Raw genomic sequence first — 69,662 nt, forward strand, 5'->3', positions numbered from 1 at the left:
TCCTTCTATCGGGTTTAACCTCTTTACCTCCCGCATCCTGGTTAAACCCTTCTCCTGGCCCCCTCGCTGGTGATTAAATCCCGAAGGTACATGGAGCCTTTCAGTGAATGAATGGCCAGCAGAAAGAGCCCTCCCCCTCCCCCCAGCTGTGTTTTTCAGTTTTATTCCACTTTCTGCCCTTTTCCCTTAATGAACACAGGGCTAATCTTGGGCCTTGTCAAGGAAGAGGCTGTAGACCTTAATGAGGTAGCTGCTGGATTCCAATATTCATCTCATAAGGAGCCTTCTTTGTCTGAGAAGGAAAGACACACTGATTATCATAATGAGGTGCACGGCGGCTGCAGGGCAGGGGCGAAGAGGGTCTGAAGCCACACTTCTAATTTTGGTGCTGGAGCCCAGGGACTTATTTCGCTCCCCATTCAAGTCTTTACTTCTGTCCCAGCTCACGGTGCATGGAGTGAGGTAGAAAGTTGCAGGCAGCTTTGGGCCACAGATGAGGGCTGCTCTGCAGAAGAGTTCCTTTGTTCGACCCTGTGTGCAGACCAGCCATGGGCCAGGGTGACTCAGGCCTCTGGGATCAGTTTTCCAGGAGCAGAGAGACAGATGCGGGTCAGGCTCAACCCGGACTCATTCTTAGGGTTCCCGGGTGTTAAACCTGTAAGACTTCCAAAGGCTGGAAAAGTAAGGCCTAGGTGTAGACCCCGTGCAACTGTAGCCGAGCCAGCGTCTGGAACGCCCCTCTCAGGTCAGGAAGTGGATGGGTATTGGTACCCCAGCATAGCCCCATCCTCGTAGAAGGGCAGAGCTGGGGGCTCACAGCCCCTCATATGATGAGAGACCCCAGCGATCTGTCAGGACCACTCAGATCCAGTTCCAGAACCCGGCGTCACCCACTTCACCCCCTAATGGTTCCCATGTCCTGCGCCCCGCCCCGCCTGTCAGTCCTCTCTGCCCTCATTCTTAAAATCCCTGGAGCCCTTTCATGTCTTTAGGGAAGGTGTGCCTGAGTCAGAAACTTACCTCACCTGAAGGCAGATCAATCACGATTAGATCACTCCAGTTAAACCTCAGACTCCAGCCAGACCTTCCCCCAGATGGGGGTGGGGGGGTGGGGCGGAAAAAGGAGGGGGGTGTGGAGAAATGCAGTGTTTGGAGCAAGAAAACTTGATTAGTTGAAAACTTCTGGTCCTCCCTTCCTCAACTTACCTCTTGGCTAAAGGTCCCCTGGTGTTGGTGGATGAGATTTAGACACTTCCTGAGTCAGCAGAACCACCTCCCGACCAGCTCACTAGATGACAGTGTGGACGGCTGCCCAGATGGCCAGCTGGGCCCACTCCATCGCTTTTGGTGGTGGTGACCCCAGATGTTGCCCGGACTTGGGGACTGGATGGGGTGGGCACTTCTGAGAATAGGGGGTCCCACCAAAACCTGCCCTCTTCTGTGCAGTTTGTGGAGAGTAAACTTACAGGGAAGCTCCTGATGTTTCTAGAAGGATTCATTTTAAGTAGGAAAAGGAAAATCCATAGAACCCTTCATACCCTCAAATACATACCAATAATTAAAACATCTGCCCCAGAGTCGTTATTATTTTAGCATTTGAGAACCCAGGGAGGAGGTGGAAGGCAACTGAGCTCATCTTCTGAGGCCACTGGCAGGGAGGTGTCTGTGTTCATGACTCCTGAGTGGACGGTGACTGCTTTAACCTGAGTCCTTGTTTCTGCGGCCCCCCCTTCTGCAGCTGAACTGACACAGCTCCCAGCTCCCTGTGCGCGCGGGACACCTGACCCCCCACTCCTCCAGCCTAGGGGTCCTGCCGGTCTTCCTGTGTGGGATCCGGGCCCCAGCGGGCTCAGCCATCATTCAGTCAGTCCTGGAGGCTCCCCCCAGTTCTTCTGATTATTGCAGTTTTTTCTGCTTTCACTGCCCCCTTCTGTGATCCATCCGTCTTCTCTCCCTGACTCCCATTTCCTCATCTGGTCCTCAGGGGGGCGTCCTAGGCCAGCCCACTCCTCCTTTGGGTGTCCCAGAGCCAGCCTGGCACAAAGTGGGGCTCAGTAAGAGTATGTGGGATGTATGTTTGGACAGGTGAGTCAATGAAGGAACTTGACTGTCAAACTGCTAGGTGGGAGTCACTGGGAGTGCAGGAAGCGTCAGGTCTAAAGGGTGGAGGGTGGACGTCCTTTAAAAGGGCGGTGGGTGTTGCCCCACCCCCAGCCCCCTTTGAGCGGGGCTCCACCAGTCTCACCCCTTCCTGGACTCACGCATCCATCCCGTCATCCAACAGTTGATCCTTACTGAGCAAGCCCATGGCTCGGCCCCGGGCTGGGCACCTGCCACCCTAGCGCGTCCCTTGATGGCCTCTGCCTCCCCAGGGTAGGGGGCCGGGGGGTTGCTTCTGCCCAGGGTGCCCTGTGGGCTCCCAGGCGCTGGAGCAGCATGCTTCTGCTCTGTAGAGAAGGCAGGCCGGGGCGGGGGGGTGTGAGGGGCAGGCCTGCTTTGCCTTGCTGTGGTCGGGTGGCCCCCTTTGAATCCAAAGCCTGGGGAGGGGGCCCCGAACCTACCCTTCTCCAGGGCTCAGCTGCAGGTCCCAGCCGGCCAGCCCCTCCTGCTCGCCCGGCCTCCCTGCCCGTCCCGTGGCTAAGTGCGCATGGTCGTCCTGGGCCCCCAGCCCTGAAGTTCAGGACTGAAGAGGGGGCCAGGGCAGCCGTGGCGTGTGTCCCCTTGGGCTCTGGCTCCACCGGGTCTCCCTCTTGAGCTGGGGGTCTGCGGGCTGGACCCCTCCCTCCAGGATTCCCTCCTCCTCCTGGGACTACATCCAGCTCCCCGCCCCCGCTTTGCGGGCGGGCACCTGCCCACTGCCAAGGGCCCCTGGCTGGGAACCTCCAGGGGATCTTCAGGCCTCACCTTTCCCAGCTGCCCACCCGGCTCCTCCTCTATCTGGCGGCTCCTCCTCTATCTGGCGGCTCCTCCTCTGGCTGCACCCCAGCCCCTGGCTCTGCTTGCCAGATCCGACCTGTGCGCCCTTCCCTGCGCCCCTTTCTCTGGGTTCAGGGCCCTCTGCGTCTCGGCCGTCCACTCTCTGCTTAACACGATGGTTTCCTCACTGAGCCCACACCTGTGGTTGCCTGCGTGCTGCCCAGCCCACCTCTCACCTGTGTGCCTTTTCCCTGTCTCCCCCAGTGCAAGAAGGCCTTCCCCCTCAGGGTGACTCAAGTTTCCAGTGGGTCTCCAGTGGCCAAGGCGCAAGCCCCCCAAAACCCGGCAGGCCACCTCCCCCTAGCATCCTCAGGTACCTCCTCCCGTGGGCCTGGCCTCTCAAGCTCTGAGTGACCCTGGGCTGCAGCCAGGCTTTTGCCCTGTCCTCTTCTCCCCACCCTAATCCCCCCAGACCCCCTTGCCATCACATCCTGCCAGGCCTGACTGTCCAAGCGCTGTGTCCTGGCGAGTCCCAGGCTCGGCGCCCCCGCCCCCCAGGCCTTGTGGCCCGTCTGGGCTGCTCCCTGGCTTGTCGCTTCCCACACCTCTTCCCGTCCTTGCCACCCCCAAGAGCCACCTCCCTCCACCAAAAACCATTCGGCAGGTGAGACCAGGCTCTCTGCCTTTTCTGGGTCTTATGTATGTGTGGCTTTTCTGGGGGGCTCGCCTTGCTGTCCTTCTAATGTCTGCCTGTTCCCCCCCAACCAAGGAGCCCCGGCGGCCCCGGATCGTGAACGCCTGGACGGAGGAGGTGGAGGAGCTGCCCTGGAGCAGCACGTCTTCTGGAGGGTCACCCGGCGTCTCGCGCCCACCTCGAGCCGCGATGCTGCTGCCTGGATTGGGGTGAGTTGCGTGCTTTTTTGAGACACCACGATTTCATCAGGCTTACTCAAACATGTCTCAGTTCGAGGAGGTCCACATGCAAACCTTGGGAGGGGGTCACTTCCAAGGGCAAGTTCTCTGCCACCCCGACCATGGGGCTGGGCGTTCTGGAAGCCGCCAGGAGCTGAGACCCTTCTGCACCAGCACGGTAAGTGGGGAGCATTCCCTCGGGTCTGGGCTCCTGAGAACCAGCGTGGGCCAGGCACACACATAGTAGGTCCTCACAGAGCTTTGCTGAGCATGGTAACAAAATGAATAGCAGGACATTTGCCCTCTGCCTAAAGCCCAGCTACTGGGCCCCTTTGGAGATGCAAAAACAGCTGTGCCTGTCCGCCTGGAGCTGGAAAGGCGTTTCTGCCCACATGCCATGGAAACGTCAGTGGCTGTGAGAATGCTGGGTTCTCCCGTGCGAGGCTTTGATAATGTCCTTTAATCAAACAGTGGTTTTTGAGGGAGTTCTTCCCTTGGCCTCGTCTCCTCGCCCCTGACATTGCAGCGGGATGGGAATGTTTTTGTGTGTTTAAATAAAATCAGTAATGGTGGAACACAAGAAAGCTGGGGTTACAGCTCTACGAGGCTCTCTGGGCCCAACACTTGTTTATGGGACCTTCATTTATTCAAGAAGCGTTAATGGAGCCTTGGGGGCCCAGGGGTGGGGCTCTTCTCCAGGGGCCTGAGGCCAGCTTTAGGACCAGAGGGTCTAGTTGGATGCCTGGGCGGGTCCCGTATGGTGATGTGGCCTGTGTGGCATCCAGGTCCAGTGGACAGGGGTGGGGGGCTCCCCCGAGGGCACCTAGCTTTCTGTGGTCGCAGCAGCGGAGCCCACGGCAGGGCTCCTGGAGGGGCCTTGGGGGGTGTTTTCACAGCCAGCAGCTCAGTGGAAGGTGGCTGGCTCTGTGCGCATGTCTGAGACGTTCGGGGTAGCCACTGGGGTGAATGAATGAAGGCACTTAAATGGCCGGGATGGCTTGGATGATGGGGTGAGAGTTGGCTCAACTCGCCTGCTGTTTATGGAGGCTCAAGTGGGCCCAGTCCTGTCCCTGTCCTGGTGCCTTGATGCTCCACACAGGGTTTCTGTGAGAGGAAACGGGGGCCACGTTGGAACTGGGGGCCCTGTCTTGGGGTGCGCCCGCCCTTATGAGCCCTGCAGCCCAGTGAGCAGAGGGGCTGGACCCCGGTACTCCCCAGGGGTCTCTGGTTTCCAGCAGCTTCTGTAAGGCTCTTGCATCAACCGGATTTGGGGGACAGCTCTTCCACAGTCCTGCCCTCCTGCCCTGAATGGGGAATGGGCTGGGGATGTTATTTTGAGCAGGCGAGAAGGGAAGAAGTATCCATACAGGGGGCTGACCCCTTTGTCCACTTGTTTCCACTCTCCAGAGAGGTTGCAGAGAGGTGGAGAGCGTGTGCCCAGGCCTGATTCCAGGGAGGGGGCACCAGGCGGGCTCCGCCCCTTGACATTTACTCCGAGGCTGGCATTTGCCACCTGCAAACGTGATGATGTGGAACGGAGCCCGGGAGGGGATCTTTACAAAGGGCAGGATCCGGGCTCCGGGATGTTGTATCCAGAGCTTACCAGAAAGATCTATGTGATTCGTCGGAACCAAATGCCCACGGTTCCTGGACGCCTCCCTCCTCAGGGATATCTCGGGAGCCCCCTCCAGGTGGGTGGGTTGGGCTGATGGGCAGAGTCAGGATGGAGGCTGATCCCCAGCCAGTCCTGGACTGTGCCAGCCCCCCACCCCCTTCTCCTCCTCGGTATTCAGGATGCCTCTCTTTGGGCTGTGTTGAATTTTAGAGGCTTTCGTGAATGCTCAGTCTCAGGCAAACACATATTTTGGATTTTGTGTGTCATTATGCAGAAAATTGGAGAAGGCGATGGCACCCCACTCCAGTGCTCTTGTCTGGAAAATCCCATGGACAGAGGAGCCTGGTGGGCTGCAGTCCATGGGGTCGCTAGGAGTCGGACTTGACTGAGCGACTTCACTTTCACTTTTCATTTTCATGCATTAGAGGAGGAAATGGCAACCCACTCCAGTGGTCTTGCCTGGAGAATCCCAGGGACGGGGGAGCCTGGTGGGCTACCGTCTCTGGGGTCACACAGAGTCGGACACGACTGAAGCGACTTAGCAGCAGCAGCATGCAGAAAATGGGGGCTTCCCCGATAGCTCAGTTGGTAAACAATCCTCCTGCAATGCAGGAGATCCTGGTTCGATTCCTGCATCAGGAAGATCCCCTGGAAAAGGAAGAGGCTACCCACTCCAGTATTCTGGCCTGGAGAATTACGGGGACCGTAGAGTCCATGGGGTTGCAAAGAATTGGACACTTTTCACGCAGAAAATAGAGTAATAGGTATAATAGGTCAAGTTCTTCATTTAAAGAAGTTGAAACGTAGCATCATCCATCTGCCATTGTCCAGTGTTGAAAGAAAGGATCATTTTCAGGAAAATTCTTTTTTGGTGGATTGGCCCATCCCTGAGCAGTAAGCGGTGAAAATGAGGCCCTAGCCAGCCAGCCAGACAGGTGGGAGGGGTTCCCTGGCCGTTTGTTGTGGTGCTGGGCCAGTCCTCAGGGCCGCCTCTAGCTGAATGCTTCCCGGTGCACGCAGGTATCAGGAAGAGATGGTGGTCTTGCTGGAAAGCTGGTCCTTGGGCCCCACCTGCTTCCCCCACGGTGGAGGGGGGGATGGGGAAGGGGGCTGAGAGCATCGCTGCGCCCCCGCGCGTCTGGAAAGGAAGAAAGTGCCCCCTTCCTCACCCTTCAGTCTCCCACCTGCACGTTGCTTGTGGGGCTGATGGCAGCTTTCAGGGCCCCTGACCTCGTGTCTCCTGACTCGTGACTCAAACCCCAAACGTATTTCTCCAAATAATGTAAAAAACTGGCAAGACTTAAGAGCAACGGGAGTCATGTGTTTCTTATTCATTCATTTACATGAAGGAACTTAAATGTGTTTTTTTTTTTTATGACCAATCTGACTTCCAGAAAGAAAAAAAATCACCCGTCTTTAATGAGCTTGCTAATGAATTTTTCCTTGAAAAGAGGAAGGCAGCTTTACACAGAAGGGGGTGTGGAGGGAAACAAATTAAGGCCCCAAAGGGTTAAAGGGCAGTGGACAATGTAGAAACCGCCATTGTGAGCTGAATCAGAAGGTCTGGGGTGCTGGGAGCATTTTCTTTTTAGAAGACTGACATTTAACAAGTTGCAAATAAGCCCCAAGAACTGGTTTGTTTTTCTATCTGCGGCTTTGAGCTCTGCCCCTTGTCCTAAAGAAGGACTTAAAGGAGTCTGACTAACTTGGTCTCCCATCCCCGGTTTGAACAGATGGAAAATTCTGGAAAAGAGTTAGTTACAGCTTTCCAAATGAGGCCATATGAAGCATGGGGTCCCCATGTTGAAAGGAAGAGAATGGTCTGTAGGGGAGAGTGGAGGCTTTCACTCTGGGGCAACCCCCCAGCAGTTCCAATGGGCAGCCCCAAGTCCCAGCTGCCTGCCTATGGCTTTGGGAAGCTGGGCCATTTTTTGTGGGGGTGTCTAAGGCAGGAGTTAAGCTGAGGTAGCGCCCTGTTATCGGCGTGGCATGAGTCAGTGTTTTGGGGCCAGGAGGGGAGAGAATGAAGGGACTCTTGGAAATCCACCGGGAGGAGGTCAGCCCCCTACAGTGTCCACTGCCAGGCACAGCCCCCACACCACAAGGAGCAGCAGCAGCAGGAGGGATCTCAAGGTCACTTGGATCCAGCAGAGGTCGAGGGTCCCCTCCTCAGTGCCCAGGCGACATGCTAGCAGTGCCCAAGAGGCTCATTTCTGAATGCCCACACATCCTCGAATTCCTCATGCCTTCCAGATTTTAGATACTTGGCCCCTTATCCCTGCCTTTGGGGAACTCACCGAGGGCCTTGGCAGTCGTGAGGGGCCTGCGGGCAGAGCAGGTGCGGGGCGGCCGAGGCCGGGGCAGGCCCCAACTTGGGAAGGGTGTATGTGTGTGTGTGTGTGTGTGTGTGTGTGTGTGTGAGAGAGAGAGAAGAATTAATTAAGGGAGAGGAGAGTGGTGGAGGATATAGTCATGACTCTCCTAATTGCTCTCCAATTTCTTTGGGCTTCAACAAAAATCCAGATGGAGGGCTCTTAAGTCCTCCTTCCTGGGAGTCGGGGGGCCGGGGTGGCGGGGGAGGAAGGCTGCCCACCACCTTCTGCCGGGCGTCTCTTTGCAGAGTGAATAGGGTCTTTGGCAGGGGTTTAAGGAGGGGACTTAGCCTGGGAGCTCCCAGGGCGGTGCAGATGGAGACAAAGGCCTCGCAGAAGGAATGTGGGGAGCCCCCCACGGAGAACAGCCACCTGGGGATAATTGGGAGGCCCAGCGCAGATGAGTTTTCCCAGGTTCTGTGAATACATTCTCTCAATAGAAGGTGCCCTTTCTTCACATGAAAAGAGGAAACCTCAATTACCTCCCCCTGAAACTGTGTGCGTGTGCGTGTGTTCCCTCCGGGGGCTGCGGCAGGGCCCCTCGCCCTTGTGTGCATGGCGGGGGCTCCGAGGCGCATAGACGAGAGGCCGTACAAAGCATGTCCAACCAGCCGCCCCGGCGGTGCGACCCCAGACCAGCCCGGACTCCCCCGACCCGGGCCTTTCTCTTTGCGAGTTTCTCAGGAGGGGGAAGCAGAGTCGCCCTGCCTGTAAACAAGAATCTGATCAAACCGGGCCCAATGCCCGAGAAACAGCCGAAGGAGACAGAAGTCCAGGGTGGAAAGTTGGGGAGGAGGCTGGTCGGTGGGGGGGCAGAGACTGACCACACGTCTGTGCTGGCCGTGCAGACTCACAGCCGTGCTGGTCCTTCCAGCTCTTTCCCCGGGCTGTTCTGTGGAGCGGGGGATCAAGTCATTCCTTCGGGTTAGGAAACTGGGGCTTCTGTGGCTCCAAGATCCGTGGGGCTGATGCTTGCACTTAGGAAAGGTGAGAGAGGCGGGCAGTCAGCAGGGGGCTCAGGGTCGGGGCCACCCTGAGCAAGGGGACCCTCTGAGCTGGAGAGGATCTAGTTGGCAGCCTCACTGCCCCCAACTGTCCCGAGGACTCAGGCCCTTCTGGAGGAACCCAGGGCAGAGTCCCTGCCACAGGATGAAAGCGTCCTGGTTCTGAGTCTCTGCTGGTGCCTTTGTGGCTGCTGGCTTCTGGGCCTCAGTTTCCCCATCTGTAAATTGAGGCAGGGATGTCGGCACTAGAAAGACAAGGGCTCTTTCACCAGAGGAGGGGATGGGGGTCCCCCAGTGTTCAAATTGGGCCCCCACTGGCCTCCTGGCTGGGGGCAGGGACCCCCTCCTACTCAGGCCTGGTCAGTCAGAGGAGAGAGTCCAGATTGGGCACTTTGGGTGCCCCAGGGTCAGGCAGCAGGTCTGCATTGGTCCTCTGGGGACCTGGTTCCAGCCTGTGCTCAGCTCCCACTGTGACTATGACCTTGGTCCCCAGTGGGCCTCAGTTTTCCTTGCTACGAAATGGGGGCAGTGCAGGATCACGGTCACCTTAGGGTCCGTGGGGCCCTGGGTTCCTTCCAGCTGCTCGGGGGTTTGTTTGCTGAGTCTTGAGAGTCAGCGGGCTGGAGATCACTGGTCTTCCATCTCTCCACCCTCTTTTACTTCCAAGACAAGGAAAGCAGAGACCCGAGGGAGCCGGGTGTGAAGCCCACCGCCCGTGGCCAGGCAGCAGGGTTCACAGTCATCAGCCAGTCCCCTCGGTCAGCTCTTTGTGAACACAGATCCTAATAAGGCTCGTGGCCCAGAGCAGCTCAGTGGACTATTCTTCCACGCAGGTGGGCTGCCAGCCAAGCCTGGAACACCTTTCTGGGCCGTGTAATGAGCCTGGCCCGTGGCTGCGGTCCCAGGAGGGTGTGCCAGGCCGCACCCTCCCCTGCGGCTCGCCCCGGGGCCTTTTGGTCACAAGACCTTCTGCGGCACCTCTGTGGGTGCCCTGGCCCGCTCCGTGGAGAACTTCCTGAAAAAGCCATCAGGCAGAGAGGCAAAGTTCTGGAAAAGCGATCAGCCGCCTGCCCCGGCTGCCCGTCCTAGACTCAGTTTTGCAAACATCTCTAGCTGTCTCTGTGCTTCCGTGCAAGGTAGTAAAGAGCGCACAAACCTGCGGCCAGGCCTGCACCCGGTGATTACCACGGTGGGCTACAGCCTTTGTTTGCTGACCTTGGTTGCTACAATACCTGCGAGCTGAAATGAGGGATCGGGAAATTGCCAGCTTCAATTAGACCGGCAGCCTGCCTTCCCAAGTGCGTCTGCCACTCTATCCATTAACGGTAAACATACGCCAAATAGGCCCTAATTCTCTCTAATTGCCCACTCCTGAAGCAAAGAGTGAAATTCCAGGAAGAGGCGTATGTAAACAGCCCCCATCCCCCGGCCAACTGAAATTAGAGGACTGATGGGGGCCGGCGAGAGGTTGGTGGTGGTGGGGGGGACGTGATTTCAAAAGCTGTCCCAATTACCTCTCCTATTTTCATAAATGAGCCCGCAATGTTCAGGGCCCTGGCCTTCACAAAGGTACAGGAAATGAGGTCCGCCAAGAGCTTGCATCTGTTGGGGAAAGTTGTGAGGGGGTGGTCTCTCCTCAACAAGTAGGAGGGTGAGGCTGATGACTGTTTGGATAAACTGCGGGCTTCTATTTCTGAGAATCACCATTTTATGAAAAATCGTCCTTTCCATCTTTCCCCTGCACTCAACACCCACAAATGATATATATATTTTTCAATTTCAATACAGTATTTATTGTATAGAAGAAAAGTAGATTAATTAGTAAATAGTAAAAGGTTTGGGGGGAGAAATACATTACAGTAGGAAAAATTCTTTAAAAATTTTATTTCTTTAAATCTATTTTTTAATCGGAGGGAAATTGCTTTACGGTGTTGTGTTGGCTACAGTGTTGCATCTGCCCTACAACACAAGTCAAGTCAGTCATATATATATACACACACACACACATATATAATTATGACTGATCCACAAACGATTTGTACCAGACACCAGATCAAGGAGGTCCCATTTGCCCCTAAAATAGAGGAACTTTAAAAAATCTTGAGAGGCAGTATACGGGTAGCTGATTCATGATGTTGAACAGCAGAGACTAACGCAACATTGTAAAGCAGATATCCTCCAATTAAAAAAAATATATCCTATGATAAACCGTAGTGGAAAATAATATTAAGAAAAGAACTAAATGTGTGTATCACTTTGCTGCGCCACAGGAAGTAGCAATGTTGCTAATCAACCATACTTCAGTAAAAAGAAAAAGAAAGAAAACATTTCCTGAGAAGCAGAGCTAGGGTTTTCTAACCCTCGTAAGCCCCAGAGGATGATTTTGGAGTAGTTAGCAGGGCTTCCTGTGTGCATCGTGAGCACAGCACGTGCGTTTATGAGGTCTCTGATCAGTTGCTTGCGACAATTGTTCCTCTGGACCCTAGAAGGAAGCTTGTGTTTTCCTTTGGTTCCAGACACTGACTCATCTCTGCAGTGTCTTCGTCTGTCATGACTGCAGCCCAGCACCGCAGTGCTAATCCATCACCACGGTCGCAGGGCTGGGACACACACGGAGCTCAGAAACCAAGGCATGACTTTGCCGGGGCAATGTCCTTAGTCGCAGCCTGGGGGTCTGCGCGAAAGTTGATTATGAGCAACCAGGAAGCTCTGAGGGCTCCCACGGTCCCTGGGGACAGAAGCAGGTAAAAAACCCAGGTGCCCTGAGCTGCTTCTGATTTCCTCAGTCCTGTTAAAAGACACCAAAGAGAAACAAACTGGAAAGACATAGCAAAGCCCTTTCCTACCTCTTTGTCCTGTGGGAAAGGGCGGTGACTGTGGTCTTGCCGTGTGTTCCGGGTCTACAGCCCGGTCGTCCTCTTAGGACCATGGTGATGATGACAGGGTCACCCCTGGGTGCTCATGGGTCTCTGGGGAAGGGCTGGAAACTCTCCCGGAGTGATGGGTCCGCAATACGGCCCAGAGCGCCCTTAGATAACCGGTCTACCCTGGTCACCCATGGGCTGATGACTGCTTGATTAACTCTGGTTTTTAAAAAAGACTTCCTGTTTCTTGCTTATAAAATCAACCAGTTAGGGGAATAGAGTGTTTGGGAAGCTCAAGGTCAGGGGAGGAATTCTTAGGAGGCTTGGGAGCAAGAGGTGAGCCCCCTGGGGCCCTGGCCAAGTCTCGGGCACCCCAGTGAGTGAACCATGGGCAAGGGGGTTGAAGTACCCAAATGGCTTAAGTCAGGGCAGGGGGCTTGGAGAGGACCTCTTCCTTCCTTGGGTTTCCTTGGAGGGCTACTGGGCTCTCCTTGTTCTTTCTTCCTTTTCTCAAGTTTTTATTTCTCATTCTTGCCTTGATTTGGCTGCCTCCTCATCTCAGTCATCAGATAAAAGAATTAACAGGGACCTACTGTATAGCCCAAGGGAACTCTATTGAATACCCTGTGATAACCTCTCATGGAAAAGAATCTGAAAAAGAATAGATAAATGTATTTGCATCACTGAGTCACTTTGCTATATGCTTGAAACTAACACAACATTGTAAACATCAACTATGCCTCAGTATAAAATAAAAAATTAAAAAAAGAAAAACACACCAAACCTCCCTCAGTCATCACAGACCACCTGTTGGGCACACTTACCTACCAGAGCCTCTTAGGTATATGTTCAACGTCAACTCCTTTAAAATATTTTTAGAAAATGACTGACCTTTTTTTTCTTTTCCTGAGCAGTTTTAGATTTATAGAAAAAGTAAGTGGCGAGTACAGTTCATGCTCGTCACCTGCCCTCCCACCCCCGTTTCCCCCGAGGTCAACATCTGGCGTCAGTGTGCGGCACTTGTCGCCATTGACGAGCTGACCTTGATAACATAGCTGTTAACTGAAATTCATGGTTTCTATTGTTCTTTGTATCCTACAGTCGGTGGGTTTTGACAGATGTATCGTGACACGTGTCTATCACTGCTCAGCTCGTTCTTTTTAAACTTTAAGGCAAATACTTGATGTCAGAGATTTGACATGCCTGGTCAGGGCTTTTTATATGGGGCTGGTGAAAACGCGTCGGTAATTGTTCAGGTGAAGCCGTTTGTCCAGGCAGCCCTGTCCCTTCATCTTCCATCTCATGGTTTTAGGACACGCTGCTCATTCAGGACCCCACGACCCTGGCGTGGTCCACAGCATACTTTCCTAGTCTCAGCCAGGGCCTGCTGCCCTCGCCCTTCATCATGCACGCACTACCCTGCACACGCTAGCCCTGGCTCAGCTGTGCCCTGCAGCGCCCTTCTTCCTGGCGGAGTGCACTTCCAGGAAGCCGTCTGTGCAGCCTTTGAGTGTGTCTAGCTGCAGCTGTCACTCATGCAGTGACCCGAGCCTTTGGGTTCCGTGAAACAGGGTCTAGCATCACGGTGGCACCAACCCACCCCGAGGGCCCTGGGGTCAGGAGCCATGTCCACGCCAGCCCCTGTCAGCTCCAGATGTACCTGGAGCTGGGAGAGGGGGAACTTGGCAGGTGAGAGCACTCGTGAGTGTGTGTAAAGAGAAGAGAAAGGCTTGATTTCATCAGTTCCACTCTTGAAGTTGGGGCGTCTCTGCTTCGGTTGGGTGAGATTCTCTTTGAGTGACCCAGTGCTTTCTCATTCCAGCCGAAGCCATCATCTGGAATCCTCCGTGGTCCAGGACCTCGAACCCGCCACCCCAGCACCCTCTAGCTCCATAATCGTAAGTTGTTGGGGTGTAGGGGCCACATCTGAGGCTGGTCACCGAGGGAGGCGGGCTGCCACCCCAACAGCCTCGTGGGGAGGGATGGGTGAGCACTGGTCGGAGGTCCCCGCCCAGAAAGGGGTGCCCAGGGAGCCGAGCTGAGTGTGGACCTCGGGGGCTCGCGTTCAGAGGTGCACCCCCACCCTCCTCACGGCACCTCTGTGGCAAAGGGATGCTACAGGTGGTCTCAAGTGCCAGACCCCCACAGAATTCCTCCTCTTTCACAAAGGAAGTGAATGGCCCTTTCATGACTGAGCCTCACTTTGGCTCTTGTGTGGCAGGGCAAACTAGGATGGAAGTGGCCTAGCTGGGGGGCCCTTCGACGGGCCAAGGAGAAAATGCAGGCAGTGGCACCAGCCTCTGAAGCCATCTCCGAGCTCCAATAATCTTCGCTTGCCTCTCCCCTTCAAATGTCCAAATGGACAGACTTTCTGTCTTCAAAGCTTCCGGCCAAACCTCTTCAAGCTTTTTATTGTTTGGGACTGGGACGCTTAGCAATAGTGATGGGTAGTTCCTTTTTTATTTGCCTTGAAAGGCGAAAATATATTTTTGTGTGTGTGACTATAGACAAAGCCGTCTGCTTTCAGATGAACTCTGTGTCCGTCGTCTCCCACCAGGGAGGTTGTGTATACCATGTGTGCCTCTGTGTACTGTTGGGTCTTGAAACAGGTTTCTCACAGGGATGACCATTCAGAGGGGTCCTTGGGGAAGCGCCTGCCGCACCAATGGGCCTGGGGAGTCTGACCCCTGTTTGTGTCGGGTGTGGGCCCCCGGGGGGGGGGGGGGCGTCTGCTGCACTCACGTGTGTTCTGCCTGTGCCTGCATCTGCCATGCTTACGTGTCAAGGACTGTGGGTTTTGTGCACCTTGGTGCTCAACTGGGTGAGAGGGGGTGGGAGGTCAGAGATACTGTGAATGCCCTACTGTTCTGGTGGGAAGTCGTTTTGCTGGGCTCTGTTACCTGATCCAAAGAAGCGAGTGGATGGATAAATGAATGCAGGCGTGAAAGAATGAACAAACAAGTAAATAATGTAAAGAAGTATACCCTGAAGGAGATCCAGCTGGATACATAGGAGATCAATAGATAAGTCGATGAAGCAGGGAAGCAGTATGTAAATAGGGCCATGCAGAAACCAGTATCCAGTTATCCTGGACTAAGGCACATGAGCAATTCAAATATGTAGCACCTATCGTTCGTCCATAAGGGAAGAAAAACCTACATGACAGAAAGAAGGAATAAGGAGTCTGGATGTGTAAGCCAGCGGTGAGGCTGGGATGGTGGGGCCCGTCAAAGTGAAAAGATGGCAGAGAGGGTACCAGGGATTGACAGTGGCAAGGAAAATGGAAAGATGCAAATTAATACGTAAAAAATAAGGTAACTTTTAAAATTAGGGGGTGAGAAAAACACTCCCCATAAGGAGGACTATGTCAGGTTATTATAAGCCAAGCATTAGGATTAATCCAAATATGTGCCCTTGGCAGCAGAAAAAAAAAGAGAAAACACCAGGGGAAGAGCTCAAAGAACAGTTAAAAGTGAAAAATGACCCAGGGGACCAGAGATGAGATTTAACTTTAACCCAAAGTTTTCTAATTCTGGGTGCACATACATAAAGACTGAAATGAAAGAAAGTCAAAAAAAAGAGAAAAAAGTGAAGGGACGAATGAGTGAGCAGTGGGCATACCTGAATCCTGAAGGGAGCATGGCAGAAAGGGCTTTGAGTCATCCAGTCCTATGAGCTGACGTCTGTTCCATGAAGGGATGAAAAAAGAGAATAACATATCTAAATAAAAATCTAGAAATGTGGAAGAAAAAGTAACGGGTGTGAAATCCAGAAAAATATTAGTGGGTGAGCAGATCAACACACAGAGGAAGGCAGAGGAGTTGAGTAATAGACGGTCACGAATCGAGGGTTGTGGTTAGTCCGACCCTGAAAGCCACAGGACTATCAAAATATAATAAATATCTCAGTAAACAAGTGAGCGAGCATCTAAAGAGACAGAGACGGCGTGGAGTGAGGGGGAGGGGAGGCTGTGGTCACACCAAAGCTCCAGGAAAATGAGAGAAGACAAGTGAGAAAAAGTGAGAACGGAGGAAATGTGGAAAGTTGCAACGAAAGAGAATAAAAGAAGGTGATAAATGAGTAGATCCTTGGAAGCAGGCGAGGCTAAGAATCCAAACCGTGGATCAATATGGGTCAAAATCTGAACAGACGCTCGATTAGTAGAGGAGTTAATACCTAATAAAAAGAAAAAAAAAAACAGGAGGGAAGACTGGCATCAGTGAATGAATGAAGGAAAGCCAGAAGGAACAAGTGACTGAGAGGCGGGGCTGAAGGGCCCGGGGATGCTGTTTGCAGGTGACGTTAGGCTCCATCAGGTCGTGGCACCTGAGCTCCAAAGAATGCGAGAAAGAGAGAGAGTAAAGGCAAGAAATGGTGAAACTGAAAATGGGAAAGAAATGACAAGTCAGAAGTCAGATTAGAGATGCGAAAAGAAAAAGTAATAACTAATAGATAGATAAATGCATATATAAGACAGAGTTGTTCTAGGAATAAGAATGGGAGGGGACGTGAACCATGCGCATGGATGGATCCACATCTGGGCTTCTGAGATGGGTCACCACCCACCCAACCAGGAGGCAGGTCAGAGCCAAAATACGTAAGGGAGAACCTCAGAGAGGCCAGGGCGGGGAGGATCCATTGCTTGTAGATTATCATGTATCCAGTCAGGTACCCTGCCATCTAGAAGTGTAAAAACAATTCCCAAAGAGAAAGAAAGCCTGAATGGGTGCATGAATGCATGAGAGAAAAAATTTGCAGTGATCAATGAAGCTGATGTTGCAAGGGGTGTTAGGGTGCAGCCATTTCCTGGTGTCCAATCTCCAAGAGAAAGAAAGGCAGTAAGAAAAAAGCCTGAAAGACTGGTAGAAAAGAACAATTAATTAAGATGGGAGGGAAAAAAATAAAAAGTTTTTATAAAGAAGTAAAAAAAGATAATAAGTATGTCAGTGAAGTCTGTGAGAGGGGACTGGTTTAGCACAGATTATCCACATTCATTCAGATCTCCGGCCCCAAAGTTGGTAAATAGTAAAAAGAACGATAGGGTTAATAAAAGCCTGCAGGGATAAACACACGCGTTCCACGAGACGGCGTGGAATGAGTTTGAAAAATTGAGGGGGAGGCGGGGAGAAAGAAAGGTATGGGAGAAGAAATGGAAATAGATGGATGGAAGAGAGAAAGGCACGTCCTGGATAAGTGCTTAAGAAACATATTATTCATTTAATATAAAAACTAGTACAAGCTGAAGTTCATCAGAAAGAAAGAATAAATAAGGGGGTGGCTGTGTGAATGAATGAATGAGGAAGGGGACTTTGATGAATTAGCCTCTGCACCTGAGGCTCTTGAGAATAAAAGAATACCAAAAGAGCCAGTGAGGATGGAGGAGGGGCATAGGCAATTATGACAAGAAGGATATTAGCAATAAAAGTATATTGAATGAATAAATAAATATGTACATAAATTACGAGAGACAGGGCCATGCTAGAACAAAAAAAATGAGAAGGCACCATGCAGCAGGAATTGTGAGTGATTCAAAACTGGGCTCCTGAGAGAATTAAATAAGTCCTCCCGCAAATCACCAGTACAAGGAGTTAACGAACCAAAGGGGCCCTACATGGACCGGTGCTGAGAAGCCTCCAGGAACCACAAATGATAGTTAATCCAATTCTGTGCACCTGAGGTCCATAAATAAAAGAGTAAATATTGAAATAGAAGGGTGAGAGAATGAATGAATGGACCCACGAATGACTGAATCAGTAATGGGAATGCCTGAGACGGCCCATGGGATCGTCACTCATCTCACCCAAGACACCTGAGGTTCCTAAGAGTAAAAGAGAAGCTGAGAAAGAAACGAGGCAAAAGGGAAACTTAAGTGAAAGAGAAAGGTGGGGGGCCCAGCAGAAAGGCAGTGAAGATGTGGGTGTGTCGGAGAGAAGGGTCTGTTAGGATTAGGGGTGAGGTGTTCATCAACCCTAATGATGGATAAGGTCACCCAGTCCCCTCTTCTAAGGCAAAGGAGGATGGAGAGATTAAAAAAGAAGAAGCAAAAAAAAGAGAGAGAAAGGAAAGACAGTAAACCAACCACCAAAGTGATAAATGGTTCGTTAAGAGAGGTTGTCTGAACAGGAATTATAATTAGTTTACATACTACTCCTTAAATAGATAAATGCATTACACCTTTCCGAGAATAAATGAAAAATAGAGCAAATACCCAGCCCCAAGACAAGGCTGCACCTCCAGCCTTTTATTATCTTTATATCATAAAATATAGGCAATGGAGGTCCATAAATAAAAGAATAAATAGCAAAATCTAAAAGGTGACTAGTGGCGAGGAAGAAAGATTGCCAAGGCAAGTAAGCACATGGGCCGATGATGGTTGTTTTGCAGGTGGAGTTTTGACCGCTCTCATGATTTCGCAGGATAAGCCAGGATGAGGATGAAAGGAAGGGCAAATGCGAGATGGCATGAGTGGATGAATGAGATGGTGTTGCTTGGACCAGGGGTGTTGCCTGTGGGATCCTGACTCATCCTTCTTCACCTGAGTTTGTAAGAATGAAGGAATGAAAGGAAGCGTGAGAGAAATAAGAAAGCAGAAGTGGAAATAATGTATAAACAAATAAGGGAGACCTTCATGAACCAAAGGCTGTGACTGAAGTCATGCTGTTGAAGTCAGTAGTGAATGAGTGGAAGAAATGGCTGCATGGAAGGAAGGGAGGAAAGAAGGCGAAGGAAGAAGGGAAATGAAGGGAGAGCGGGGGGAAGCCTTCCTGTCTAGGGCCTCTGGGTCCCCAGCAGCTGGGTGGAGTGGGTGGCCCTTGGCATGCGGGGTGCTTGTGGCGTGCACTTCCGGCGGGGAGGGGCTGGCCCGGGGGGACCCTTGCCTGGAGTGCCACCGTCACGTCCTGGCTGTGGGGCCATTTCACCTCGTTGCTCTCGTTCTGTTTTCCCCGTGTGTAGACGTGGAATGGCACCGGCTCCCTGCTTGGGTGGATCGTGGGGGCAAATGCTGCCCTGCCTGTTGGCAGTGCCCCGTCTAGAGCCCCGGAGAGGCAGAAGGGCTCGGGCCCCAGGAGCCTGCAGAAGGTTGCGGGAACAGGGGGTGTTGGGCCAGGTGGGTGTCCTGGCCCCTCCCTGGGCCTGGGTCACCTGTGGGGGAGGCTTTTCCCGCCAGGGGGCAGCAGAGGGTCAGGGAGCAAGGGGCCCTGGGTAGAGCGTTGTCCTGGTAGGGGTGCCCCCTGCCTCCGGGCCCGCTGCGCTGTCCTGGGGCGGGGTGGGGGCCCCCCTCACCTCCAGGACCTGTGCAAGGGAGAGGCGGGTGGGAAGGGGGCCAGCATGGCCTCATCACAGAAACCTTGTTCCCACAGCTTTCTGAAACATGTCCGGGAGCCCTCCAGCTGGGTCTTCCGTGTGTGGGCTGCTGTCCCTTCCCAACTCGGGGTGTCCTGGGGCAGGTGCATCTCAGCCCAGGGTTGGCAGAAGTGGTCCCAGGACCCTGCCCCCTTCCCCCTGGCATCCCCGGAGCCCGTTTCAAGGCCTTGCTACCTTCTCAATTGTTTTGCGATGTACTCTCTGTATTTCGGCAAAAAAAAAAAAAAAAAAAAAAATGGCCTTTGCATGGTGTGTTGTTGAACGCCTCTTCTCTCCTCCCGCCCTGCCCCCGCCCTGCCCCTCGCTGGGGCTGTTTGTACTGATCATTTTGAATCCCAGGGACACCCTGGTTCTGTGTAGTCCCTTTTTCTCTGTATTGGTAGGATTTGTGCACCTGTGTGTGGTGTGCCTGTGTCTGTCTATCAATCCAAGGATCAAAGTCCCTCTCGACTTCTCGATTCCAGTCTGGGACATTAAAAAAAAAAAAAAAAAATTGGATTCCTAACCAGTGCCCTGAACGTGAGGAGCCCACTTGGCTGGACCCAGGATTCGTGGCTGGGAGCACGGGGAGCCCTGGGGGTGGAATCTGGTGGAGGTGGGGCTGGAGCGTTGCCTGGTGGGTGGGGCTGAGGGGCTGATTACCCTGCTAGGAGTGACTCTGGGCCCTGGGTGGGGACAGGGAGTGGTCGGGGTGGGATGGAGTCGGTGGGTCTAGTCCAGCCCAGCAATGCCCCAGGCATGCTTGGATGTCAGGTGGCAGGGAGGCAGAGAAGCAGGAGCCGCAGCTACAGACAGGGTGCAGGGAGGGAGCCAGGGGCCCGGGGCCAACCTCTGCGCTCTTAGCGCGGGCCCTGAGTGGACACAGGTGGTCTTTAGGAGAGGAGGACACGGAGTCACGTGTCAGGAGCTACCCTTCCCTGCCTCCAGTGCCACGTGTCCGGGCCACGTGAGCAGGGCTTCATGGGCCCGAGGTGGTGCTGGGGCTTCAGGGCTCTGCTCTCTTCTGTTTTGGAATCTGGGGGCCCGGGTTCTGCCTGAAGCCTGGGGTGGGGGGTGGCGCACTTCTTAACTCCAAAGACAGCTACTCAGAGAAGGGTCCCCAAAGAGCCCTCCAACCAGCCCAGGCATCATCGCATGGGCTGGAGTGGGGGTCAGGGGAGCTTGGGGCAGGAAGAGCCTGGGAGGGTCTTTTTGAAGAACCCGAGTGTGGTTGTTTTAAAAGGCAGCTGAGGGTTAGAAGATGGAGAAAGTGTTAGGTGTAGAATGGGAGGGGATCATAGCCCAGTTTGCAGAGGAGATGGGCAGGAACAGAAGCAGACTCCTAAGGAGAGGGGCCTTCTCCCGGGGACCAAGGGGCTGTCCAGGGTCACGTGGGTGGAAATAGGCAGGTGGGGGAATGTCCCGGGGGGAGGGTGGGTTGGGATTGGATGAGTTCTGTCCTAGGAATGCTGGGGGCCTGAGGGTCCCTGGGTCAGGGTTTCTGAAGGTCTCCAGTTCTGGGACGCTGGGTTTCAGCCCAGGACTCCCAGGGCCGCAGAAGCCAGGGGTGGAAGTTCCACGTGGGCCCTTGTCTGGTTCTGTCCGTGCCCGACCCACGAGGTCCAAGGTTGGGTTTCAGCGCTCCTCTCTGATCACGGCCTGTCTCAAGTGTGTGCTTCTTCTTTCCCTTTCCAAAGAAAGAACAAATCTTGTCTGTTGACTTTGACCTTTTCAGGCACCCCTTGCACAAATCCTTCCCTTGATGGTACCAGGAGCTACAAGTCTCCTTGGATTTCTGTATGACTCCCAACTCAGGGAGGTTGGCCTTGGGGCTGGCCTGCCAGAGGGTGGAGGGCGGAGGCTGGGTCTCTCGGGCAGATGGGCCAGAGGCCCTGTTGTGATCTTGACTGTAAATGGTGTGGATAGCACATGACTCGGAGCAGATCACCCATCATTTGACATATCACTCATCTTTATTTCTCCCCTTCAGATTCTGTTTATAAGCACACTATTTTTTTAATAGACATCTAATTTTTTAAAATGAGCATCCATTTTTTAAACCTAATTGCTATTCTTCACCACATACACTTTTTTTTTTTAAATTTTTGCATCCCACCTTTTCCATATTCCGCTGTCAACATTTTTCTTTCTTCCATATACTTCATCACCTCACTGGCTGCCTTGTGTCTCACTGAGTGGCCGTGTCAGTCATTCACCACATTAACCTGCAATTATCACTCTTGCTATGCATAATTCATCTTTTTTAATGTTACAAATTATGCCACAGCTAATAACTTAGCACACCCCCCTTTTTCATTCTTATGAACTATTTTCCCACACCTGGAAGTGATCTTTGCTTTGTGGTATGTCAATTTCTCCTGCTAGGCTGTGAACCCTTGAGGGCAAGGAGCTTGTTGCATTGATCTTTGTATCTCTAATGCCTGAAATGTTGTAGATATAAATGTTAGATGAGAGGATAGAAGGATGGATGAAAGTGTGAGTGAGTGCCTGGTTGGCTGTTGGAGGAGAGGATGGGAGAATGGATGAATAAATTGGAGTGGTGAATGAACAAATGAATTTCTGGTGTTGAGTTTCTTGAGGAAAGGCCAGGAATTTTTGTACTAATTTCAGAAGGCTTGTAGCATTTTATGATGTCTAGTGATGTTTTAGCATTTTGTTAAGATGTTGCTAATTTATCTCTGTTAAAAAGTGTTTTTCTGTCATTTTAACTTGCACTGCTTTGATGACTAATGACGGTTGAACATTTTACTGTGTTTGTTAAAAAAAATTACATCTTCTGTGAACTGTTTGTCCAAGTCCGCTGGGTCATGGCTTTGTGGTAAGACTGGCCAAGGGTGGAATGAGGGTCCTTGGGAGGTAGTGAGCCCTTCATCTCTGGGGTCATTCAAGGGACAGGACAGGCAGATACTCGATGAGGGTAGCTTCAAGGAGATTCAATTAGTAGGAGTGGGGTTGGCCTAGATGACCCTTCAGGTCTCTTTGACTCTTCCTGGAAACTGCACATTGGGATGATATTCTCCCTTTGGCAGCCCAGTGACATTTAAAGCTGCCTCTCCTGGGTGGGCTTGTGCATTTATGATTTATAAACTCTCAACTCACCCTCTGTAACGCTTGTGGTGCAAGAATCTCTTTGACCCTCCAAGGTCCAGACAACCTTGCTGCCATCTTGAATGTTACTTAAGTGGTGGCCTTCCTGCCTCCACCCCCTGCCCCCATTTCACTTTGAGGAAGACACCACTTGCCACCTCTCAGGGCAATCAGCTGAGGCAATCTGCTGCCCTTCATGTTCCTAGTGCCCTCTGATGTGTGAGCCATTGTCCCGCTGGCCTCCATGGTGGTCTTTGGGGTTTAATTAAGTATTTCAGATCAGGTCAGATAGTGAATCTGCCTTCAGAAATGGGACAACTCAATTCCACAAGCCAAAGAGTAGAATGGCCCCCATATTCTCCTTGAGCTTCTTCCCTCATGGTCCACCCCAGGGGTGGCCAGGTCTCAGAAATCATCATGGCCATTTGGGAAGGGCACGTGACCCAAGAAGGCTTGCCCCTGCTTTCCAGAATACCCTCTGCTTGCAGCCGAGGACCGTGTCTTCCCACCGACCGTCTACTATAGCACTGAGCGCTGTTTGCCCATGTCAGATTTCTCACCCACATGTTTGGGAGGCCAGTGATGATTCCTAGCATTACTTGGATCCATCCATCCATCCATCCATCCATCCATCCATCTATCCATTGCATTTGGCCTCTCGACCTGGTGCTTTGGCCTTTCCCTTTCCTGAAAGCAAACCTTTTCCTTGTGGGCAGGCTGTGTAGCGCCATGGGCTGTGGTTATGAAGTGAACGCCCTTACTTGTGGCTTCTTCCTCCGGGGTCACTGCTCTGAGCATGTCCCAGCTGGATGTCGTCTGCCACATCACCCACATGGCTTCCTTCCCCATGGTGCGTTCCCATGCATCACACACTGCGAGGGATCCAGGGCCCGGGGGCCCAGGGTGGCCCCCGTCCCCACCCGGGAGTGGAGATGTCCCCCCCCAGGCCACCTTGCCTGGTGCATGGTCCCTGCCATGAGCTTTGCCTTCAGCCTCTCCGCTTCCTCTACCAGATGACAGCGGTTGTAACTCATCCTTTCATCCCTTCATTCACTCCACTCCCAGCCCGCAAACATTCGAAAAGGTCAGCTGGTGCTATACTAGAGGTGGGTCACAAGGTTGCATTGCGACACCCCCTCTCGAAAGAAAAGATGAGTGTGTTTGCTGGGGGCTAGTCACAAGGTGGGATCCTTGATTCAGCGTGCCCACCCCTCGGCCAAAGTTCTGTTGAAATTTTGATTGCCCTCTCCAACTTCGTTCCTCTGCAAACTGGGTTGATTAGTAATCAGCAAGCTGTGTTCCCTGGGTGCTCAGAAATCATAGCCCAGAGTCTCAAGAGGCCAGAATGATAGCTGGAGTGGGGATGGGGGGGATCTGAAACAAACAGCTGATTCTGGCCGTGAGCAGGATTTCGAGTCATTAGGACATCCTCATCTTGCACAAAGGGCGAGTTTCAGAGTCCTTCCTGTCCCTTGGAGATTGGTTCATTCTGGGCTCTATTGAGAGAAAACTGGGGGTTTGGATGGTGAGGGTCATGCCCCACCGTGAGGTCTGCACAGAACAATCTATTGGCACAACAGGGCATCCGGGCTGCCTGACGCTTGGCAAACCTGGGATGTATCCATGATCCAGGTTCCCAGCCAGGTGGGGCTTCCCACCATAGATCTTGGGGGCTCTCCTGGGAAGTCTGCGTTTGACTTACTGCCTTGGACAGTGGGTATAGTGGACAAAGCCAGGACCCTGGAGCTGGACAAGCATGTGGTTTAGACTCACGGGCACGGCCGAGTTCTGGCTGCTGGGCAGAACACGGCGCTCGCCTCTCAGGGCTGTTGTGCGCATCTGCTGTAACCGAGGTTTTGAACTGTGACCCTGTAGGGTGGTGCGCGTGCCCCCGGGAGTAGGCGGCGGGTGGCGGGGTGACAGGCCGGGAGGGGCAGCCTGATTGGGACAGCTCAGTGGGCAGTCTTTCTAGCAAGCACACAGCGGGTATTATGGGCTCGAATGCTGAATTCGTATGGCATTTGAAAGGTAGGTAGGGGTAATTTTGGGGTTAGGGTTAGGCTGGGGAATGGGGATCGCTCTGGGCAATGCCCCGGCCCCCTGGGGTACGCGTTCGCACCCACCTGTGGAACAGGTTGTATCTTGCCTACCACTGTGTCTGGCCTGTGGGCGGCACTTACCCTCCACAAGTGACCCCTCCCAGCAGGATCCTCCCTGCAAAATATTAGGCACCGGTTGTCAAAGACACTACGCCCCCATCCCCCAACCCCCCACCGCCCAATGTCCCCTCTCCCCCTTCTCAACATTTGGGCTCACGTGTCCGCTGCCTGGGCGCCTAACACAGTACCAGGCCAGTGGTAGGGGTCGCCTCCCATTTCTGCTGGAAGGATGGATGAGTAGATGGCCGAATAACGATTGTACCCCAGTGTAAGCAGCGACTGCATATAACCTTGACTAAGAGATTGTCCTCCGCTCCTGATTAACCTGTTAACCAGTGACTGTATCTTATGGACCTTTGTGTGATATATGTTGTTCAGAAACCAGGACTCTGGTTTCAGATGTCACTTGGTGGAACTTTCGCTGTCCGATGAACAAGTCGATGTTTTGTGTTAGAAACGAGAATCTGGCTGATGTGTAACTGTGCACGGTCGGTCAAGGCACTTCTCTGGGACCATCGGTCTTCTTTTGGTCTCCTTTTGTCTAAGCCGTGGGTCACCGGAAAGCTTACCTCACAGGGTTGTTGTGAGAGCTCAGGGTTGGGTGAACTTTAACAGCATTCATTAAATGCTGGCCGTCACTGAAAGTGATCATGTGTTGGGGGCTGTCTGGAAGGGAGCAGGGAAGCTTTTGCTAGTTCTAAATGAATAAAAAGTTGGTCTTGGCCTTATAATAAGATTGTATTTCCGACAGTCACTGGGACGCGTGAGACAGAGGTCAAGCAGCCTGAGAGTGTTCAGTGACGCAGGTCCAGAGTAAATATTGCCTCAGTTAATGAGTGATGGCTTTTCTCCTTCCTTGGAGGCTCCTTTCTTCTCCCCACCTCCCACCCTGGGCAGCTGTTTGTCACGCGCAGGTGACTGTTCCTGCCAGGTCTGTGGAGGGACTTTTGTGAGTCCCCCAAGGGTATTTGTTAGCGGGGAGGAGCAAGGACCATTTAGAGAGAGCCCAAGGAAGGGTTTCTGGGTAACATCTTAGGGACTAAAACTCCCTCTTCTGCCATTTAGGGAAAAGGCTCCTGCTTGTTTGACATGCGGGCCCATTTAACAGATGAGCGAGTCGTGTCCAAGCCAGGATTGAACAGTCCTCCATGAAAAGCCAGAGGGTGCTCTCTCAACTCAGTCAAAGCAAACCCTCCCAGTTCCACGGCTGGTCTCTGCCAGCCCAAATGTGCCCCAGGGTGTCCCTGTCCCCACCACATGCCTAGCAGTGCCCGTGTGGAGCTTCATTGGGACCTGGAAACTTGGCCAAATTAGATATTGCCCCTCTTCCTGCTTAGGAGACATCCCCTTGGGGTCATTGTGGATCCAGGGGTCTCCACGAGTGCACGGAATTCCTTTCCTGGCCCTTGTCTCACATGTGGAGAGCGGGGTTCTGCAGAACACCCCCAGATTCCATTCCAGGTGGGCTGGAGTCGGGGGTCTCCTCTGGCCCCTCCCCCTGCAGAAGCCTCCCTGACCCCTCATTTGGCCTCTGGCTTTCACAGCCTCAGTGGGCTGTGTCCACACGTGGCCACCCTGTGTCCTTGAGAACTTTTCTGAAGCTTCCGAGGGGATCCACGGGTAGAGACAGGTGGCTAGGGCCCTCCTCCCAGGGGACTGTGAGTCTGTGTGTAGGTGTCTGCTCCTGGACGGTCCTCGGGCCTGTGTGCCCAGGGGTGAGGAGTGTTTTCAGGGCCTCATCCTCCTGAGCAGGGAAGGCCTGGGTCCCTGTCTCCAGAGGGCGGGGAGAAAGCTGAGGCTCAGTGAGGGTTAGGGTTTCGAGTCAGGGTCAGGGTCCTCAGTGAGGGTTAGGGTTTCGAGTCAGGGTCGGGGTCCTCAATGAGGGTTAGGGTTTCGAGTCAGGGTCGGGGTCCTCAGTGAGGGTTAGGGTTTCGAGTCAGGGTCGGGGTCCTCAGTGAGGGCTAGGGTTTCAGGTCAGGGTCGGGGTCCTCAGTGAGGGCTAGGGTTTCAGGTCAGGGTCGGGGTCCTCAGTGAGGGTTAGGGTTTCGGGTCAGGGTCGGGGTCCTCAGTGAGGGCTAGGGTTTCGGGTCAGGGTCGGGGTCCTCAGTGAGGGCTCGGGTTTCCGGTCAGGGTCGGGGTCCTCAGTGAGGGCTAGGGTTTCCGGTCAGGGTCGGGGTCCTCAGAACCCCCTCCCTGACTCTGAGACTTAGACCCCTGACCCTGATGGTCCTGCTGCCTGTGTAGTAGGCGCTTAATAGATGCTCATTGATGGGCGAGCGGGGTTTTAGTGGATGTGAAAAGCTGAACTGACTGTTGGCTGATGGACACGTTGACTCTGCATGCATCTCTGTAAGAGGAAAGAGGGTGTTTCTTGGCAAAGACTCTCCAGGGCAGACCCTGAGGGTCTCTGTCTGAAGTGGGGGCTCACCCTGGGTAAGCTTCTGGATGCAAATAGCTGTCTTCTGACTGTTTCTGGAAATGTTTATATCTAGAATAAAACTTTATGTGGGCTAAAAAATGTACTCCTATGTTCTGTGGTCCAAGTGATTTTTAAAAAATGTTGTTGGCATGTAGTTGACACACAATATTGTGTTATTTTCTTCTGTACAGCAAAGTGACTTGGTGTTACATATATATTCTGTTTTCATATTCTTTCCCACTATATTGTATCACAGGATATTGAATTTGGTTCCTTGTGTTACGCAGTAGGTGGTCCAGGCAATGTTGCTAATGCGGCGTTTGGCAGGTCCCCAGTGGCAGAGGTGTTCTGGCCACCCCCTTGCCCGCTCTGGGTCTCAGGAGCCCTCGCTCTTGGGGAGGGGAGGTCTTTGACCTGAGAAGTCTTTATCCTCACCATTGGTGACCAACCACCTTCGCCTGTAAGGTACATGCCTGGTCGGAGATGCTGCCTGGTCACCCAGCAAATGAGGGGGGATTGGATCCCAGACCTTAATTCCTTTCTTTCACTCTCTCTTGTCTCCCCAAGCTGGGGCTCTGGGGGGATGGGGCTCTTACCCATTGGAGTTCTGGGTGTGGCAGCAGCATTTGCCAGTGCAGTGGCCTTGAGGGGTTACTTGAACCACCCCAAGCCTGGTTCCCCTCTCTGTAGAATGGGTACATAATGGCAGTGTCTGCTCAGGGCCTGCTGGCTAACCTGTCTCGATGGGCCCTGTACACTGGTCCCGAGAATCAAGGTCTGACGTTCAAAGCTATCTAAGCACCTATATGTGTGTGGCCTGGATGGGTTTGTTCACCTGTAATCTGAAAATAGTCACATCTACCTGGCGTGGTTATTGTCGGGTTCGAGGAGGTTGTTTATGTGAAAATCAGTGCTTTGTTACCTGGCCTCCTGTTTGAGGTTGGCCACAGCGCCCTGCAGCCTGTGGGTCCTAATCACAGAAACCCTGTGCTTTCTGGAACTATGGTGGCCCCAGAAACTGCTGGGCAGAATGGAGGGTGTCAGGGGAGCACCCGGCCAGCCTAGGGGACTCAGTGAGGAACAGGAAGCTTTGCTCTTCAATACAGAGATGTAACAGGTTCAGAGGGGAGGGGACTGAGGTCCAGGTAGGCACAATCAGGGAGAATTTTCAGAAACTCCCAAAGGAGGAGTAGGTTTCCAGGTGGCTCAGATGGTAAAGAATCTGCCTGCAGTGCAGGAGAACCGGGCTTAATCCCTGGGTCAGGAAGATCCCCTGGAGAAGAGCATGGCAACCCACTCCAGTATTCTTGCCTGGAGAATCCCATGGACAGAGGAACCTGGCAGGCTACAGTCCATGAGTTTGCAAAGAGTCGGACACGACTGAGTGCCTGACACTTTCTCTTTCAGAGGGGGAGGAAGCTGGTAGTTTAGAAAATGCCCTGGTCTAATTGGTAATGGCTAAGACAGGAGAGCTGGGGTGGTTTCTCCGAAGGCCAAGATTTCTAGATTTCAGTTGGTTAGGTGAGGACCATCGGAGTTACTGATGCAGGAGCGTGCGATGCTTCTGGAAATTAGAGGAGGAAGAGACCAGGGAGGGGGTGATGTGAAGGGTGCCAGGTGGAGGGCAGGAGCTGGTGGCTGGGTGCTCCCCTCTCCCTGTGTGGTCCAGGCCCCGAGCATCCCTTCTCCTAAATGTGTCTGCCCCTTGCCTGCTGCCTGCCTGTGTGCATAAGAACTCTTGTCAGCCTGTGAGCCCGGGAGCGGATGGCCTTCATCTGCGCCTATGTCTCTCTCAGCCTCCGCAGCCACAGGGGACACCTGCACGCGTTCCCACGGGACAGGCTGGACCCAAAGACTCTGGACCTGGGCCGACCCCCCTGTGCAGAGGGGCGTGTCCTCCCCGCCTCCCCTCCCTCTGACTGATGGACTTCACTGATCTGAGTGTCAGACACGCGGGCCGGACCCCCTCCCCGCCCCTCACGAACCCTGAGACTTGGGAGAGCGCCGGGCCTCGCTGTCCACATCTGAGAAATGGGCTCGGACACCTACCTCACAGGGCTGTTGTGAGGAGCCTGTGCCAGGGTCGGAAAGCACCCTCCCCCGGTGGCGGGGGTGGGGCTTGGCACGGCCCATTGTGCTCTCAATAAATACGTTTCTTGTCTTAACAAAAACAGCGATGGATGTGCTACTAATCTGAGGAGGGGTGAACGTTGGGATGCTGTCTGGCTGGGGGCCTCCCGTCACCTTGGGCCCATGTGATGGGGGAATGGGGGAGCCAGCTCGGGTCCCGGGAAGCCACCTGTCCCCTGCCCGTCGGGCACTCAGGGGCGATGGGAGGCCCAGAAGCAAAGCTGGCCTGCTGGGCTCCTGAGGCAGATGCATGTTGGGATGAACTAACCTGGGCTGGTCCCCTTCTTCTGCTGGTTTAAAGATGCCAGGTTTCTTTCTAGAAAGGCATGTAGACAGGAGATGGAGGTGCCACTCCAGGGCTGTGACTCTTCCTCCCATTTCTCACACACCCCCAGGGCCCTGGCAGGGGGCCTGGTAGAACAGTCGTAATGCTTAAACCAATGGTGAGTGGACTGCCATGCGGTCCAGCCGGGCTGTGACCCAGGGCCAACATTCATCCCACCAGTTGGCTTCTGAGCAGGTCTCAAGGGCCCGAAAAAGTAGCTCCTGAGTTTGCAGCCCCTGCCCTCTGGCAGGGGGGCACCCCTTGCACCCCCATGGCTCAGCTCAGGAAGGTCAGACTGTTGACCAGCAGTATATGGCTGGAGCCGAATGGGGACAGAGGGGGACAAGTGCTAGGGAGCTTTGGACCTGAGCCCACGAGGAGTCCTGGGGCAGCACGCTTGGCTTCGCTGCAGCAGACGACCTGGACCCTCACCCGGCGGGAAAGAGGGGCTGCCCACTGCCACTGCCTCCGCCAACGCCAAAACCACCAGCACCGCCGCTGGTGGCGCCAAAGCCACCACCAGCCCCGCCATCTCCTCCTTCCCCATTTCCTCCTCTTCTCCGTCCTCCTTTGCCTCCCCCTCCCCTCCCCTCCTCATGAGGACGTGCCTCAGGAGAACTACAGGCAAGTCCCACCGTGATTGCACGGGGCTGAGAGTGGCCCCTTTGCAAAGAGAAAGCACCACCTCTGGACTGTGGCCATATCTCAGCCAAGGAGGCTTGACCCCAGTCCCTGAAGGGGATGTGGACAGTCCAGGCAACACTGAGATGAGGAGAAGACCACCTCTTAATGTGCCCACCAGATGAGTCTATGCCCGGGCAAGCGAAAGCTGAGAGTCCAGGAGAGTCTTGCTTGTAGTGGGCAGAGTCCCAGTCTCTGATGAAGCTCACACATCCAGAAGGAAGGTCCCCTTGATGTTCCAGAGCCGAGAGCCCAGCTCCACCCTCGGATGAAGCTCACACATCCAGAAGGAAGGTCCCCTTGATGTTCCAGAGCCGAGAGCCCAGCTCCACCCTCGGATGAAGCTCACACATCCAGAAGGAAGGTCCCCTTGATGATCCAGAGCCAAGAGCCCAGCTCCACCCTCGGATGAAGCTCACACATCCAGAAGGAAGGTCCCCTTGATGTTCCAGAGCTGAGACTCCCAGCTCCACCCTCGGATGAAGCTCACACATCCAGAAGGAAGGTCCCCTTGATGATCCAGAGCCAAGAGCCCAGCTCCACCCTCGGATGAAGCTCACACATCCAGAAGGAAGGTCCCCTTGATGTTCAGAGCTGAGACTCCCAGCTCCACCCTCGGATGAAGCTCACACATCCAGAAGGAAGGTCCCCTTGATGTTCCAGAGCTGAGACTCCCAGCTCCACCCTCCAGTGAAGCTCAGCTGTCTGTGATGAGGGACCTCTTTGATGTTCCAGAGCTGAGACCTCGTCTCTGGCCTCCCGTGAACCTTGGTCATCCAGACTGAGGGCCCCTGTGATGTCTAGAGCTAAGAACCCAGCTCTAGCCTCTGATGAACTTCACATTGTCTGTGATGAATGACCCCTGTCTATGTTCCAGCACTGAGACTCCAGCTCTGGCCTCTAGTGAACCTCGGGCATCCAGAATGGGGGCCACTTTGATATTTCAGAACCGAGACCCTAGCTCCAGCTTCCGATAAAGCTCAGACAGGTGGAACTGAGAAAGTCTTGAGGCCGTGGGCTTGCCTGGGCAGGACTTGATGTGGCCAAGGTTTGACTGGACTGGAGGCGGCAGAGGGGACTCTGCTTTCCACGTGTGGCCTGCAGACTCCTCACTAGCAGCGCCGGAGGTAGCCTTTGCATCCCGTAGGAAGCTGGGTTCCGGATGCGTAAGGAGAGAGGTGCAGCAGGGACTGCTGGCGGCGGAGGAGGCAAGGACGAGCCCAGCCGCAGAAGTCATGGATCGTGGGTGGGCCCTGCTGCCGAGGCCCGCCCCTGAGTGTGCAGCAGAGCACTGTTCAGTCGTGCTGGACTCATGGCTGGCTGCGCACCAGACTTGACCCACGGGGCTGCCAAGTTGGCCGGACCCTGGAATGTAACCCAAGCTCATTTCCCTGACTTAGCTCCTCTCCCGGGGGAAGGTGCTAAACGCCCACTGGCCAGTCCAGCGTGAGGCCGAGACCCTGGGCCTGGTCAGATCTGGTTGCCTATTTCCAGCAACGGAAGCTTATTATTGAGGTTGGGGCTGCGAGGGGGCCAGGCCATCGCCATGGGTGATGAAGATGGCGTGGACAGCAGAGGAGGCCCCAGACAACACGCGGACTTGATGGTTGCACGTGCCGCTGTGTTTTGAACTGGGACCCTACTCCCAGCACCTGGATGGTCGCCGTGATCCCTTGGATGCTGGCTTGACCCCAGTCTGTCCACTAAACCAAAGAGGGGTGGCAATGAATGAAATGAGGCCAAAAACACTGCCTCGCTCAGAAACCCTAAGAACGTCGTGGGTTGACACAGTCGAAGTGATGAAAAGTGTCAACATTGTGGGAAGAGAATGCTGAGTGTTATTCTGCATGTGCTGACTTTAAAATCTGTAGACTGGGAGGTTCTGAGAATCTGATATCATCATTTATGCCATTCAGACATAGCTACAATGATATATCCTAGAAACTGACTTATTTTCTGCAGTTGGAGTCTGCAGGAAAAGGGAGCAGCTAGCGAGCATTCTTGGAAAACACATCCTAACGATGCCAGCATCGTTTTGGTGATGTTTCCTGGAAATTCATTCAAATCTGGAACTGTGCACACAAGAGCTTCTTTTATGAGTAATTGGAACTCGAGACCTGGGTTGGAATGGAGGAGAAATGTTGTCTTAGAGGACTGCCCCACCCCCCACCATCATTGGGCCAAGTTATTTTAGGAGATTTCCAAGAACAGGCAATTATTAGAATCACTCCTTGCTGATTTCCTAGAAGTCCTCACAACAGTCTCTTAAGCCAAATGTGAAACGGGTGTGCCAGCGGGCTCATAATGTTTGTGAAAAAAATGCGAAGTTGCTCTGTGACATCTTCAGCTGCAGGAAGCAAGGCTCAAAGTCGAACGGCGGTGGTGGAAATCAGGACAGAGGGAGCTTCTGGACCAGGGGGGAGAGCCTCCAGACTTGACGCAGGTCGAAGATGATGATACAGCCCCTCCCAGGAAGGCTGTCGAACTGTCGAAGGTTTTCTGGAGTGTGCTAGGTATTGTGCTGAGACTCTGGGAAAAGAGACAGATTTGATTCAGTCCCCGCCCTCCAAGTGCAAAAGACTAAATTCCAGGTGCTGTTGTTGCTGTGGTCTCAGTGTAGAGGGTTCCCCTTTGATCAGGTCCATGGTGGTCTCCCAGTCAGCTCCCATTTTACAGATGGAAACACTGATGCTGAGAGACAGATTGGTTACTCGATGTCCATTTAGACCAGACCTCTCTCTCTGGAGGTCAGATCTTCCAGACAACAGACTGCCTCTGACTGTACTGAGATTCAGGAAGAGACCGGAAGGCTGAACAGATTGCCCACAGATGCCCATCAAGAGAGCAGAAGTGGGAAGACTTGGCACCAGAGCTCCTGTCTCCTCGGGCAGATTGACTGTGACGGTACCCGTGCTCCAGGACCCCAGCCCCAGCGCCACACTGGAAGACCAGGCCAGAGGGAGTGAGGCTGCTCGGCGGGATGGAGTGATGGGACAGGAAGACCCCCTTCTGGGGATCTAGGGAGCCAGGCTCAACCACTGTTTGTCTCTGACTCTCCTATGGGGCTTTAGCTTACCCCGTCAGTCACTCTGTCCTCCTCCTTCTTTTTGGAGGAATGTTCTCTGATGGGAGCCCCCACTTTTGGTGAGTGAGTGGTGACTACTTGGTGAAATGGATTCATGGCGAGGAGGCAGGCAGTCCCTGAGGGAGATGAAAATCACGGCCTTCTTCCTTCCCAGGAGGGGTTGGCTCGTGCCCCAGGTATCGTGGATGCTGCCAGCTCCGCTCTTAGAGGAAGCAATAACCCAGAAGATGCCCTGGGCTGCCATTTTCCCCCAGATGACTGTAATCTTCCCTTCTTATCCACACTGGCGGCCACCATCTTGTTACCTAAGTTCAAGTTGACCTGGGCATCCTCTATGTTCTGTGGCAACCCTATGTGTGTGTGCTAAGTCACTTTAGTCATGTCCGACTCTCTGTGACCCTGTGGGCCCTAGCCCACCAGGCTCCACTGTCCATGGGATTCTCCAGGCAAGAATACTGCAGAGGGCTGCCATGGACGCCACCGGGGGATCTTCCTGACCCAGGGATTGAACTCGGGTCTCTTTTAAGTCTCCTGCATTGGCAGGGGGGTTCTTTACCACTAGTGCCACCTGGGAGGCCCTGGCGGCTGGGGAAGCTGGGGGGCTGGAGTGAGACAGGAGCCAGCAGCCTGCAGAAAGCTTTCTCTCAAGCCCCCTTCACGTGGAGGGGTGTCCCCCACACAGGCCAGTGGCAGGCAGGACACCCCCCGACTCCCCAGCTCTTCTCAGGAGAAAGTTTGGCCTCTAACCCTCAGCCCTGCACCCTGCACCCAAGTTGAGCCTTCAGGGAAGTCAGTCCCGGGAGCGGCAAAGACTCTACAGAGGCCGGGCCCACTCATGGGTGGGTGGAGGCGGGTTGGAAGGACAGATGGGCAGGGCAGTGAGGGGCAAGACGGCAGCCAGCTGGTCTAGAGTCAGACCAAATTTCAGCCAAGTGTTACTCAAGTGATCGGCGGAGGAGGGGGAGCCCCACCCCAGGGAGACTTATATCAGGCTGATTTGGTATCTGGTACTTGCCAGAAGCCCATAGTCCGCTGCCTCCCCGCGGCTGTGGGGCCTCCAAGGCCAGAGCTTCTCTGGGCTCCAAGTGGCCCTGGGAGTGGGGGGTGGTTGGGGCCGGGAGGGGGCTGGCAGGGCGTTGTGGAACGTTACCTATATACCTGCACTTCACAAAGCACTTTATCTGTCTGCTTGGTGTTGGTTGATGGTGGCAGGAGTGGATGGATGTGTGCCTGTTGGGGGCTGGGTACCCCTTGGGCCCCCCACGTCACAGGGGAGACCTTAGGGCTCAGAGACAGATAATCCCGTGTCCATAGGGCGCTGGGCCCAGAAGTGGTCTTTTCTGAGATACTCTGGCCAGGGCCTCGGTGCCCAGGAATCAGGCCACGCTGCTAGGAGCAAAGCCCCCAGGGCACCCCTGCCTGGTCATCTGGGGTTAATGACCCAAGCTGGAACTTGCCTCTTTAGAATTGGATGTGACCTTGAAGGGTCTTAGCCGACACTCCCCATGCAGCCCAGACTCATGCCACCTACAAGGGGGCTGTTTCTGAAGGTTCCTGCCACCTGGAACCCCTGACTCAGAGATCAGTCTGCACCCCTTCACCCCAGCTCCTGCACTGTCCCCAGCATCAGATAGGTACTTGGGTGGCTGCCCCAGGTTAGTCTCGAGTGCTCTCCCGACCCTGGGGGATGGTGCTCGTGGTGCAGGGGGGCCCTAGCCTCGGTTGGGGGATGGATGTGTTTGAGCCTGCCTGTGTGTGCATGGGTGTGTGCACATGTGCAAATGTGTGTGTGCATGTGTGTGTGAGAGAGCGAGAGAGACAGGTGGAGAGTGACTGGAAATGAGAGACAGTGGGTCTCTCCCTAGCCTCAGATGCCCTGAATCTGAACTCCACATCCATTCCCTCGCAGACCCACTCTCTGCAGTACCCCCTGCCACAAGCCCCCTGTAGCTCCCCGCCAGCCCACCTGTCAACGAGCTTTGCCACCATGAACATGAGGGTGGCATCCTCGGTCCTCGCCCCTGACCGTTCCCGGTCCGTGCCCCCAAGCCCACCACAGTGCCTCTCCTTGGCAATCTTGCCCCCAGGAGCTATTGATGCCCCCTCTCACCAGCTGTGTTCCCGAGTGGGGCCTCCCCCGCCTGCAGCCCCCCAGTTCCTTCCTCCCTTCCTGGGACTCTGATCAGCTCCCCCAGGCCAGCCCCAAGACCCCAGCTTCCCCAGCAGCTCACAGTATTTGTCCGGCCACCTCCTGGATGGAGGGATAGGGTGTTGAGCTGGACATGTTGGGTCCTGCCCAGTGTCTGCAGCCTGCTCAGCCTCCCTGGCCACTGCTTGGGGTGTCTGCCACCCACGGGCGCTGGCCAGGACCTCTGGACCCAGATGTTGGCACCGCACTGTGGCCTCGACAGAGCCTCGGACCTGGACGATGCCTGCAACCCCGGCACTCAGCCCAGAGGCTGCTCCATCCAGGTCAGTTCCCATCTGGTTGTCCCAGGTGCGCCATCCCCTTCTCATCTGGGGGATGCGTGTACCTGAGATTCAGAATCCAGAAGGGTAATGTTTGTCTTTGCAATGCTTAGGGTTTCATTGGTCTGGATTGAAGGTGCTAAAAACGCCAGACTTTCGCTGATGACAGTCTGTTTTGTCTGATTGATTTGCCAGTGAGGTTGAGAGTGGATGAATCCAATGAGCTCTGTGCTTTTGACAGATACATGTCTACATATTACATATTTTATATATATATATATATCTCACATAAATATTATGTGATACCCAGGAAGTCACATCACTGCAACTCTGTAAGCTTGACACGAAAGCTTTGTTGCCAATTTAAAAGTGGGCTGGGGGAAGGGGGGATTAGGTGGCTTTTCAAAATTCCTTCATGGGGAGTGCCCCCACTCTAAGGGCATCCACTGTTCCTCACTGGCAAGCTTCTCAGCTTGGTAGTTGTTCTCTGAGCTTTGTACAAGATGGGTATTCTGTTAATGCAGGTGGGCAGGGGTGTTAGTTGGCACTCCGGTCCCATCTTGAGCCTCAGAGATTTCTAGGCCCAGTCTGTGGGTCCTGGGTTCCTCCTCCACCCACCTCTAGTATTTGGGGTCCATCGCATGCATGTCTGCCACCATGGGCCCCTCAGCCTGGCTCCCCTCACCCAGCACTGCTTTACTGTACGCCGCAAGTCCTGGGTCCCGGCCCATCCTTCCCCGTGGGCCGGTCATCTCGGGCTCTCATCACCTCCACCTGGCCTCTGTCATCCTGAGCACAGCATCTCATCTCACTGTGGACCTGGCCATCACCCATCCATCATCTGCCTCACTCCATCATCCTCGCTTCGGGGCTCCCTCTGGCCCCCAGGGCCTTGTACATGGTAGGCTTTCATTCATTCGTTTGCACATTCGGTGAAGGTCTACTGTGTGCCAGGCCCTGTGCCAGGCAGCAAGTAAATGGACATGGATCGTGGGAGTGCACGCCTCGGGGAGACGCAGGAGAGCCGGTGGATGGCAGAGAGCCTGGGCCAGGGCGGCTTGGGTGTGCAGGGCGGCTTGGGTGTGCAGGGCGGCTTGGGTGTGCAGGGTGGCTTGGGTGTTTGGGTCTGACTGTGTGGGTACGAGGAGGCTCAGCCCAGGTCCTGTTGAGTGGGTTCTGCAAGGAGAGCCCACCTGTGCCTACTTTCTTCCCCACTGGTAGCTGGCATCTCAGAATGGCACCAGGACCCCAGACCCTCCCAGCCTGCTCATGGGGGTTGTTGTCCCCAGGGCCCTGGCACAGGTCTGGCCCCACTGGTAGCCTTAGCTCCTGTTCTGTGCACCCCATTCCCTGGGTCAGCCTCTTCATTGTCCCCTTTGTTGGGGATCTCCCATTCCTGCCCAGATCCTTTGATGTTGGTTCACATTTTTCCCTTTTCAGATGGTAAAACTGATGCTCAAATGGTTCCCCAAGTGTCATAAAGGACTCAGAGGGAGGGTTAAGGATTGAATTTTGTGCTCTTTTCACCAAAGTTGGAAGGAAGGAATGAATGAATGACATGAGAGAAGGGAAGAGGGTGGGGAGGAGTGCATGGACTTCTCAGCCTTGGGATGGTTTTGAATCATAGTGGCAAGGATGGTTTGATCTATTGACGTGAATGTCTTTGGGTGGTCAAGTGGTGATGGTTAAAATATCCATCTGGGAAGTTGCCAGGTCTTGGAGAGTCAGAAACAGGAACCTTTTAGTGTCCATGAAGACCTTGTAGACTTTCTGGTAATGGGGGGCCAGTTTGTGGGGTGCAGTGGTGGAGGTCTTCAAGGCCCTCTCTAAGGATTGGAGTGGACTCAGCTTTAGGGGACCTTGAGGGTCATCACATGGTTTAGGTTTGAAATTCTCCATTTGGTGAGGGACTTCTCTAACTTTCAGGATTGTTACATTACCTATTAGAGTTTGAAACAATCAGAAGTAGTGTGGGATGTGCAGTCTTGACTGAGAGTCTATAGGGATGAGAGGGCACAAGGAAGGGGGCCCCCATGAGGATGTCCATCATCTCCCTTGGTGGGGCTGCTCTTCATGGGATGATTGAGGCTGAAAAGCATTCCAAGGTTCATACCACAGGTATACTCCTCCCTACTGAGAGTAAAGACCTTTTTCTCTACTTAGGGGTCACACAGAGCCCCTCCCCCACAAAGGTGTCACACAGATCACATATATGTCACATAGAATCCCTCACCCACTTAGGTATCATGTAGAACCTGTCCTCCACTCAGGTGTCACATAGAACCCGCCCTCCATTCAGGTATCACATAGAACCTGTCCTCTACTCAGCTGTCACACAGAGTACTTCCTCCACTCAGGTATCACATAAGCCCCTCCTCCACTTCGGTGTCACATAGAACCCCTCCTCCACTCAGGTGTCACACAGATCACATAGATGTCACATAGAGTCCCTTACCCACTTAGGTATCATGTAGAACCCAGCCTCCACTCAGGTGTCACAAAGAACCCGTCCTCCACTCTGGTGTTACATAGAACCTGTCCTCCACTCAGGTGTCCCATAGAGTCCCTCCTCTGATCAGAGTCACAGAGACCCTGCTCCACTTGGATGTCATATAGAGTCCCTCCTCCACGCAGGTATCCCACAGAAGCCCTCCTTCCTTCAGGTGTCACATTTAGACCCTCCTCCACTCAAGTGTCATACCGATCCTCTCTTCCTTTCGCAGAGACCCTCCTCCATGCAGGTGTCACAGAGGCCCCTTCTTCCCATCTTGTGTTACACAGCTCCCCTCTCCACTCAGGCGTCACACAGTCCCTCCTGAACTCAGGAGTCACCCTGAGCCTCTTCTCTGCTCATGTGTCCCATGGAGTCCTCCTTCTCTCCTGTGTTACCCCGACTCCTGCTCACCTGTCACACTCGAGTCCTTTCTTCTCTTAGTTATAACGCAGAGCCCCTCCCTGACCTATCGGTCACTTTCTGTCCCTGTTCCACCCGCATGTTTCACGGAGCCTTCTCACTGTGGTCTCCTACTGGCCCTCTCCCATCTTGAGCCACAGTGACCCCAGGCCCCGTTCCTGTTTCACACAGAGCTCCTCCACCCCTGTGTGTTGTCGTGAGCCTCCTCCCCAGCCACTGGGGACTGCCTACTCACGTGTCACACCTTCCCTCCCCCTGTGTAAGTGTCACACTGAGCTCCTTCCGCACTTAGCTGTCCTGTGAACACCTTGCGGCGTCACCCAGAGGTACTCTTTGGCCTTGTGTCAGACCGAGCCCTCCCCGCTTCTCTGTCACACTAGCCTCTCCCGTATTTATGCATCACTGGAATCCCTCCCCACCAGGGTCACACACGCCCCCTCCCCCCACCCCGAGTGTCACACTGAGTCTCTCCTCTGTAGCGTGTAACACTGAGCCCCCCCACTTCTATGTCAGGCCAAGCCCCTCCTCCACACGTTTTTCACGCCAGTCCCTTCCTGGCTCGTGAGTCACATGGAGCCCCTCTTTACTTGTATGTCACCCAAGACCCCCTGCTCATGGGTCACACAGAGCCTCTCGTCCACCCTGGTCACACTAGCACCCCCCAGTTATGCGTCATATGGATTCCCTCCCGCCACCCATGTCACTCAGCGCTCCTTCCCCACGTCTGTACTGCATTAAGTATCTGAATGCGTTTGGGTCACACTGCGCCTGCCTCACGTGTCACCCTGAGCCCCGCGACCCATGCATGGGTCCACCGAGCCCCTCCCCTTCCTCCTGGTCACGAGTTGCTCTTCCTCCACACATGGCTGTCTGCACTGCCCCACGCACTGTCACACTGAGTGCTTCCTTCATGACTGAGCCACGCTCACCCTCTCTCACTCGTGTGTGACACCGGGTCCCTCACTCAGGTGTCACATGGAGCTTTCCTCCCACCTGTGACTCACCTGGTCTCACCTGCACTCGTGTGTCAGGAGAGGTCTCTTCCACCACCTATCCGTGTGTCACAGCAGACCCTCCCCCAGCCGTACGTTAGATGCAAGCCCTGCGGCATACATGTGTCCGACTGAACCGCTCCCCCGGAATGTGCCCCGAGGAGCCTCTCCCCCTGTCCTGTGTCCCGCTGAGCTCCTCCCCCTTGCCCGTGGCTCACTGACACCTTGCCTGTCCTGTGTCCCGCTGAGCTCCTCCCCCTTGCCCGTGGCTCACTGACACCTGGCCTGTCCTGTGTCCCGCTGAGCTCCTCCCCCTTGCCCGTGGCTCACTGACACCTGGCCTGTGCTGTGTCCCGCTGAGCTCCTCCCCCTTGCCCGTGGCTCACTGACACCTGGCCTGTGCTGTGTCCATGAGCGCCACTGAGCTGCCCACTCTTTCTAAAGTGCCACTAGACGCTCTTCCTTCCATGTGTTCCCTGGGGCTCCTATCTGTGTCCTACTGAACTCTTCCCCTGTTCCTGGGTAAAACTGAGCCCCTTACTTTTCCATGTGTCCACTGAGGCCTCCCCCTTTCATGTATCCTGTTGAGCCCTTCCCCCTTGCTTGTATCCCTCTGAGCCCCTCCCCCTTGAATGACTCCTTCTGAGCCCCTCCCCTTTCATATCTCCCTCTGAGCCCGTCGCCCTGTCTTGTATCTCTCTGAGCCCCTCCCCTGTCATGTCTCCCTCTGAGCCCCTCCCTCTTTCATGTATCCCGCGGAGCCCCTCCCCTTTCTTGTGTCCCTCTGAGCCCCTGTCCCTTTCATCTCTCCCTCTGAGCTCCTCCCCTTTCATGTATCCTGCTGAGCCCTCCCCCTTTCTTTTATCCCTCTGAGCCCCTCCCCTATCATGTGTCCCTCTGAGCTCCTCCCCTTTCATGTATCCCGCTGAGCCCTCCCCTTGCTTGTATCCGCTGAGCCCCTCCCCCTTTCATGTATCCCACTGAGCCCTCCCCCTTTCTTTTATTCCGCTGAGCCCCTCCTGCTTTCATGTATCCCTCTGAGCCCCTCCCCCTTTTGTGTATCCCGCTCAGCCCCTCCCCCTTTCATGTATCCCTCTGAGCCCCTCCCCCTTTCATGTGTCCCTCTGAGCCCCTCCCCTTTCATGTATCCCTCTGAGCCCCTCCCCTTTCATGTGTCCCTCTGAGCCCCTCCCCTTTCATGTATCCTTCTGAGCCCCTCCCCCTTTCATGTATCCCTCTGAGCCCCTCCCTCTTTCGTGTATCCCGCTCAGCCCCTCCCCCTTTCTTGTATCCCTCTGAGCCCCTCCCCTTTCATGTGTCCCGCTGATCCCCTCCCCCTTTCTTGAATCCCTCTGAGCCCCTTCCCTTTCATGTCTCCCTCTGAGGCCCTCCCCTTTCATGTATCCCGCGGAGCCCCTTACTTTTCCATGTGTCCACTGAGCCCCTCCCATTTCTTGTGTCCCTCTGAGCCCCTCCCCCTTTCATGTATCCTGCTGAGCTCCTCCCCCTTTCTTTTATCCCTCTGAGCCCCTCCCCCTTTCGTGTGTCCCTCTGAGCTCCTCCCCGTTTCATGTATCCCGCTGAGCCCCTCCCCTTTCATGTCTCCCTCTGAGCCCCTCCCCTTCATGTATCCCTCTGAGCCCCTCCCCTTTCTTGTGTCCCTCTGAGCCCCTCCCCTTTCATGTATCCTGCTGAGCTCCTCCCCCTTTCTTTTATCCCTCTGAGCCCCTCCCCCTTTCATGTCTCTCTCTGAGCCCCGCCCCCTTTCATGTCTCCCTCTGAGCCCCTCCCTTTTCATGTGTCCCTCAGCCCCTCCCCTTTCATGTATCCTGCTGAGTCCCTCCCCCTTTCTTTTATCCTTCTGAGCCCCTCCCCCTTTCATGTCTCCCTGAGCCCCTCCCCTTTCATGTGTCCCTCTGAGCCCCTCCCCTTCATGTGTCCCTCTGATCCCCTCCCCCTTTCATGTCTCTCTCTGAGCCCCTCCCCCTTTCATCTGTCCCTCTGAGTCCCTCCCTTTTCATGTCTCCCTCTGAGCCCCTCCCCTTTCAAGTGTACCTCTGAGCCCCTCCCCTTTCTTGTGTCCCTCTGAGCCCCTCCCACTTTCATGTATCCTGCTGAACTCCTCCCCCTTTCTTTTATCCCTCTGAGCCCCGCGCCCTTTCATGTCTCCCTCTGAGCCCCTCCCCCTTTCTTGTATCTCTCTGAGCCCCTCCCCTTTCATGTGTCCTTCTGAGCCCCGCCCCCTTTCATGTATCCTGCTGAGCTCCTCCTCCTTACTTTTATCCCTCTGAGCCCTGCCCCCCATGTCCCCCTCTGAGCCCCTCCCCTTTCATGTGTCCTTCTGAGCCCCGCCCCCTTCCATGTCTCCATGAGCCCCTCCCCTTCATGTGTCCTTCTGAGCCCCTCCCCCTTTCATGTATCCTGCTGAGCTGCTCCCCCTTACTTTTATCCCTCTGAGCCCTGCCCCCCATGTCTCCCTCTGAGCCCCTCCCATTCATGTTTCTCTCTGAGCCTCTCCCCCTTTCATGTGTTCCTCTGAGTCCCTCCCCTTTCATGTATCCTGCTGAGCCCCTCCCCCTTTCATGTCTCCCTGAGCCCCTCCCCTTTCATGTGTCCCTCTGAGCCCCTCCCCCTTCATGTTTCTCTCTTAGCCCTGCCCCTTTCATGTCTCCCTCTGAGCCCCGCCCCCTTTCATGTCTCCCTCTGAGCCCCTCCCCTTTCATGTGTCCCTCTGAGCCCCGCCCCTTCGTGTCTCCTTCTGAGCCCCGCCCCTTTTCATGTTTCCTTCTGAGCCCCCACCGTCTTGTATCCCTCTAAGCCCCTCCCCCCTTCATGTCTCCCTCTGAGCCCCTCCCCTTCATGTCTCCCTCTGAGCCCCTCCCCTTTATGTGTCCCTCTGAGCCCCGCCCCTTCCATGTCTCCCTCTGAGCCCCGCCCCTTCCATGTCTCCCTCTGAGCTCCTCCCCTTTCATGTATCCCGCTGAGCCCTCCCCTTTCTTGTATCCGCTGAGCCCCTCCCCCTTTCATGTATCCCTCTGAGCCCCTCCCCTTTCACGTATCCCACTGAGCCCTCCCCCTTTCTTTTATTCCGCTGAGCCCCTCCCGCTTTCATGTATCCCTCTGAGCCCCTCCCCCTTTTGTGTATCCCGCTCAGCCCCTCCCTCTTTCATGTATCCCTCTGAGCCCCTCCCCTTTCATGTGTCCCTCTGAGCCCCTCCCCTTTCATGTATCCTTCTGAGCCCCTCCCCCTTTCTTGTATTCCTCTGAGCCCCTCCCATTTCATGTGTCCCTCTGAGCCCCTCCCCTTTCATGTACCCCACTGAGCCCCTCCCCCTTTCATGTATCCCTCTGAGCCCCTCCCTCTTTCGTGTATCCCGCTCAGCCCCTCCCCCTTTTTTGTATCCCTCTGAGCCCCTCCCCTTTCATGTGTCCCGCTGAGCCCCTCCCCTTTCATGTATCCCTCTGAGCCCCTCCCCCTTTCTTGAATCCCTCTGAGCCCCTTCCCTTTCATGTCTCCCTCTGAGGCCCTCCCCTTTCATGTATCCCGCTGAGCCCCTTACTTTTCCATGTGTCCACTGAGCCCCTCCCCTTTCTTGTGTCCCTCTGAGCTCCTCCCCCTTTCATGTATCCTGCTGAGCTCCTCCCCCTTTCTTTTATCCCTCTGAGCCCCTCCCCCTTTCATGTGTCCCTCTGAGCTCCTCCCCCTTTCATGTATTCCACTGAGCCCCTCCCATTTCTTGTGTCCCTCTGAGCCCCTCCCCCTTTCATGTATCCTGCTGAGCTCCTCCCCCTTTCTTTTATCCCTCTGAGCCCCTCCCCCTTTCGTGTGTCCCTCTGAGCTCCTCCCCATTTCATGTATCCCGCTGAGCCCCTCCCCTTTCATGTCTCCCTCTGAGCCCCTCCCCTTCATGTATCCCTCTGAGCCCCTCCCCTTTCTTGTGTCCCTCTGAGCCCCTCCCCCTTTCGTGTGTCCCTCTGAGCTCCTCCCCGTTTCATGTATCCCGCTGAGCCCCTCCCCTTTCATGTCTCCCTCTGAGCCCCTCCCCTTCATGTATCCCTCTGAGCCCCTCCCCTTTCTTGTGTCCCTCTGAGCCCCTCCCCTTTCATGTATCCTGCTGAGCTACTCCCCCTTTCTTTTATCCCTCTGAGCCCCTCCCCCTTTCATGTCTCCCTCTGAGCCCCTCCCATTTCATGTGTCCCTCAGCCCCTCCCCTTTCATGTATCCTGCTGAGTCCCTCCCCCTTTCTTTTATCCTTCTGAGCCCCGCCCCTTTCATGTCTCCCTCTGAGCCCCTCCCCTTTCATGTGTACCTCTGAGCCCCTCCCACTTTCATGTATCCTGCTGAACTCCTCCCCCTTTCTTTTATCCCTCTGAGCCCCGCCCCTTTCATGTCTCCCTCTGAGCCCGTCCCCCTTTCTTGTATCCCTCTGAGCCCCTCCCCTTTCATGTGTCCTTCTGAGCCCCGCCCCCTTCCATGTCTCCATGAGCCCCTCCCCTTCATGTGTCCTTCTGAGCCCCTCCCCCTTTCATGTATCCTGCTGAGCTCCTCCCCCTTACTTTTATCCCTCTGAGCCCTGCCCCCCATGTCTCCCTCTGAGCCCCTCCCATTCATGTTTCTCTCTGAGCCCCTCCCCCTTTCATGTCTCCCTGAGCCCCTCCCCTTTCATGTGTCCCTCTGAGCCCCTCTCCCTTCATGTTTCTCTCTGAGCCCCGCCCCCTTTCATGTCTCCCTCTGAGCCCCGCCCCCTTTCATGTCTCCCTCTGAGCCCCGCCCCCTTTCATGTCTCCCTCTGAGCCCCTCCCCTTTCATGTGTCCCTCTGAGCCCCGCCCCTTCGTGTCGCCTTCTGAGCCCCGCCCCTTTTCATGTTTCCCTCTGAACCCCCACCCTTTCTTGTATCCCTCTAAGCCCCTCCCCCCTTCATGTCTCCCTCTGAGCCCCTCCCCTTCATGTCTCCCTCTGAGCCCCTCCCCTTTATGTGTCCCTCTGAGCCCCGCCCCTTCCATGTCTCTCTGAGCCCCTCCCCTTCATGTGTCCCTCTGAGCCCCGCCCCTTTCATGTATCCCTCTGAGCCCCTCCCCTTCATGTCTCCCTTTGAGCCCCGCCCCCTTTCACATTTTGCATGTCTACTCCCCTTCTCATGTGATTCTGAGTCCCTTCCTTCTCCAGTTCCACCCAGAGCCTCTTCTCCACCCGTGTGTCACACCAATTCCTTCCCTTGCTCGTGATCCCCATGAGACCTCTGGCCCACAAGGTCACGCCTGGCTCCCCCTGCCCCCGTGTGTGACTGAGTCCCTTCCCCACCCTCGCCGTATACTGAGCATCTCCTCCTGGGTCCTGGGTCACACTGTCCTAGGTCACACTGTCCTGGGTCACACTGAGCCCCCCCACTTATGTGTCCCGTGACAACCCATCCCCGCTCATGCCACACTGAGCCCCCCGTGCCACATAGAGTCCTTGCTCTACACCTGGGTCCGTCTGAGCCCCTCCTCCTCCTGGGTGTGACGCTGAGCCCCGTGCCCACTCTGTTCACATACACCCCCTACCCCACCTATGTGCCACATGAGTCCCCCATCCTGTGTTATACTGAGAAGCCTCACGTCTCTCCTGTGTCTTCTTGAGCCCCTCTCCCTCTCATGTATCCTGTGGAGCACCCCGCCCCCCGCAATACGTGTCACCTGGAGCCCCTTCCCGGTCATGTCATATGAGCCCTGCCACTTGTGTGTAACGCTGACTGGGCAAGAACAACTTCACGCAGGCGTTGTTGCACAGTTGCCAGCTTCTCCACGATGCCTTTCTTCGTCCCCTTCATGCACGTGCAGACCCTGGGCGCTCCTGGGGGGGTCCTGGCCACACAGGGCCATGTCTTCAAGCTTGTCGACCGCTGCCAGCCTCTTCCCGGCCTGGGCTGGGCCGTCTCTGAGGGCCCCCTCCCCGGAGGGGGAAGGTTAGGTCTGCGGTGGGACACTCCCGAGGGGTGAGTTCCAGGGGCCCACCGTCGGACTTGGTGGCCAGAAGCAGATAGGCCGAGAGGTGGGGACGGGACCGGCCCTGGGGCTTCTCCTGCTGACGGGGTCACAGCTGTGTTCCCTGGAAGGCGCACTCTCCGAGGACCAGCCCCGGGACAGACAGGTGGACATCAGAGAGACCGTGGTGCCCTTTGCTCCCAGGACTGGGGGCACGGGGCCTGGCCAGGGCAGGGCTGCCCCCGGAGGAGGGTCTCCTTGAGGGGTCTTGGCCTCTGCCCAGGACTCTTTCATGACCAGTAGGCCGAGGCCCCTCACAGGCGGCTGCTTACTCTCCCTCAAACCCCGTCCGGAGATGCCCCAGCTCCCCCGGGATTCCTAGGCTCTGGGTCCACCGGGGGCCTTGGCCGGAAGCAACTGGCGGGTGCCCCATCCTTCTCGTCTGGGCTGGGTGCCTGAGGACACGGGACTGGTGTCCCCTGGGCCCTGGCTCCTGCCGTGGGGGTCTCCTGCTAGCTCGGGTCCTGTGCGTGGTGGGAGGTGGCGCGCCGAGCCCCTGTGTGACCGGCGTCATCTGCCCGTGGAGCGGGGGCCCCGGCACACGTGTGGGGCGCTGGGTGGGGGCGGCCTCGCCTGCAGCGCGGAGGCCCAGCCGGGACCGGCGGGCCAGCCCCTCTCCTTTAAGGCCTTCGCCCCTTCCCCTCCCTCTCCATATCAGGAGGTCTCTGTGGAGGTCAGGGAGGCCTTCCTGGCCAGGGGACAACTTTAGTGACAGCGGGGCCTGCCAGGATGGTGGGAGTGTGTTGTAAATGTGTTTGTCAGGCGTAGGTGTTGGAACATGACATGACATGCAAAAGATGGAGGTCCCACCACGAAAGGCCTTGATGTTGCCCAAGGAGAGGCCTTCCCTCCACTCCTTGACGCGGGTGCGCTGGCACTGGGGCCCTGTGTGTTGCCAGCCTCTTGCTCACTTCGGGTGCCACCCTGGGGGCAGGGAGGGGTCTTGAAGCTCCTATCACACCCCCTAACATGGGGGCCTGTGTTGGGGGCCCCTAACCCCACCTGTGGCCACCAACAGGAAGAATGGTGAATCGACCTGAGTGGTGAGTAGCCATCCTCTGCTTGTGAGTATGCGTTGTTGCTGATTCCAGAAACAGGCCCCTGTGTACGGCCTGGTAGCTCTTGGGCCTGGGTGGGGGGGGGGGGGGTGGCCTGGGAGGGGCAGGGAGGTGGCGGAGAGGCTGGCAGCCTCACTTGGGTGGGACTCAGGGCTCCCCTGGGTCTCGAGACGCTGTCTGAGCTCACTGCATGCCAGTGGTCTTGGCAGGAGAGGGGGCACCTGGGCACAGGTGGTTGTGTAAGCTGTCTCTTCTCTTGACTTTCCATGTTTGTTGCAGTGCCATGCGGTCGCCACCCCGTATGTCAGTCAATATCAACTTTCTTTTTTCTTCTTTCAGGAGACAAACAGGTTTGTATTGTGTTCTTGAAACTCTTTTTCTAGGGAGGTGGAGAATTATCACCCAGGTAGTTTTTGCCTTGTCAGGAGTTGGTCCTCTTGGCCTGAGAGTGGCCTCTCTTTTCTGGAAATGGGTTTAAAGCCCCTTCTGGCTGGGTTGGGGAGGGGGTCCCAGTGAGGCCAGGACACCACTGTCCGCTGTGTCCAGGTTATGTCTGCTGTGCTGGCATGATGGTTCTGGTGATCCCACTGGGGCTGGCACCTGGGTAAGCGGGTGCACCTTGGTGGGCGTCTGGGCCCCTACATCTGGGCATGGCTGGGTTGTTCAGTGACGAATTTGACCTTGGCCGAGAGGTCGTCCTGTTGCCCCTCCCCCTGCACAGGTGAGCTGGGGGTGGGGCGGGGACTGGGCATGGCTTCCCCGCTGTGCCCCCAGGCCCTGCCCCTCGCCGAGGGATTTGGGAGACCCCAGAAGCACATCACCCGGGAACAGGGGATTTTAGGAACCAGAGACCCTTGGAAGTTGTGTCTTGTTGCCCCTGAGGCCCCCCTCCCCTCTTCCTACCCCACTCCCCCTACATTTGGTGATGGGAGAACAGGCCTGAAGACCAGATGGCTACCAGCCAGGGCCAGCCAGCATGTTAGGGGCAGGGCCACTTAGGGGGACTTGGGGTTCCTGGAGATGAGCCCCTGACCTTGAGCCCTGGGACTTGCCCCCTGGGGAGAACCCTGGGCTGGCTTCTTGGGGCTGTTTTAAGGGAGTGGACAGGAATGGGGTGGTCTGGGCTCCTGGGGCCATGGTGATGGTGGCTGTTTATGGGGTTGCTCCTGGGTCCTATGACAGTATGTGTGCAGGGCGTGGTGGGGGTGGAGGGCCCAGGGGGAGAGGGCAGAGGCCACCAGTCCTGGCTCTGTTCTTGACCCCTTCACAGCCACCCTCAGGCCACCTGCCCTCTTTGGGCCTTGGTTTCCTGAGTTTATTTTGCATAAGCACTCGGGGTGCGGTGGAGGACAGGAACTAGAGTGTGACTTCCATGGCGACAGCAGCTCCGATGGGCCCGAGCGACAGACAAGGAGACGGAGGCTGGGAGAGGGCTGCGGGCAGTCGGTGGGGGCCCGGGGCGGAGGGAAGCCCAGAGGTAGGGCGGAGCCCCTGGCTTTGAGCCTGAGACCTGCTTGGTGGTCTCATGGTGCTGCCATCAGGGGTAGAGCGGAGCTGAGAGGGCACCCTTGGGGCACATGACGTGCTCCGTGTTGGACCCCTCCCCAAGTGGAGGTCCCGTGTCCCCCACCAGGAGTGGTCTCAGTGTGGAGGGGGGGGCAGTTGTGCTCTGGGAGGTCCAAGGGTGGGCCCTGCAGCCAGGCAGAGGGGCTCTGGGTCAGCATGGGCCAGGCTGGGGGTAAGTGGGCCTTGAGGGCCTGAGCGCCCCCTCCCCGCTGTCCCCATTCACCTGGAACCCCCTCCCCATTTCCCAGGGCAGTGCACCCTCAGAACAGCCTTTCTGCCATCTTTAGGGCAGTGTGACCTTGACCTTCTGACTAGAGGTGATAGTGGGAGAGTTGCTTGAGGCCAAGGCTCCTTGGTTTGCAGACCCTTTGAGTTGAGGGGGAAGAGCCCAGCCCACCCCCCACCCCACCCTCATTTCTCTTGTGGGAAAATTTGGGACTTGAGTTTCTGGGGACCCTAATCCAGGCCCTCGGGAAGAGGCAGCTCCCAGGGTCCCTCCCCACATCTGCCTCCCCCAGACAGAGTGCCAGGCGCCGGGTGGGCCTGTCTTCCCCACCCCTGCCCCACTCCACGTGCTTCCCCTCCATCCCCCTGCCCTGTCTGCGCCCCATCCTGCACCTTGGGAACAAACCACAAAGTCAGATAATCTTTTATTCTGCTTTATTTTGGGGGGTGGGAAGGGGCGAAGGGGGAAGGGCTGGGGGCGGGGTCTCCTCCCCGTGGCATAGAGCGGTGGTCTGGTAGGAGTCCTCTTAGCTACTTGGCACAGTCTGCTGGCTGACTCAGTCTCTCAGTCTCCCTCGGAGCCCCTCCGCCTCCGGGCCTCTGTGTTGTCAGTGTTGGGGGTCGGAGGAGGGAGCTGCACCGGGCAAGGTCACCCCATCAGTGTCCCGGGAGTCGTGGGGGACTCCTGAGGATGCGAGTCTGGTAAGTACTGGTACGTCGGGACCCTCTGTGGAGCGGCACCATCCAGGTGAGAGCCGGAGGTCAGGGTCAGACAGTCAGTGTTGAGGGAGCTGGACCAGACTGGGGGGGCACTGGTGGGCGGGCGCTGCTTTGCAGGGAGGCGGGGGTGGGGAAGGCACCACGGCACACACCACGAGACGTCGGGGCGGGGGGTCGGGGCCCAGGGTAGCAGGAGCACCGCTGTGGAGGTAGAAGAAGCCAGTGGAGCACCCGAGGTCAGTGTCCCATGGTGGCCCAAGGCGGCCCCTCGCCACTCCAGGGGGTGGCGGGTCCCTGGCACTTGCTTGCTTGGCTGCCTTTGCTGTGCTGAGTTTTCACCTGGCCTTGGGTCATGGGGTCATTTCCTGCTCATCACTGCCCTCTTCTCATTGATCTCATGCCCAGTTGCAGACCTGGCGCCTGTTGAATTAAGACGGAATTGTGTAGCCCTGAGCTGGCTCTGGGTCTCTGGTGGTGGAATAGTCCGGTTGTTGGTCCGTTGGTACAGAAACTGTTGCTGGTTGATGAGCTGGTTGCGTGCCCTTTCTCAGGTGGTTCCCTTTGGGTCATGAGGGGCAGGAAGGGGGTGCAGGGGTCTGAGCGAAGCAGGCGGAGGCACGGGGAGGTGCTGGAGAGAGGTTCTGTGGGGCGGCGGGGTGGTGGGGAGGAGGCGCGCTCAGTCGAGGTCAGCATCCTCGTCGGAGTCGCTGGGCAGTTCCTCCAGCGTGGCTCCTTCGCTGGGTGGGCTTGCCTCGACCAGGGTAGGCAGAGCCTGGGTGGAGACAGCGGCCAGGAAGTCGGTCAGGGCTCTGGCCATCAGCTCCCGGCGGGTCACGATGGAGAGCCCTTGGGTGCTGCGGATGTCGGCCAGGCGGGCCAGGGCCTCGGCCTGGGTGGGAGGGTGCTGCAGGGGCCTGCGGGCCCACGCGCCGCCCTGCGCGTCCTGCGAGGTGTCTTGCAGGCCGTCATGCAGGCCACACTGACGGAGACGTTGCAGGTCGTCTTGCAGGGCGTCTCGCAAGACGACACAGTCATCACCCTCGACGTGCGGCGCCAGGCGTGGGCTCCGGTGGGTCTGGGTGCCCTCGAGGGCAGGGCCCCCGATGCCGAAGAACTGGCACAGCATCTGCCAGAACCTGGGCGTGATCCGCAAGCCCTGCAGGGCGTGGAGCTGCCAGGGCCTGGGGCCCAGGAACAGCTCGGCCAGCTCCTCGGGCGGGAGGGCATTGGCGCCTACGAGAGGTGGCATCTGGGTGAACAGCTGGGTGACAGCGCTGGCGATGCCGCTGCTGGTGAGGAGGGACGCGTCCAGGAAGAGGCGTAGAGAGCGCTGTGGGGGCGGCCGGGCCGGGTCCGCGGCAGGCGCGGGCAGCAGGGCCAGGCGCCTCCTGAACCGCAGCATCACGAGGAGCGCGGCCATGGCCAGGAGGTTCTTCCAGAGCAGGAGGCTTCGGTAGAAGTGCAGTATGACTGCCCTGATCTGGGCCATGCTGAAGTGGGCTAGGAAGCTGCTGAATATCTGGTCCACGGGTATCAGCGCCAGGAGCCCCTGCTGGAGGCTCTGCCCGTTGGGCTCACCCGGGTGAAGGGCATCTTCACTCTCCTCTTCGTCCTCTGATTCTGGGGACTGACCCTCAGGGGGGCCCCGCATGGTGACAAGCATCGTTGGCCTGGTAGTGGTGGTGGTGGTGGCCCGGCGCTGCTGGGCCCTCTCGTGGAGTCTCTGCCGGCGGGGCAGGGGCTGGGCGTCCTCCGATGTCGGCATCTCCTTGACGTCGAAGTTGAAGTGGGCGAAGAAGAAGACCCAGTGGCCGGGGAGAAGTACGGTGAGCCTGTCATTGTTCAGAGAGGCTAGATCCTCCTTGTTGAGAAGGATCATGATGGGCTCCTCGGTGTTCTCCAGGTAGCGGCACCACACCATGAAGGCAGCCCGGATTGGAAGGATCTTCATCTCCGCCGGCGAGGCCTCCACCTCCATCGGGGAGATGTTGCGGGAGTAGAAAGCGCAGCACGCTTTCTTGCCAGTCCACTTGTCCATTTGGATCAGGCTGGCGTACAGGGACGTCTTGGTGACGCCCGTCTGCAAGTAGAACTGGTTCTGGGGCTTGGGGTGGTAGAGGAGGGGCGCCTTGCGGAACGCCCGCTTCAGGCCCACGAAGGCCTCCTGCTCCTCGTCACCCCAGTAGAAAGGCGGGTCGGCCCGGAGCTGCCGCACAAGGGGCTCTGTGATGTCGGCGAACCGCTCCACGAAGTGCCGGTAGGGGAAGGCGAATTCCATGAGGTTTCGCAGGGACTTCCTCGAGCCTGGGGTGGGGTACCCTGTGATCGTGCTGACGATGCTCTTGTTGAGTCTCACCCCCTTGGGGGTCAGGACAAAGCCCAGGAACTCGGCAGTGTGCCGGTGGAACTGGCTTCTCTGCAGGGAGCAGTAGATGTGGTGGTAGCGGAAGCGGACCAGAACCTGGCGCACGTGGTGGTAATGCTCCTCCTGGCTCATGGAGTAGACCAGGACGTCCTGCCCGTAGGAGATGACAAAGAGGCCGATCATGTCCTTTAGGATGAAGTGGATCACGCCCTGGGGGATGATAGGGTCTGCGCAGATCAGGAAGGGCTGGTAGCTTGCCATCTCTTGGAGCTCCAAACCGAATGCCACTTTCCATACGTCTTCTGTCTGGTGTATGTCTATGCTTTCCTCCACGATGGTCCCACGCAGCTCCAGCTTGGTGAACCATGTAGCTCCGTGTAACTGGTCGAACAGTTCTGGAATCATCTGTATGTAGTCATGCCTGCTGGTCAGCATGTCCTGCAGGTCCCAGAATTCCTCCTGCTTGGCTTTTTCTTGCACCCCGGCACCCACAGGTTCCCACGGCGCGGTGGAGGCGCAGTCGTAAAAGGTCTCCTCGCTTTGATCACTGTCTCCAGCCTGCTGAAGCTCAGAGGGCTCTGATTCAGAAAGATCATCGGATCCGTCTGAGCTTGGCTGGTCGGAAGTCTCCTCATCTGCTTCCTTCGGGTTAAACACGTCGGCCAGGTCGGAGTATTGGTGTGGCAATCCGGGCAGTAGGCTTATGGCATGGTGTTCCAGAGCAATGCATGGTGGGGGCGGGCGGAAGCAATTCTTCAGGCAGTAGGGAGAGTGGAAGGTGCAGCGGCCTTTGACCCAGTCGATGTCGGGGGCGTGGAGCTGGAGCCACTTGATGCCTAGGATCACGGAGAAGTTGGATGAAGCAACGATGTCAAATTCCAGGGACTCCTGGTGGTTCTGGTGCAAACACACCAGGGGTTCGGTGTAGAGCCAGACGGGTTCGTTGCCGACCAGCGAGCCGTCTGCGGTCTGGACCGACTCTGCGTAGGGCTTCTGGTAGAGCTCCACGTAGTGCTCTTGGGCGAACCCCTCATCCATGTAGTTGCTGGTCGCTCCCGAGTCGACCAGGGCCTGGACCGCCACGCTGTGGTAGGGGTTCACCCTCACGAGGAGCAGCAGGAAGAGGTGGTTGCGTTTGATGCCAGGGTGGAACTCGTTGGGCAGCCAGGTGCTCACGGTCCACCTCTCGGGAACAGGTGAGTCGAGCCAGGTCAGGTGCCGTGGGCGGGCCTCCGGGGGCAGCCTGAGCATCGCCCTTCTCTCAGCCAGCTTGTCCTCTATCTGCAGGACCAGCGCAATCAGGTTTTCCAGCGAATTCGGCTGCGGGATGCGGAACAGATACTGCCTGATGTCTTCTTTGAGCCCCTGGCACAGGTGGGCCTGGAGGACTTCGTCTGGCCAGCCCAAGGTGGGTACGAGGCTCTGGAACTCGTTGATGTATTCGATGGCGGCGCGGTCCCCCTGCCTGAGGTTGAACATGGCATCTTCTGCTACCCGCAGGGCCTGGCGGTACTCAAACATGTCGTTCATGGCTTCCAGGAAGGCTGGGAAGTCGTCAATCATGGAGCTTTCTTTCTCCACCAGGTCGCTGGCCCATTCCATAGCCATGCCCGAGAGGTGACTGATGACGTACCCCACTCGCAGGCGGTCATTGCAGAACACTCTTGGGTAGCTCTGTAAGATCAGCTGGCAGAGCACGATGAACTCATGGTATTCTCTGCGATCACCTGAGAATTGCTTCGGGTTCGGCAGTTGGCCTTTGTTGATCGCGTTCATCAGGATCTCTTCCGCCACTCGCTGCTGCTCTCTGAGGTCTTGCATCCGGAAATACAGAGAGATGATGGACCTCACCATGCCCATGACCTCCACTGTTGAGCTGTCTGGCTCTTCGGGACTCTCGTCTTCTTCCGACTCAGCCAGGTCAGTGTAGTAGTCTTGGTCTTCCTGGGACTCCCATGGGTTGTCCTCTTCTTCTTCTTCCATTCCACTAGGTGCCCCACCGAATGGACCCCCCTCTTCCAGATGAGAACCCTCGCATGACTCCTCCAAGTCTTGGAGTAGGTCATTGGGTGGATCCTTTATTTCCCTATGTGGGCCACTGGATGGCTCCTCCATGTCTTGGCGGAGGTCAATGGACTGCTCTCCCGTTTCCTGGGCCAGGCCGCTGGCCAGCCCCGCCGCCTCCGCTCTGCCGCCTGGCGGTGTCTCCACGGTGGTTTCGGATGAGCCCTCGGAGGACTCCATTTGTTTTGATGATGGATTCTTACGCTCCATCATCGTCTCAAATGAGTCTTCAGAGGGTTCTATCATTTCGTCGGATGGAAAGGAGTGTTCTCTGAAGACTGGTAAGGTCGTGACGCGTCTGGTCAGCGCCTGGGACGTCAGAGATCAGAACCTGGCAGTGGGGAGAGGCGAGAGTGGGGGGAGGAAAGGCAGTGGTTTAGGGGTCTCATGAGGTCAGGGTCTCTAGGACAAGTCAGATGCTCACCTAGTCTGAAGCTGGGGGGAACCTCCCTGGGTCTAACTTAGGGCATCCTGTGGAGAGAAAAGATCCTCAACCCCCCGACCTTTGCACCTGATCTCCGAGGCTTATTCTGCCCGTCTGGCCTGCCTGCTTCCCCCATGGCTGTGAGAAATTCACAGTTCATAAATTCTGTGGCGTGCTGTGCCCAGAGTGGCCCTGTGGCAGGCTGGCACCTGGCAGGATGCACTGGCCACTTCATTTCAAGCCTGGCACACAGGCCTGGTCAACTTCCCTGCCCTTCTTTGGTCACCAGAAGGTCACAGAGGTCACATCTCAGCGCCATCCAAAGCCACCCCTGGCAGGCTGGGCCCCCTCGGGGCTGAGGTGGGAATCTCCAGGAGAGGTGCCTACTGGTTAGCAAGTTCAGGGCACGAGCAGAAAATGGGCACTTGGCTGCGATCCCTTCAGCTGGGTCAGCTGCCCCAAATAGCTCTTATTTCTTCTAGATTCAAAGGAGACACTGGGGACAGGTGGAAGCCGTGATCTGGATTCTGGCTTTTCTATTCCCACCCCACCTCCCCCCAGAAATGTTTAGAAAGTACCTACTGTCTGCCAGAGACGTGTCATTTGTGACTTAATTCTGACTCGGAATTTTTGCTGATTTTTTTTCTCTTTCACCGACTTCCAGGGCTGAGTTCTGTCCCCAGATCTGAGCTGTCAGGGGAGACCTACCAATCATGTCCCCACCTCTCCTAAAATCTGCACTCTCCCAAGACTAGCCCTCCTTGTCTGCTGGGGTTCAGGAACTTCAAACATCTGGCCTCAGTTCCACTCGTGCAAAAATCTTTACAGACCCTCCAATCTCTTTGCCCCAGTGGACGCACTTCCCTGTCCTGGGCTGGTTTCCCCCCAGCATTGGGGTGTAGCTAGTAGAGCTGGGATATTCAGTAAGGCGTGGGGGTGTGGGGAGGGCATGAGATAACCTTGACATCTGAGTGACTGAAGAATTGATTTTGGAAAATCTTTAGTGGGTCAAGGCTGAATTGACAGAGATGTTTTGATTGGGATTGTTAACGTGCTTTTCTGCTGCAGCAGGGCAAATTGAGTTCTGGCTATCCAATTAATTAGCTCTACAGTTATCGTTCTTGAGCCATTTAACACTTTTTGTTGCTTCTCAGTTTTCTTTTTAGCCTCCAGGCCAATCTATTAAAAAAAAATGCATTCCCTAGCAAAAAACTCCTCATTGGCTAAAATCCAGCCTTTCCAACATGATATGCTGCTTTTCAAAATTAAATGCATTCTTGTTAGCATGACAGTTAAATTTGATTCTGCAGTCCCTCTGATTAAAGCCTTCTCTGTTTATTCGCAGTATATGATATTAAATGCAAACCCGTTAGCATAAAAATTCCTGACACATAAACTCATCAGAATCATTTTCTGGATAAAATTTAAGGTCTTAGAATAATAGAAAATTCTGATCATGTTTTTATTTCAAAGTAAAGACGACATTTTTTTTAGGTAAAATTGTCACCACCATCCTCATATCCATTATAATAAGATTATGTATATAGCACGTCACATAGATTAACTCACTTCCCCTTCATAAAAGTCCTGTAAACTATATATTATTATTGTAAAATTCCAAGTCTCTAATTAAAATACAAAAGTTGACAAATTAATTCATCTGCCAACTCATGTATTAGAAATAAAAACCTCACTCAGCATGTCTCTTACAGCTCTGAAAATCTTTTATTGGTTAAAATTTAAAAATTTAAATTGTCTAAAATTTAGACATAAAATCTCATTATGTATCTTAATCTCATTATGTATCTTACAACCATTAAAATGCTTTATTGTCTAAAATTTAAAAGAAAAAATTTAAATTGCTTAAGATTTGAATTTAAAAATTAAAAATTTTAAATTGGTTAAAATTTAAAATAGAAAATCTCAGTATGTCTTTTACAACCCTTGAAGCCCTTTATCAGCTAAAATTAAAAAATTTAAATTGGCTAAAATTTACAGTATAAGATCTCATTATGTAACTTACAACCCTGGAAATTCTTTATTTGCTAAAATTTAAAATTTAAATTAGTTGAAATATGAATTTGAAAATTAAAAATTTTGAATTGGCTAAAATTGAAAATATAAAGTCTCAGTTGTCTCCTAACTATTTTATTGGCTAAATTTAATATTTAAGAATTCAAACTGGCTAAAATTTGAATTTAAAAATCAAAACATTAAATTCGCTTTATATTTTAAAACTAAAAATGTTAAATTGGCTAAAATTTATAATACAGAATCTCAGTATGTCTAAAAATTATTAAAACATTGTACTGTCTAATATTTAAAATGTAAAAATTTTAATGGGCTAAATTAAAAATTTTGAATGTAAAATCCCTAAATGTCACCTACAACCCTTAAAACCATTTATTGGCTAAAATTTTAAATTGATTTAAGTTATAATATAAAATCTCAGTATGTCTTTTAAAACTCTTAAGGTGCTTTGTTGACTAAAATAAATTGTTTAAGTTTGAATTTTACAATAAAAAAATGTTAAATTGGTTACAATTTAAAATACAGAAGCTCAGTGTGTCTCTTAAAACCATTAATTAGCTAAAAACTGAGCACCTTAGCACAATGATTTAAAAACTAGATTATCCCTGTCTTAATATAAAGTCTACTCTTAATATATTTATAAATTTGAGGCACCTGATTAAATCCTTCAACTTTCCCAATTTCAACCTAAAATCTGATATCCTTGGCATGTTGTTAAAACCTGATATTACTATATTCCAGATATTACCTGATATTACTAATATTCCTTAACATAGGATTTAAACTTTACCAAGATGCATAAAAGTTATCCATAACTTCTCTATTTAAAGCTTACAAAAGTTTCTTTTCATTGCCTATAACATGAAGTTCCAATCATTTAGGATAAAATAAAAAAATTTTATTATGAATTTATCTGCAAACTGATGGATATAAAACCCCAAATCTCACTAGGTCACTTCTTAAACTTTGTATTATTGGCTTAATTCCAAACCAGTAATTAGACATGATATTAAAGTCTGACCATTTCATTAAAGGCCACACTTGCAAGAAACATGAATTTGGTCTTGTAACTTCTGCTTAAAGTCTTATAAAATCTCTAGTTACTAAAGTCCTTAGCATATAGGACCTAAACTCCTTAGCATAAAAGACATTTTACTGTACAATTTCTATGCAGCCTTTGTTTATGAAACACAGACATTTTGCCATATCACTCTCTGAGAATCTCTTAATGGCCAACATCCAAATTCCTTAGCCCGACACAAAAAACTGATACTGTTCCTCAGAATAGAGCCCAAACTTCTTAGCATGCTATGTAAATTCAACCCTATAGCCCCTGTATCTCCTGCCCCGCCTCTATTTTACTTGCCATAAATGCTCAATTTGCCTGCATAAAGCACAAACTGGGTTCACTTTTGCCAAGGGGTGCCTCCCCTGAACTGTCGATGCACCCTCATTATCTGCTTCATCGAATCCAGACACCTTAGCCTAAAATATGTTTTACTAGCTAATTCCCCTGGAGACTAAACTCTAGTCAGTCATTCTTTAAAATCCTTTATTGGCTAAAATCCAGACGCCTCTACATGAGGTTCAAAAATGAGATCATATCCCTCCTTCGAATGAGATGCTCCAATGCCTTCAATTCATTCAATTCACACATAAAATCACATCTACTTGGCATGTTATAAAAATCTGAACATATAATCTTTGTCATAAAAATCTGCTCTTGTGGCTCTCCTGAAATGTGTACATTTGATCATGTAACTACAATTTTAAACTCTTCAAGGTTTTTTCATAGCCTATAACATAAAATCCCAACTACTCATAAAATGCAACATTTTATCATATAATTTATCATTGGATCAGTCTATTAGAAAACCCCACACATCTTACCCTGTCATTCCTTGAAACCCTTTATTGGCGTAAATCCATCCTTATGAGCATGATATAAAAATTCGATCTTGTCATTCCTTAAAGTAAAATTCTCCCTTTCTAGCACAGTCAGTAAACTTTGATCTTGTCGCCTCACCCTAAGAATCTTACAGTGTCTCTTGATTGTGGAATTAGGGAATAAAAATTCAAAATGTTAGCATAAAATGTGAATTTTATTTGGTAATTTCACTGCAAACTCTTTATCAAATACAACGAAACTCAGCACATGCCTCTTAGAACTTTCTATTGGCTGAAATAAAATTCCTAGGCACTTGCAAAAATCTCATTGTATCAGAGCCTCAAAGTAAATTCCACATTTCTTTGCGTATTCCCAGTGTTGGTCATGGGACTTCTCTGATCAAAGTCTTTCAACTTTGCTGTCAACATCAATCAAATTTCCTTGGTATGCTCGGAAAGTCAGACTTTAACACCCCCTCAACTAATAAAGGATGTTTTAGCGTGATACTTAAATGTGTGGCTTTCACTTTTCTGTCAACAACTTCCCAGTGTTTCCTCATTGTCCATTCATAAAATCCAAAGCCTTAAAATATGTTTTATGTTTTTCTACTTACTTACCTCCCACAAGCAAAAAATCTCCCCAGTGTACTTCTTCAGACCCATGGGCAAGAACCCAAACTCCTTAGCGTCATTATAAAAGTTCGATTGTGTCACTTCTCAGTAATAAAGTGCAGACTGCTTCCCTCCAAACTCCGTATCTATTCATGAAACCGCCCCCAGCCCCCGCTTAAAATCTTTTTAATCATCACTAACAAAATGCCTTCACATCTTAGCGTGGCACCTCCATTTAGTCATGATATCTTCAGTTTAAAATCCTTAACATTTCATGTCCATAACATAAAATCCAGTTGCCTGAGCATGAAATGAAAATTGGACCAAGTGTTTGTTATATTGAAAAATCTTTACATGGCTCTTTATTACTTAGAGTAGAAAGCCTAAATTTGCACGAAATCAAAATTTTTTTACTGTCTAGCTTCAGTTCCTTATTCCTTTCACACTTCCCTCCTGAAAGACTGGGGTTCGTTACTTCTTGTACCCCAAATGCATCTTGATTTTATTGTCACAGATTCCTTATAATTTTTTGAGCTTGTCTCTGTACCTGTGATTCATTAATTCATATAGAATGTCCTGACTCTTTCTTTTGGGCCAGGCATTATGCTAGACCGCCACTCTAGCATGAAGAAATGGAGGCAGCTTTGCCTTGCGGAACATCACCAGTAAGAGATGAGGACCACACGCCCTCGTGTTCAGTACTGTGCCGGAGGTGAGCCTGGGGTCTCGGGGCAGCGCCAGGGGTCTCCCTGAATCCCTGGTGAGAGCTCTCTTGAGTCTCCACTGGGCTCAGCTGTCTGTCCCTTTGCCCGGACTTTGGGCATCGTCGGGGCCCGGGTCCTGCCGAATACTGCTTTAGAAACCAGTGCGGGCTTCCTGCTGACCCCTGTCCTCCATGGGCCTGTCTGCCACAGCTCCACACAGCCCAAGAGGCTGCCCCTGCCTCTTCTCTGGGCTCTAAAGAAGTATTATTCCCAGTCCTGTAAACGCAGCTGGGATCATGTTGAAGTCTCAAGGCTCATGAAAATTTCTTTGAGCAATATCTACTGACTTGGAAATTCTTAATCTTACCGGGAAAAAAAACACAACCAACCAACCCACCCTCCAAAATCCAGGCTGTGCAGCTGGTCTGGGGTCTTTGTATTGGACTCTCTTTCCCCTCCCGACACTCAGAGACAGACAGTCCAGCCTCACCACCTTCAGTGCCCGGAGCCTTCGCAGTCAGGTCAGCTCCTTGCTCGCCTCTGAGCAAGCGGCCCTTTGGGTCAGGGCTGCCAACGTGTCTATGAAGGGTTGGGTGTGGAGGAGGGGCGGGGGGCCAATCCCTCAACGAATCCCTTCCCCGCCCCCCCGCTCACTGTCAGCTCACTTGTGCAGTAAAGGAAATCTGATTTTAAAAATAGAGCTTGGAAGAGGAGATGAGAGGATGTTTAGGGGCAGGGTTTGAGCCTGGGGCAGGGGGCGGGAGTGGAGGAATTAGGGGAGAGGTGAGGACACCTTGCCGGCCTCCCAGGTGCTGGCCGCCACACCTGGAGCCCCCCAGCTCTCTGGACCCCAGCCTTCCCCACGTGGCCTGCAGGGGGTGCTCAGAACCACGTGGACTTGACCACGATGGAGACAGCTGGGGGTCGTGGGGCCTTGGTGGTCTCATTGTCTTCACCTGCCCCTTCCGCTGCCCCGGTCCTGCTGGCAGCATGGACAGAGGGGAGCATCCAGGTGTGGGTGGGCACGCAGGGGCGCTGGAAGGGCTGCAGGCTGTTGTTCGTTTTTCTGTTAGATTAATGCCAAGGTCAGGGTGTGCAGACTGAGGCTGGGGGTCCTTCTTGGTTCCCCTGGTACGGACCAGTGGCGTGCTCCCTCTCTGAATTCAGCTGGCTGGTCGGGAGCAGAGGAGGAGGAAGGTGCTGGGAGTTCTGAGGGGGATTCCTGGAGGGTCCCGTGGAGAGCTGGGCTGGGGCCCTGGGGCCCTGGGACCTTCAGGGACTGCTAGCCGAGCAGAGTTCAAGTCAGGGGTCCCCCACTCCTGAGCACTCAACCCCCTGACGTGTGTCAAAGACCCCCTTGGTCCTCCCAGATGGGAGACCCCTCTCACTGACCCCGAACAGCGAGTCTCCATCCTCCTTTTCCTCCCCCTGGGGCCTGGACAGAGGGGCTAGGCTGTCAGGCCCCACTGGGCCTTGGACATCACTGGGGACACTAGTGTCTAGAAAGCGGACATGTGACTCAAGAAGACAGCGAGTACTGTCCCCTGGGCTCCTCCTTCACTTCCAGCCCAGGCGGGGCAGGGGTCCTCCTGGAGAGGGTCTGCACAGCCCCTCGCTACCTCTCCCCCTGCCATCCAGGGGATGGGCAGTGCCCCTGACCCAGCCGTGTTCCCTCCGCTGACTGCCTGCCCGCCCTTCCACTTGACGGGCGGCTCCAGGGGGCAGCTGGCTCACTCTGCCCAGAATAACCAGGGGATGGGGAGAGTGCTGCCTGCGGGCGGGGCTGGGAGAGGGGTCAGGCGGCCAGTGGCCTCCTTCTTTGGGCTGCCCCGATTGGCGGGGCCAACCAGCTGCTCCCCGGGACTGCTCTTGCCTTTCAAGGCAAGTGGGCAGGGGAGGGCGCCCGAACCAGCTGCTAGCCCCGGGCCCTCACTGACTTTGAGCGTGCCCTTCTCCTGACCCTCAGTTTCCCCAGAGCTGCAGGGAGGCTTGGGAAAGGGTCTTCTCACGTAGCTCCTATAGTTCAGGGGTCCTGAGAGGGGTCAGAGGGATGACCCTGGGGAGCAGGGGTGCAGGGAGTGGTTGTCTGAGTATGTGTGTGCGTGCTAAGTTGCTTCAGTTGTATGCAGCTCTTTGTGACCCTATGGACCATAGCCCACCGGGTTCCTCTGTCCATGGGGATTCTCCAGGCAAGAATACTGGAGTGGGTTGCCATGCCTTCCTCCAGGGGATCTTCCCAATCCAGGGATTGAACCCATATCTCTTATGTCTCCTGCATCGGCAGGCAGGTTCTTTACCACTAGTGCCACCTGGAAAGCCCCTTGCCAGAGTAGGTGGAGCTCCGTTCCACCAATCTCTCTTAGAAATTGGGTGTTCTTGGGAACACAGGCTGGGGGGCTTATTCTAGTGCTGGTCCAGGTTTAAGAGTCAGGCTGAGAAGGGCTTCAGTGGGCTTTTTTTGAGTCTCTGATGGGTTCCCTCTGTTCCTGGGGTGCTGTGGCTGCAGGCCCAGGAGCATGGGGCTTCTTGGAGCAGGAGGGTGGGGCCTTGGTGCCAGGCAACTCGGCCCAGACTGGCCTCAGTCTCTCCATTTACTTAATGGAGGGAGCCCCAGGGGAGTGGGGTGCCGCAAGCCCTTCGTGTACTATGAGATGCTCCAAATGAGTCTGGGCTTGTTATTATCATTAGGACTCTTGTGATTATCACTTTTATCACACCCACTATAATTGTAATGGTCAGATGGATTCAGGCAGCGTTTTCACGCATGGCATCAACTTTAATTTTCCCATTAACCCCACGAGATGACAACGCCCTGCCTTGTAAGTGAGGGAGCCAGAGTCCAGAGGGTCACGCGCCCTGCCCGGGAGCCGTAATTAGTGGTGGCGAGGGCCCCTGGGATCAGGACCATTGAACAGCCCCAGCACTGAGCAGGTCGTGTCTGGAGCTAGTAAGGGATGGGGTGTCTAGATGCAGAAGGCACGTGTCCTTCAGACCGGGGTTATTAGCATTCATTTATTAAAATGGATATTTCAGGCCTGACCTTGGGCACCAGGCCCCTAACACTAACTTCGTTCCTTTCGGGGTGGGGTGTGTTCCCTGCTTCACGGCTTTAACTGGGATTCAGAGAGCCCGGTTTAGGAAGGAAGAGGCAGAGGCAGTGATCAAAGCCAAGCTTAGGCTTTCTTCTCTGCACTGGTGGACGGGGTTGGGGGGGTGGCAGGAGCTGACACCCCATGGGCAGTGGGCAGTGGCCATTCAGAGCCCCTGAGGACCGGAGGAGCCACTTCCATTTCATGGCTCGATGGGAGGCAAGACTGAAAGAATGAGGACCTCAGGGTCTGCCCTCGGGCTCCCGGAAGACCTCCTGTGGTCATTTCCAATCAATTTGGCTACTTTGGGTGTGGGCAGAGGGACAGGACAGCTGGCCCAGAGCCTGCTAATTATAGCCACTCAAGTGTTTGTACAGAGCCATTGAGTCCTCCATGTCACAGCTTTTTTCTTGCAAACAGACAAATCCTTTAACCTTTGTTTCTGAGCGGCGGCCCAGCCCCACCCCTCCACCCACCTTGGGGGCGGGAGGTCAGCATGGGACCCCCTCACCCTGAGCCTTACCTTTGACACAGGCGATCAGTGGCTCTGCTTCTGTCCCGTCAGCTGGAGCTCCGCTTCTTTCTAGAAGGTTATTGGATAAATAGGTTTCTTAAGTATGAAAGGCCAGGTTGGGGTAGCACACATACTCTGCACAGTAGGGACCTCAGTCCACTCAGGGCTGTGTCCTGCCGTTCTCAGGGGCCCACATCACGTCACATGATACAGTCCCCCAGCACTGCGTCTGGCTCCCTCCATCATCTAAGTCCTTACTATGTGCCAGGCGCTGTTTTCATTCTCTTAATCCTCGTAACACCCTTTGAAGGTGTGACTGTTTTCTTATCCCCATTTTGCAGAAGAGGAGCCTGAGGCCCAGGACAAACCTCAGACCCCATGGGCCATCCTCACTTCTCTCTCTGGGTCTGACACAGACTGCGAGTCCCGTTGGCCTTGCCCACGTGTCAGGCCAGTTGAGGTCCACACCGGAGGCCCTGCGGCCCCGCCCTTGCTCTGTGACCCCCAAGCTCTGAAGCCCCTTGAGCAAGCCCCTCGACTGGACCCTGCAGCGTTCAGGCCTGTCCCTGACAGCAGTCTGTACTAGCTACGCTTTCTGCCCTCCTTCCCCCTAGGCACACAGTAGGGCTGTCAGCATTAGGAGGGGAGGCCTGGGGGTGGGGAATCGGAGAGGTGGGCTGCCCCTCAGCCTGGGAACCTGGGGGGTATTTTCTCTTCTCCCTTCCCAGGAGGCTGGCAGGTTGGATGGCGGCTTTCTCCAGGAAGGGAGTAGATGCCTGGCCCAGGATCGAATCAAAAGGTCTGAAAAATGATTGCTTTTTATCTCCTGATTGGTACATGTGAACAATATGTAAATGCGTAGAGTCCTCAGGATGGATCTAACCTGAGCTCTTTGTCCTGCAGCTGTGGCTCACTGCCCCCGGCGGGCAGTGAGTCAGTGGGCTCCCAAGGCCAAGGAGAGGCCTAGCCCTGGCCCGCCAGGATGGCAGCCCCACCCAGGGGAGTGTGAGGCCCTTCTAGGCTGACCTCAAAGACACCCCTCTCCTCAGGTACGTACGCCCTGCTCTGCCATACAGATAGCCTCTTTGGAGGGGTAAGGCCCTCAAAGGCTGGGGGTGGTGGTTGGGGTTACACAACCTTAAGATGGTAGTCTAATTTAAAAATCCAAAACAATGCTGTTCCTCTTGACTGTCCCTTACATTACATGCCCCCCAACCCAGGGTGGTGTTAAAATCTTTCATTATGATTACGAGGAGGGGTGAGGGGGCATGTTTGATGGGGGTCTGCTCTGGGGGCAGAGAGGGTAGGCTCCTCTGGGTGGAGGCTGGTGGCCTTGGTCAAGGGATTATAATTCCCTTCACTGGCTCCTCTAGGATGGGGACAGCCATCTTCAAGTATCACCTTGATGCTTTTAATGGAGGAAACTAGAGAGTGCCTGGTGCACAGTAGGCGATCAACTGATGCAAAAATGGTTGTCATTTCAGTGTATCTGTCCCCTAACTGTCCCTTTCAAAGCCCTTCTCATTTTTGTAGAATCCAGAGGGACACCTGGAGGGATAAACAGGTCAGCCGTGGGTCCAGAGGCCCTTTCCTTGAGTCAACCCTGTAACTTTTATTGGCCCAGTGGGACTCACGCAGCCTTCTGGAGGAAAGAGCATCTTCACATGGAATTACCCTGGCCCGGAGGCAGACGCAGGTAACCTGGGAACTGTATTTTACTTTTATTTATCATAAGCATCTTTGGTATCTGCAAAAACTATGACAGACATCTCAAAGTCTTCGCCAGGATCAAACCCCATCCAAAATAAAGTGCCATGTAATAAATAGCAGGGGCTTGTGCGCGGAAAAGGTGATTAAGAGCTGGTCGTGTTGGTGGAGGGTTGGCTAACTTGGGCTCACATTTCTTTTGTGCAGAGTCATGGTTGAAAATAAGTGTCTGCCTGGCAGAGGGGCGAGAATTCTAGAAGGTCCTGCCTGGTCAGCTTAGGGAGGGGAAGACCTTAAGCAGCTAACTGATCAGCTCATCTGTGTGGATGGAGGCCAAGACAAAACCTAACTTTAGATTGATTTGGGTTTCAGGTTGGCCTGGTTTTGTGTTCTTGGGATCTCTGGGCCTTGATGTCTTTATCTGCGTAAAGATAAAGGGTCTTCTTAGCTGCGCAGTTAGCTCCATGCCTGCGACAGCTGGAGGGGGCCTGGGGGGCTGGGTCTGAAGCTTAGTATGCAGGCAGAGGTTGGAGTGTCTGGGGGAGGGAGGGGTTCTGATGAGAAGTCAGGGTGTGGCATGCCACCCTGGACACGTGGGGAGCAGCAGGCAAGGACCTGCACCCCATTTTCAGGGAGCGTGTCAGCCACACGCCCTGTAGGTTAGAATTGGGGAAGGGCAACATAAGAGCTGTGGGTTCTGCCTGGGAATCGGCGGCAGAGGACGCAGCGAGCCCCCGGGTCTCTGCCAGCAAGCCGCAGGGTTGCCGGAGCATGTGCGCTGCTCCCCTGGGGCTCCTGTGTCCCCTTCGCCCGGGACTGTCTCGTCTCACATTCTCTTGAGTCCTGATTTCCACTTTGCTAAGCTTCGAAAACACGGGCCAGGGCATTAGCTCTTGGGCCTGTTAAAGCTCTTGGGGAGGAAAGGGACTTCTCCCCAATAGGTGCCTTGCAGACACACGCCCTGCGGGTCTGAAGGGATCTGGGGCCCATGGGAGGTACAGTTCCAGCCGGTGGGCACACACCTGCTGGCCTCATATCACCTGCTAACCACTCAGAGACCTGGGGCATTCCTGCTTTAGAGCAGAAGATTTCAAAAAAGAGTGATCTGGGGGGCAGGATAAATCCTTCGTGTCTGCAGAAGTGATGTGTGTGTGGGGGAATCTACCCACTCCCCATCCATCAGCCAAAATGTGCTTCCTTTTGTATTTGTAAAAGAAAAAAAAGAAGCTAAAAGCTAACAAAACCCCCACAAACAAGTCAAAACAAAAAAACCCACACACAAAATGCTTATTTTAATTATGCAAGAAATGCATTGATAATTAATATACCTATTACTGAAAATCAAACACTGGATAAAAGCTAAAACCATCATCAACTCCTCTCTCCTCCCCAACTTCCCACCTCCCCACCAACCACCACCATTTTAAGTGCTGTTATCTGAGTCAGATGTCTGGTTTCAGATTTTTTTTTCTGTGCATTTGCATATATATCTAAATAGACCCCCTCCAATATATGATTCTGTTTATTTTCTATGTAAGCTATATCACAATGTACATTTCTTTTTGCACAGCTTGTTTCTCTTCACTCAAGATCCTGCTTGGAGATCATAAAAAAACACCATTCCTTATTACAACACCTTAGTAGCCTGTAATCTGAACACATACTCGAGTTGGGTTAACCATCTCGTTGCTGTCACGAAAGCCCCAGGGGTCTTACCCCATGGTGGGGGGTGGGGGTGGTGCTGGCTTGTGGAAGCAGGTGTTGAGTAATTGCTAAGGTCTGGATTTGAGGAGTGGGCTCACGAGTGTTTATGTCGTTATTACAAAGGAATATATGAATGCATACAGTAGAAAAAGAAAAGCAGGACATGCCTGGATCTGTGATGAAAAAGTGTGTATGAACAAAGGATCATGATTAATCCAGTTCTGCACAAAATAGTAAGGTCCATTAAAGACAATAGGTCTCGGCTGTTTCATTCTTTTTAAGAGCTGTTTAATATTCCGGGGTGTGTTTGCGCCATTGTTTATTAGAGCCTCCTTTATTGTTGAAAACCCCAGCTGTAAGTCTGCCGGGGGAGGCGAGTGTGTGCATATAGACGCTTTGGTCAAAGTCCTAGTCGTCGGGCGGGTCACTGGTTCATGTTGTGCTTGTTATATGATTTAAGAAAATAAATAAGAAAGATGGATAAAATAAAAGTGGTCCTGGCATAGATAAATGAGGAGAGCGTGTCATGAACCGAGGTTTTAATTAATAGGATTCTGCTGAACTGATGCCAGCTAAAAAAAGATCTAAGCTGTCCCGTTTTTGTTTTTTAGTGTGTGTTATTGCTAACGACCCTGCAATGAGCATTCTTGTAGCTGAATATGTAAACACATCCCCAACTGTGCTTTTACCCTGGCTTCTTAGAGGTGGGATAGCTAGATTAAATGGTTTGCAGCGAAGTTTATTTTCACTGAGTGATCTTTCTAAAATGCCATTTTGACCTTGTCACTGTCTTGCTTTAAATCCTCCATCTGACTTCCCGGAGCTTCTGGGATGTGGTCCAAGAACCTTAGCCTGGCATGTTAAGACCCTTCAGGGTCTGGCTGGAGGCTCCCCAGCCCTGTGCCCCCTCCCCATGTGTGCATATGAACACACACACACACACACACGTATACGTGCACATACGTGTGCTAAGCGCACTACGGCCCCCACCAGCTGCCTTATTCTCTGTGTGTGCCCTGCCTTTTACCCTTTGGGGCTCCAGCCAGCTTCGCCTTGGCCCTTAAGACCAGGCTTGAAATATTTCCTGGGTGAACCCAAATTTAGAGGCATGTCTTCCCCCCTACCCTAACATCTCATTTAAAATTTCAGCAAAGTGTGGTCTGTGAAATTCTGACATGTCTGACTTGTTTGCCTTGTCCAGAACGGTTTGCATTTTTCTAGAATATGTGAAACTGGCCACATGTTAATTACCGTTTTTCCCTTGACCCTTTTCAGTGACCTCGGCTCCCGTGTTGTCTAGATCTGACCTCCCCTAGTTGAAAACCGCCTCGTGTTCCCCTGGGCCGAGGGGCAGCTTCAGAGGACTGGCTGAGTGCTCTGCGTCACTGGGTGAGTCCTCAGAATGCCGTCTTACTGCAGACACATACCGGGGGGGGGCGGGCTGGCTTCCCCTAAACTGCTCTGTCCCACCCTCCTGAGTGCAAATGCCAGGCTCCCTGAGGCCCTGGGAACCCTGAATCCTGGGGTGCAGGGGTCGGGTGCTTTACATCTGAGGGTTGGAGTGGCAGTGATGTATTTTGGGAGGATAATTACACCCTGGAAACGGTTCCTTGTGCCTTTTGTGACCTGCTCCTTGCCAGAGAGAAACGGGCTCTGGAACATGAGACGGAGGAACGACAGCTGGGTTGAGGGTAACAGCTGGTGTGATAGGGACGTGCTGGGGAGAGGACCGGGCTAAGAGTGGTGCTGGGGATACGTCACGTTCTAGAAAGAGTACTGGCTTCCAGGTGTAGAGGGGCCGTGAGGCCATGCCTGCTTCGCCCTGGGGTGGGGGCAGAGGCCTTCGCCTGCCTGTCAGGAGGAGCAGAAGCACCAGGGCATTCCGGGCTTTGGTCCCCTCTCTTTCCCTGGGGTGGGGGTGGGAGGGAGCCCCCCATCAGGGCAGCCATCTTGAGCACACACGTGGCTCCAGGGCCACACACAGAGCTGTGTGTCTTTGGCAAATCCCCAAGGATATTTGGGCCTCAGTTTCCTGATGTCACAGGAGGAATGCTAATCCACCCCCAGAATGCCGAGGGGTCGAGCGGGACAGTCACACAACTAAATCACCCTCTGCAGCAGCCGCCACGCTGTTTGCAGCAGAAACCAGCAGCCTTTCCATCTCATCCTGTCCCAAGTGCTTAACCTCCCTCCAGAGGCACAGGCGGCTCCTTTTCAGGGCAGGGAGACCCACAGGGGCCAACGGAGCCGAGAGGGCAAGTGCCGGGCGGGGAGCAGCCCGTTCCCCTCGTCCTGGCGCGGACACCCCCAGGGGAGATTCGGGGCCTTTCCTCAAGCCCTGCGGGGGGCGGAAAGGGGCTGCCCCCACTGGTCTTAATTGGGTTCTCCTAAAAAGTTTGGCCACCATTTATTCTTTTTTTTATAAATACATATAAAACATCAGACTGCTCTTCAGGCAGATTTTTTAGACTTGTATTTTATAGACTTTGGCAAGAGCGGTTCACAAGGAGCAGTCGTTACAGTCTCCAGAGGTTAATATTTCCTGGAAAAACTTCTGGCTAAACCTGACTTCTCCTAAATTTCACAGAAACGGCTCCCTGGGCCGGGCCCAGCCTAAATGAGGTTTCTGTGCCTTGGTGCAGCCTCACCTAGTTGGAAGCATGGCTGGCCTTTGACACAGAAGTGAACTTCCTCGGCCACAGAGCACAAAGACCCTTCTCTCCTAAATTTTCGGTGTATTCACTCCAGAGCCTGGGCTTGGGCTGACCCACGTCTTGTGCTGCCTCTCTGCGCTGTTAGGGGAGCCGTCTGTGCCTCTAGCGTGCAGCCCCTTGCATCCCCAACACCCTTGTGTCCAGGCGAGGGTGCCAGGCTGTGTCTGTGTGAGGGGCAAGACGAACTGTTAGTGGGAGGCCCCCTCCCCTCCGCAGTCAAGCTGACCCGCCGGGGCCCAGAGGTGGGCTGCCCTGCGGCCCCTGCCTCATTAGAGATTTGGGGAGGTGACTTTTCTCATCGATACCAAAGCTATTCAAAGAATTCTTGGGGGCTCTCCCCGATCAGAAGCCTTTCTTTGCAAAATTTTCTAAGTGCGTGATTTCTTCTGCCGCACCCCGCTTCCCCCCCTCCCCCCGGCACCTCCATGCGATGCCGCAGAGGCGGTGACGCACTTGTAAATACTTAACCAAACATTTTCGCAGCGACAGTTTCAGAGCCATCTTTTAATTGATTAAAACAACAGCAACAACAGCAAACAACCGCAAAGCCCCCCCCAACACCCTTCCCCTGAGGCTCTGAGAAAGCAAACAGTTCCTCCCAGGGCTGCTCCCAGCGCCTGAGCAGTGTGGTGGGGCAGTCTGTCTGTCTGTCTGCAGAGCCAGCCCGCACTCCACCTGCAACACGCTGCTGCCCCCCCACGGCGGGTCCGAGCAGCTGTCGGGACCCCGAGGCCGACAGATAGAGCCCGCCCGGCAGATTGGGCTGTCAGGAGGGGGACAGTGAGGCAGTAGTGACAAGGGGCTCGCCCTGGGGTCGCTGGGTGCCTTGGCCCTCCCCGAATCTTTTCTGCCTGCCCATGAGAGGTGCATCCCTACCCGCAAGAGAGACTGAGGGCAGCCTGGTCATTTTGGACAAGGACCCCGGGCTGGCCCCTCAGCCAGCC

The 69,662-nt window shown here is 54.2% G+C and overlaps 1 protein-coding gene, 1 long non-coding RNA gene and 1 other non-coding gene across 3 annotated transcripts; 2 read left to right on the forward strand and 1 right to left on the reverse strand.

Moving 5' to 3' along the window:
* The first annotated feature begins 2,798 nt into the window (after nt 1-2,798).
* Nucleotides 2,799-28,637, forward strand: LOC128067042 (uncharacterized). The gene is made up of 4 exons (XR_008201268.1): nt 2,799-3,289; nt 3,686-3,819; nt 13,506-13,581; nt 28,510-28,637. It is a non-coding gene; the product is annotated as an uncharacterized LOC128067042 (long non-coding RNA).
* A 20,942-nt stretch (nt 28,638-49,579) lies between these two features.
* RTL1 (retrotransposon Gag like 1) lies at nt 49,580-53,578 on the reverse strand. Its single transcript, XM_052659543.1, has one exon. The coding sequence runs from the start codon at nt 53,576-53,578 to the stop codon at nt 49,580-49,582; it is 3,999 nt and encodes a 1,332-aa protein (XP_052515503.1).
* Nucleotides 53,579-66,172: 12,594 nt separating this feature from the next.
* Nucleotides 66,173-66,249, forward strand: LOC128067137 (small nucleolar RNA SNORD112). The gene has a single exon (XR_008201343.1). It is a non-coding gene; the product is annotated as a small nucleolar RNA SNORD112 (small nucleolar RNA).
* Nucleotides 66,250-69,662: the final 3,413 nt, after the last annotated feature.

This window comes from Budorcas taxicolor, chromosome 21 (genome assembly GCF_023091745.1).
Source record: "Budorcas taxicolor isolate Tak-1 chromosome 21, Takin1.1, whole genome shotgun sequence".
Lineage (NCBI taxonomy): Eukaryota > Metazoa > Chordata > Mammalia > Artiodactyla > Bovidae > Budorcas > Budorcas taxicolor.

Excerpts from the sequence above, each read along its gene's own strand:
- RTL1 (XM_052659543.1), bottom strand. The coding sequence starts at position 53,578 with ATGATAGAACCCTCTGAAGACTCATTTGAGACGATGATGGAGCGTAAG.